This window comes from Perognathus longimembris, chromosome 1 (genome assembly GCF_023159225.1).
Source record: "Perognathus longimembris pacificus isolate PPM17 chromosome 1, ASM2315922v1, whole genome shotgun sequence".
Lineage (NCBI taxonomy): Eukaryota > Metazoa > Chordata > Mammalia > Rodentia > Heteromyidae > Perognathus > Perognathus longimembris.
In genome coordinates this window covers 4668568-4730095 of record NC_063161.1, presented here as the reverse complement: position 1 = coordinate 4730095, position 61528 = coordinate 4668568, and the positions used below count along the sequence as shown (strand labels likewise).

Genomic DNA, 61528 nt, shown 5'->3' with positions numbered 1-61528 from the left:
CCTGTAGCTTTTGGCTAACTGAAGACCCGAGTGTCTTGGATGTTTGCCTGGGCTGGCTTTGAACAACCATCCTCCGATCTCGGCCTCCCGAGTAGCTGGGATTCCAGGCGTGGGCCACGCACTCTCAGCCTGATTGCATTTTTTATGTAACTGGGTGGATTCCAGATAACTGCCCTGCTCAAGATGCTGTATGCTTCCCACCTGCTCGCCCGGGCCTCGGCGCGGTGTTGACCGCTCGGCCTGTGGCCACTAACCAGGGCTGAGAGGCTGGGCCAGCGGCGGGAGGGGCAGCAGCTGCCCTGCCAGGGAATTCTCGCAGGGAAACGGTGCCACCAAGGCGGGTAGGCCCGCTTGGCTGCAGGCTCTGGGGGAGCCTGTGCCCTGGGTGGAAGGCAGGGAGGGCCCCCTCAGTTCTGAAGTCCAGGTCTGCCTATGGTCAAAGCAGCTGGCAATGGCTGGCAGCTGGCTGAGCAGCATGGGCTGGATTTGGAGCTTTCAGGAAGGTTTTACTGGCTAGAAATAGAAGCACCTTGAAGCTAGGCGCGGTGGTGGCTCAGGGCCGTCACCCTGGCGACCTGGGAGGCACAGATCAAGGATCCCGGTTCAAGAGCCCAGCGAGCGTGCTGAGCCGCCCTTGGGGATGGCTGGATGGGGTGGCACCGGCCTGCCGCCCTCGCTGGGCGGGGAAGCAGGACGAGGATCGCAGCCCAGGCCAGTCTGGGCAGTGAGATGTTCCCTCAGAAATAACCAACTCCTACAGGGCGCCACCTGAGCACCCCCAAGAACCTCGGCCACGGGGGGTGCCGTGGGCACCGTGTCGGGGTGGATGGCCAAGGTGGTCACCCCAGCCCAGTGCCCACGGGGGTGCGGGGTGCCGTGTACAAAGCACTCAGTGTGGTTCTGCCCGCGCAGGTCAAGGGCAGCTTCCACTACGTCAGCAAGGAGCAGCTAGTGCGGTTCATGACGCGCCTGCAGGCCACCACGTTGATCATCAAGTAAGTCCAGGCGCCAGCGACCCCCAAGGGGGAGCCAGGTGGGGAGCCCTCACCCTCCTCCGTAGACAGGAGCACAAAGGGAGGCCGGGCGGCAGCGCCCACACACGTGACCACGTGCTTGCTTTGGCATGGCGCACTCGGGAACTGTGCTGGTCGAGTCTGGGTCTCCCCCATGCTCAGCACCATCTCTGCCTAACCCTTCAGCTCACATCAGGCTACCAGGGCACAGCGCGAGGCAAATCTACACTTCAAGACCACTCAGACCAAGCCAGTGCAGGTGGCTCACACCAGCAACCCTAGCTATTCAGGAAGCCGAAACCCGAGGATCACGGTTCAATGCCAGCCTGAGCAGGAAAGCCTGCCGTCTCTTCAATTCATCACCAAAAAGCCAGAAGCAGAACTGTGGCTCAAGTGGTAGAGCACTAGCCCTGGAGAAAAATGCTGAGGGACAGGGCTGGGAAGGTGGCTTAGCCGTACAGTGCTTGTCTCGCATGCATGAAGCCCTGGGTTCGATTCCTCAGCACCACACATGGAGAAAAAGCCAGAAGTGGCGCTGTGGCTCAAGTGGTTAGAGTGCTACCTTTGAGCAAAAGAAGCCAGGGACAGTGCTCAGGCCCTGAGTTCAAGGCCCAGGACTGGCCCACACATGACTGCACGGATGACATGCGCTCAGCGGCATGGGACTTGTGGCAAAGCCCGGCCTCCCTGTGACGGCCCACGGCTGGCTGGGGTGCAGCGGCACTGAACAGCTGAACCTCAGGCTGTCCAGGCTCAAAGGAACTTGCGGTGGGGGAAGCGGGAGGCAGCATGAGGAGGCCATTTTGGGGTGTGTGTGTCAGGAGGCCCCCCCCTTGCCCTTACACAGGGCCGTGCCGGGGGACAGTGACACAGAGGTCCTGCACGAGGAGGTGCAGCTCTCCACGGTGGACGTGATGAGGTCGTTGCTACAGGAGGTGAGGCCCGGGCCTTCCCCTCGCTGCTGCCCAGAAGGTGGAGCGGGCGGGCCTGCCCCACCCCCTGGGGTCACACACCGTGCAGAACCTTCCAGCTTTATTGACCTCACATGATGCCCGACGTGGCCCGCACCTTGCTCCCAGCACCAGTCTGGCACTAGTGGGGTGCTGGCCACGGGGGCTGGGGGTGGGGTGGGGGAAACAGTGCAGTCACCATGACCCCTGCTGGGGGCCCGGGAGGACCTGGCACTTTAAGGCCACGGTGGCTAATCTGGACCCGGCGCTGTGACACACACTTGGTGTGCTCCGTGAGGGGCGGGCCACTCCCAGGAAGCACCCCTGAAGCCCACCGTGCTCCCCAGGCCTCTCTTCAGCCCCAGAGAGGAGCCATTTAGTCAGCAGCCCTAGCCCTGTGCTCCCCCGCCACAGCTCAGGTCCCCAGGCCGCCAGGGGCCCCCCAGTGCCCAGAGTTTGGCCGGGGACTCGGGTTCTTGGGACAGCGGGCGGCAGCGGGCCATGGGGGGCCCTGGCTGGGGAGCCCTGGCCAGCCGGCCGGCTGACCTTCCACCTTCCGCAGCGGTTCCATTACGTGGAGGTGGAAGGCAACCACTACATCCACATGAACAAGGCGCCCCGCGTGGCGGAGATCATCGGCGCCTTCCTGCAGAGCCGGTGCGGGGCGCAGGCGCGGCTGTAGCGCGCAGGCGTGGACGGGCCGCCGCGCTGGACGGGCCTGGCGGCTCCTGAAGACTAAGGCGGGCGGCAGAATCCCCTGCGCTGTGCGGGGGTGGGGCAGTTCCGGGTCCCCACCGGGCGAGCTGGAGGGAGGAAGGACGCCAGGGCGAGGACGGATGGAGGACGGAAATAAAAGGCGTGTCCCCTCGCTGCCGTCCAGGTGGCTCTGCGGCAAGGGAGGCGGAAGGGGAGTCGGTCGGTCTGACTTCCGGGCAGGAGGGGGAGCTGCTCCTGAAGGCCACGTGGGTGGAGGCGAGCGGGGCCGTTGAACCCGACGGGCCTCTGGCATGGGGCATCAGTCCCAGGCCCCGATGGCCCCGGCCGGCTGGGCTCAGTAGGGCCGGAATTTGCGCTGGGCTCGCATCAGCTCAATCCTCTGCTTGTCCTCCTCGAACTTCTTGCGCAGCTGGGCTAGGTCTGGGGTGCGGGGACACGGGCGGGTCGGACAGCTGCCCGCTGTCCCCCCTAGAGGGCGCTCTCCCCACCCGCCCAGCCGTGGGGCCTGGCAGGGGCTGCAGGCCAGGTCAGGGCAAGCGAGGTGGGAGTTGCTGGCCTGCCGTCAAGAGGTCGAAACCCACCACCCACCCACCCAGCAGCCCCTCGCCTGGGAGGCACGGGGGACCCCAATGCCACGGAATCGAGGGTGGGCGGGAGGTGGAGCCAGGGGAGGCCAGGCTCAAGGACGGCACAGGAGCCGGGGAGGGGTCCCCCCAGACGCAGGCCCTCGCCAGGATCCTGTCCGGGGCCCACGGGAGAGCCCAGGGAGCCCTCTCCCCCAAGCCCACCGCCCGCCGCGGCGGTCCTTACGCTCCATCTTGGTCTGGCGGTGCTGCCAGGCGTAGAAGTTGAGCAGCTCCTTGCGCGCGCGCTTGCGCTTCTCCCTCTCCAGCACGCGCAGCCTGGCGGCCTCCGTCCGCGGCAGCACGGGCCGCCGGCCCCTGCGCGTCACCGTCACCCAGCCCTCCTCGTCAGGCACGCCCTCCTCCTCCTTGGCCTTGGTCTCCTCCTGCACAAGTCACCGGGGGCCCCCACGTTCGGTATGGGGTACAGAGCCGGGCTGGCAGGGCCTCCGCCCCTGCTGAGCACTGACACGCCGCCCAGCCAGGCGCCCAGCCCGCCCCATGGTAACGGGGGGCGGCGGCAGCCCCGGCCGCCACGGGCCATCCCACAGTGCTGCGCACAGCCAGGCAGACCGGGGTCCCCCCGTGAGCCCCCACCTCAGCTATCTTCCGGTCGTAGGCCTCCATGAACGCGTCCACCTCCTCCCTGAGGGCCTCGGGGTCGGGCACCGCATCTGCATAGTCACTGATCCACTCTGAGGGAGGAGGGCACGGGCACACCTGCCTCAGCCGGGCAAGTGGGGATCCCCTGACACCGGCCCGGGACCGGGCACTCGCAGCCCAGGCCGGGTGCCCAGACGGCTGGCGGCAGCAGGGGGGCCATCACCTCTGCCCCACCCCAGCCGCCGTGGGCTGTTCCCAGGGAGAAGCCTCGTTCGTGACATCCACGGATGCTCCCCGCCCCCCGAAAGGTCCCCTTGCCAAGCCAGGGGCCACAGAACAGGCACGGGCCAGCGTGGCGCACGGGGGCCCGGCAGGATTCGGCGGGTGGGGGACGGGGCGGCGCAGTGGGGGGACACGGGACGGTACTGACTGTGGATGCCACTCTTCACGGGGTGACTCCCCGTGGAGACCAGCAGAGGGCCCTTCAGGCTCAAGGCAGCAGGCACCCCACTTGGTCGCTGGAACACCACGTAGGCCACCTGGAAGCCCTGGGGGGGGAGATAGGGCAGGCGTGAGGGCCTCCCACCGCCGGCAGGGGGTCCCCACGCCTGCAATCCCTTGGCCTGCGGCTGGACCGGGAATAGGATGGCGAGGGCATCTGCAGGCCCCTGGTACCTCCCCGGAGGGCACCGAGGGCTGCACGCTGGCGACCGCAGCACTGAAGGGCTGAGAACCCGGGCACGCGGGAGGGACAGTGCCTGAGGAGGAAGCTGGGAGCAGGCAGGCAGACGACGGACGCGACCCACAGCCCCCGGGGGCCCAGAGCCAGGGGCGGTGCTCCCCAAGCCCCACGCCGACCCCTCCCCGGCTGCCCTCCCCCACCCCACGGCCTACCGGCACACGCCTGCACTGGAAAAACGCCGACTCTGGCTTCTTGGGGCTCTCGGCCAGCTCTGGCTTCTCCTGCAACTCCACAGACTTGACGGGGCCACAGGGGGACAGGAGCCGTGACAGGCACTCCTGCCGTGGACAGAGGAAGCGTCCATGGTGCACCCCCCCCCCCCCCGCCGGGAGTTAGCCCGGCCATGGCTGCCTGTGGCTGTCACAATACAAGCACATCCCCCCTGGCGCTGGGGTGGGGCGGCAGGCCTCGGGGGACCCCGGAGATGTGATTACAGGGGTACAGCTGGTGTGCGGACCCAGTGAGCTGTACAGCAAACCGATTTTCTTGTCTGTACCAGTATTGGGGCTTGAATTCCGAGCCTTGCATTCTTGCTTAGCTTTTTCACTCAAGGCTGGAGCTCCACAGCCCCGAGGATTTTGCTGGCTACGTGGGAATAAGTGACTCCGGCTTCTCTGCCTGACTTGCTTCACACCTCGACCCTCCTATCTCAGCCTCCTGAGTAGCTAGGATTATAACAGGAGGCACTGGATCGAGTCCATCACTCTTCTTAACTAAAAAGAAGGATCTTTTAACAATTAGCATTCTGCTAAAAAAAAACAAAACTTTTTCCTCTTTGTAAACTTACATCATACTTGAGTAGTTCCTATGAAAAGAGCACATGTGTCTAGATGGAATTGGAGATCATGTTTTAAGTAAGGGTTTCACTATGTGGCCCAAGCTGGCCTTGAACTCATGTCATCCTGCTTCTGCCTCTCACTTTATCCTTCTGTATCACATTAATCTTCAGGAAAGGGCTGGGAATGTGTCCTAGTGGTAGAGTGCTCGCCTAGCATGCAAGAAGCCCTGGGTTCGATTCCCCAGCACCACATATACAGAAAATGGCCAGAAGTGGCGCTGTGGCTCAAGTAGCAGAGTGCTGGCCTTGAGCAAAAAGAAGCCAGGGACAGTGCTCAGGCCCTGAGTTCAAGCCCCAGGACTGGCCAAAAAAAAAACCCCAAAAGACGTCAGGAAAGATCATGTAATTCAAATAACTCTGGCAAGTATATTAAAAAATCCTGGACCCCTGAGAGTTTCCTGCCGCTTTCCTGATGAGAGGCTCCTCTGGATACAGCCAGGGGGGCTCCGTCAGCCTTTCCATCTCACCACCCAGGGTCTGGCAAGCCCACAGAAGCCCCCCTTCCAGAACATGCGGTCCCCTGCCAGATGCCAGCAGCTTACCTCTGTGCAATATGGAGGCACATTGAGAACAAAAAGGGTACACTTCTCAGGCCACGCCGACTGGGTGCCCTCTCGAACTCGGTGCTCTTTCACATAGAGGTAATGAGAAGCCTTCTGCTTTTCTGAGAACTTGATGGGAATGGCTGGCAGGGAAATGATGGCAGGGCAGAATCAAGACCGGGCTTCCCAGACTAAGGCCAGTACAGAACCCACACAATGTCCTTGTAGCATGTCCCTTTCTGTCTGCCTGTCCGTCTGCCAGTCAGTCCATCCATCCATCCTTCACTGAACCGAGAGTGAACTTGCTTGAGCCTTTACACTAGGTCTGTACCAAGTGGGATTCTTTAATCGCTGGCATCTCACCAATGCCAATCTCCATAAATCCACAGACCTGGGTTTTCTCACAGTGGGGATTCCAAGGCAGCCTCTTCGGCTGGAAGCTTAGGTCGTGATGAACAGTGAAACAGTGACTCCCGCCACTGTCCCCTAGGTCAAGCAAAACACCAGGTGCATGGTCCTATGCTTCTCTGTAGGCGGGTCGCTCGACCTTGGCTTAGCTGAAAACCCCCTCACCCCAGGCAGAGCTTTCCACTCTGGGCCTGGCCAAGGACACTGCCCTTGGCCCCCAAGAAACCATAGCCCATTTTTTATTTTCTCCTTCCTTGTTAAGACCCATGTAAACCTAGCCCCCAAATCTAGTCCCTAGGACTGAAGGACTTGCCTCTCCCCTCTAGGCCCATTCTTTCTATGTATCCAAAGCTAGAATATGGAGCTGGGAATACGGCCTAGTGGTAGAGTGCTCGCCTCATTACATGAAGCCCTGGGCTCCATTCCTCAGCACCACATATATATAAAAGGCCGGAAGTGGCGCTATAGCTCAAGTGGTAGAGTGCTAGCCTTGAGCAAAAAGAAGCCAGGGACAGTGCTCAGGCCCTGAGTTCAAGCCCCAGGGCTGCAAAAACAACAACAAAAAAACCCCAAGATGGAATATGAAGGATTGACCCCTACCCTGTTTTCCCAGGGGCATACAGATACCAGGCAAACCACCAAAGATAGTAAGTGCAGACTGCCTGACTCCAGCAAGGCAAGCTACCTAAGCCTAGCTGAAAACATTCCATTGTGGGCCCAGTGGAAAAGCCTCCCCCCTCCCTTGACCTAATGGCTTTATTACCTTCTGCCTCCTTGCTCAGACCTCATAAAACCCAACCCCTGTCCTAGGTCTATACAGTCTCCAAGCCTGTGGGAAGGCTGTGTCCTTCGCTGCTCTGTATCAAACAGTCCTCACCTGTAGAAGATTGAGTCCAGCCTTTTTCCTTCCTTTCTCCATTTTCTTTCTTTTTTTTTTGCCAGTCCAAGGACTGAGCACTGTCCCTGGCTTCTTTTTTGCTCAAGGGTAGCACTCTGCCACTTGAGCCACAGCGCCACTTCCAGCTTTTTCTATATATGTGGTGCTGAGGAATCGAACCCAGGGCTTCATGTATATGAGGCAAGCACTTTACCACTGAGCCACATTCCCAGCTCCCCTTTCTCCATTTTCCTAACACACAAAACCTCCAAATCCTTGGGAAAGTCTGTGCCTCTGGCTGGCAATCAACAGTTCTACCCTGTTGACCATTGAGTCCAGCCCATTCCCTTTCCATTCTCCTCCATTTTCCTAACAAAACAGCAGGTAAACAGGCAAAAAGCCTGCACAGCCAAGAGACGCCGGGCAGTGGCTTCGGCCTGTAACGCTCACTACTTGGGAGACGGGAGCAGAGACCTAGGGAGCTCGGTTAGAAGTCAGCCCGGGCAAAAAGGGGTTTGTGGGACTCCATCTCAAGCAGGCGCTGGGTCTGTCATCCCCTGCCCAAGCCAGAGGACGGCAGTCCAGGCCACCGGGGCACACGTCGAGCCCCTACCTCGCAGTTAATAACCAACGCGAAACCGGGCTGGAGAGCCTCGAGCGGTGGAGCGGCGGCCGGCCTAGCCAGCGGGAGGCACCGAGTTCAAACCCCAGTACCAGGAGAAGAACTGCAAGGAGCACACGCGTGGGGACGAGGTGGCGGGGGCGCCGTCGTCGAGATGGGCTCGTCCGGGGCGTGTGTGGACGGCGGGGTCCAGGGCGCCGCGTGGGGCCGGGGTCCTCCCGGGCCCCGCGACCTGCCGAGGCCGGGGGCTTGCGCCGGCCACACGGCCGAGTCCAGCGGCCCGGCCACCTCAACTCCCAACCCCGCTCCCCTCGGAGTCCCGGAGCCACTCACCCGTGTACCCCGGCGGACTCGGGATAGCCGGCGAGTCCCGCGCCGCGCCTTTCTTGCCGCGCGCCACCATCTTGCCGCCGACCGGAAGCGCGGGGGCCACTGGGAGTTGTAGTCCCGGCGTCGGGAGCTTCCGCGTTTCCCCCCCCCCTCCTCCGGGCGCTAGGCCCCGCCCCGCGCCGACGGCGTTCCCAGGCGTCACGTGGGACGCCGCCCTCTGGGCGCTAGGCCCCGCCCCGCGCCGTTCCCAGGCGTCACGTGAGACTCCGCCCTCTGGGCGCTAGGCCCCGCCCCGCGCCGACGGCGTTCCCAGGCGTCACGTGAGACTCCGCCCTCTGGGCGCTAGGCCCCGCCCCGCGCCGACGGCGTTCCGCAGAGGAAGCTGGCCCTGCGGGGCGGTGGCACCGGCTCACCCTCCAGCCCGGCTGCCACCGGGCGCTCGCAAGACGAGCGAGGCACCGAGCAGCGAAATGTCAGGAGAAATGGAGGCGGCGGCGGCATGGATGTAGACCCCTGTGTCCTCGCCCTCCTTCCGAGGGGCCACGCCAAGGAAATGGGGGCGGCCGGGCTCGGAGGGAGGGCTGACGGGGGTGGGGGGTGGGGGACGGCGAGTTCCCAGGCCCCGAGCCGGCCCGGGGCCGCCCTCGCTGGAGAGAGGTGGAGGGGAGCCCGCGGGCCGCCCCTTAACCTGCTCCGGGAGGGGGGGGCTGCTGTGGGATTCATTTTGGCAACTGGGCTTTTGTTAGGCCAGGTTTCCCGGTCCCCACAGCCCACCAAGGAGCAGATAGCGGTGCAGACACAGGAGAGTCTTTATTGCAGGCTCCAGCCTGGACTCCCAACCGCCACAGAGGACCCAGCGGATCTGGATTGAGAGCCCCGACCCTCCCATAGGCAGGGTTTTTATTGTGATGACCACAGGGGCAGGGTATTTTCAACTTGGCGGGTACTGGATTGGATGGCATTGAGCAAGCAAGTCTTGTCCTATTTCTATTGGCTATCTACCCTTTCAGTTACCTATTTTGGCTTTGATATTGGGAAGTGGCTTCAAGATCAGGAATTGACAACAGGTGGTCACAGGGGGTAGAGCAAGTCACAAATGGGTTCAGCAAGCCGTTTACAGAAGCAGAATATGCGGTCAGGCTGACCTAGTACCAACTTTAACAATTGCGACCATGTTTCCCCATTACCACTAAGCAAGCTTGAGCGGGCTAAAACAATCCAGTACTCAATCATAAGTAAACCAACCTGACAGTTACCATGGCATTTCTACTACTATTATGGCTATTTCTATAGTCTATGACTATGATCATTTTTTACTGTCGGTTGCCATGGTTGCTACCCAGGTAGAGAGGAACAAGCGCTTCCTACATTTTAAAATGTCAAACTACAAGAAACTAGTCTCACGGGTGGGGGTGCAGCCCTCTAGCATGGAGTCATCACCAGGGTGTAGAAGCTGTTATAATTTTAACACTAAAACTTATATTTAGTTACTCCAGTTTTCAGGTCAGCCTTTACACTCTGAGAAGGCAAGGAAGGGCAACCAAACTAGACTCACCCCCAAAACTAAACTGTGAGCTCAAACCTTTTAGCTTCTTAAATGGATTATCCCAGGTTTTTTTTTTTGTTGTTGTTGTTAGAGCAAGTTTTTGTTACAGAAATGTAATCCCCAAATTCCTATGTTAAGGATATTTAGAAGTGGGCCTTTAGGACATTTTTAGGATTCATTGGGATTAGCAGGGTGGGGTCCCATGATGGAGTTTTTTTTGGGGGGGGATGGGGTTGTTTTTTTGCTCAAGGCTAGCACTCTACCACTTGAGCCACAGCACCATTTCTGGCCTTTTCTGTGTATGTGTATGCTGAGGAATCGAACCCAGGGCCTCATGCATGCTAGGCGAGCACTCCACCACTAAGCCACATTGCCAGCCCCCATGATGATGGTTTTTATAAGAAGAGACTTTCATGGGGGCTGGGGATATAGCCTAGTGGCAAGAGTGCCTGCCTCGGATACACGAGGCCCTAGGTTCGATTCCCCAGCACCACATATACAGAAAAAACGGCCAGAAGCGGCGCTGTGGCTCAAGTGGCAGAGTGCTAGCCTTGAGCGGGAAGAAGCCAGGGACAGTGCTCAGGCCCTGAGTCCAAGGCCCAGGACTGGCCAAAAAAAAAAAAAAAAGAAGAGACTTTCATGGGGTGGCTGGTGGCTCACACCTGTAACCCTAGCTACTCAGGAGGGTGAGTCACATGAGGAGAGCGGTTCAAAGCCAACCTGGGCAGAAAAGTCCCAGACTCTTGTCTCCAGCTAACCACTTAAAACCCAGAAGTGGTGCTGTGGCTCAAGTGGCAGAGCGCTAGCCTTGAGCACAAAACAGGCTCAGAGACAGTGCCCAGGCCCTGAGTTTAAGTCCCACAATCAATTAAACAAAAAAAAAGAGGGCTGGGAATGTGGCTTAGTGGTAGAGTGCCTGTCTAGCATGCACGAAGCCCTGGGTTCGATTCCTCAGCACCACATACACAGAAAAAGCCAGAAGTGGCGCTGTGGCTCAAGTGGTAAGAGTGCTAGAAGTTCAAGGACAGTGCCCAGGCCCGGAGTTCAAGCCCCAGGACTGGCAAAAACAAAAGACCTTCCTCCTACTCCCAGCATGCATGCTTGCTGTGGACAGTGGGTTGGCCCCACCCCATGACAACAGGAAGGCAGGCCCTCACCAGTCCCGACGCTGGCACCTGGACACTGGGCTTCCCAGTGAAATCCCTGGTGTCTATAAGCCACGGGGTCTGCGTTATTCAGTCCCAACCCCCCACCCCCTGCATGCTGGCCCGCAGGGCCTGGCTGCTGCTCTGGCTGTTTCGGCCACCAAACCTCTGCATCCCGCCATGCCCGCAGTGCCCTCACTGCTCATTTCAGTCCTGGCATCTGACAGAGCCTGGCTGAGCTCCCTCACCGGGCACTGGGGTGGGACGTCTTTGGCTGACTTCTCTACCTCCCATAATTCCACTGTGTAGCACCATCCACCTGCCTGCCTTCTGTCTCCTCCTCACTTTCTGGCCAAGATCACTCTATTAGTGTCTCATTCAGTAGAGCCACTATCTTCTTCCACACTTCAAGAAGCCATCCCGTGGCTTATCAGGGCTGGCTCCCAGAGTTCTCGCCAAAAACGTCACACTGATACAGAATGGTCTTCTGATGTTCCTCCCGGTGGGCAGAGGCTGTTCATGTCAGCCGTTCTGGCTCTACAGCCAGCAGAGGCAGCGAGGGGTGCAGCCCGGAAGCAGCAAACACGTGTTCAGAGTTGCAGCTCCCCTGCTAGAGCTGCCGGTCTGCCTGCAGGTGTTTAAACCCTAGGCTCACTCCAGGCTGGCCTTTGTAAATGAGGTGCAGGGAAACTGCGGGGAGCCAAATGGCTGTCACATTGTAACAAACTATAGAGCTTAACTGAAAAGAATGTCTGGCGCCTGTGAAGCCTCACCCATGCAGGCTGGTCAGCCCTGATATCCTGTTTGGCAGTACATTCTACCCTTCATTGGAAATCACCCACCCATGACCTTCTTGTAATGTACATTTTGCAGTTTAGAAACTTAGTAGCAGCCGGCCCTGCTCACGTCAGTTACCCCCTTGCTAATGGCTGTATAAGCTGCTGTGTAAAAATAAAGTTTGAGACCTTGATCAGAATCCTATCTTGGTCTCCTTCCTTGTGTCTGGTTTGTCTCTCATTCAGGTCAATTCCCCCTCGGGCTCCTGTTGACAAACCCCGCGGGCCGGGGCAGGAAACCAATCAATCAAAGACCCGCTGGGCCTTGGTACCCAACTGACACTAAAATTATGAGGAATCTACGAAGGATGGAGGCAGAACTTCCTAATCTCCACTCTTCCGGGATTTTTGGGTTTCTTTTGGCCAGTCCTGGGGCTTGGACTCAGGGCCTGAGCACTGTCCCTGCCACTTGAGCCACAGCGCCACTTCTGGCCATTTTCTGTATATGTGGTGCTGGGGAATCGAACACAGGGCCTCATGTATACGAGGCAAGCACTCTTGCCACTAGGCCATATCCCCAGCTTCTTCCGGGATTTTTGAAACAATTCACATTTCCCAGAGCCTGTTCTCCAAGCCAGCAGTGCCTTCCTCCATTGCAGGATGATCCCCAGGGGCCCTACTTTTTAACATTTTTTGGCCAGTCTCACTCTACCACTTGAGCCACAGCTCCACTTGTGGGCCTCTTCTGTGTATGTGTTACTGGGGACTGGAACCTAGGGCTTCACGCATGCTGGGCAAGCACTCTGCTAAGCCCCCTTTTTTAACCTTTTAAGGGAATCGACCCTTTCGGCACCCCAAGCGGCTGTTTGTGTCTACCTCTCCTGATGTGCACATCACCCCTTTCATAAAGAGGGAGTGGCTGGCTCTCCGGAGCCCAGCTCCTTGCTGACTTGCTTTGAGCAACAGAAGTGATACACTGGGGTTTTCAGGCCCAAGACTTAAGCTTACAGGTTCTGCTCTGCTGGATTCCACATAAAGCTCAGCCCGAGCACACAACAGGAAGAAAACAAACCATTTTTTAGGTCTTTATAGCAAACTGCATGGGCACCAAACAAAAAGTGGTAACTGGGAGTTCTCTTGCATTTTGTCCTTATCACTAGGCTTGGAAGATCATAAGCCAAGGAAAATGTATATTAAATACAAGGTAAAACAGAAGATGTATTAACACAACTCTGGACTGGTTCAACCCATGCACTGGTATTACGTATTGGAGCAAAGTTAAAATTAATGCACAGCTGGGCATTGGTGACTCACTCATACCTGTAATCCTAGCTACTCAAGAGGCAGAAGTAGGAGAACCATGGTAGAGAGTAAGCTAGGCAAAAAGTCAGCAAGTCCGTATTTCAAAGAACAAATGTGGTGGCACACCGGTAACCCCAGCTACAGAACAGCTGGGAGGCAGGAAGGCTGTATTAAGAGGTATAGGGATAAGTACTTTCAATTCCTGTTTAATTTTTGCCAGTCCTGGAGCTGGAACTCAGGCCCTGGGCCTCGTCCTTGAACATCTCTGTGCTCAAGGCTAGCCCCCTACCACTTGAGCCACAGCGCCACTTCTGGCTTTTTCTGTTTATGTAGTGCTGAGGAATTGAACCCAGGGCTTTGTGCATGCTAGCTAGGTTAAGCACTCTACCACTAATTCTGCCTCTAGATTGTTCATACTTTTTTGCCAGTCCTGGGGCTTGAACTCAGGGCCTGAGCTCTGTCCCTGATCTTCTCTGTGCTTATTCTACTACTAGAGCCACAGTGCCACTTCCAGCCTTTTCTGAGTTTACTGAACTTTTCTTGTCCAGGCTGGCTTCAAGCTGTGATCCTCAGATCTCAACCTCCTGAGTAGCTAGGATTATAGGCGTGAGCCACTGACACCAAGCGCTATCTACTCTTAATATAAAATAACCAATAATAACTAATTTCTCCGATGTCCTATTTCTATTGCCCTAAGGGGTAAATTATACTCGTGAGCAGTTTCTTCAAAGTCCTTAAGCTGTGTGGAAGAGCACTCGGGCCTGTGAGGCACTGGAGTCCGCCCGCGGCCAGCACTTCCCAGGTCCCACTACAGCCACCGAGCACCATCTCTGAAGGAATGACACCTCCACAGTAGGAATAACAAACATTTATTCAGAAGTGGAAAGCGATACAGTCGACTCTGAATCTTGATGCCCTCTCTCTCCTCAACACTGGACATGGCAGGGGAGTGGGGGTGGAGGCCGCAGCGCTGCCCACCACCCTCTCCTGTTCCCCACAAAGACATTTCATGGAGCAGGGGAGGCCAAGTCCCTACAAGGCCAGGAGGCTGCAGAGCGCATCCCGGCTTGGGAAGGAGCCACACGGGCAAGTCACCTGGCACCCCTACTCTCAACAAAGCCCAGCAGCGCCCCGATTGTTCCCAGAACCAACAAGTGAGAGCCTAGTGCCTTCTGGGGCGCTCCTGGCCCAGGAAGGGCGTGTGTGGGAAGGAGGAATGTCTTCCAGCTGCTAGAAAGGAACGTTTGACCCTGACGGGGAGAGAGAAGCGCAGCCCGCTTGGAAGGAGCAGACAGCAGAGCGCCTGCGCCCGAGCTGCGCCACGGACGCTGGCTCACACTCCATCTTGATCTTCCTTCCCTGCTGGGCCGGGCAACCTCGGGCAAGGCTGGGCTTCTGCATCCTCTTCCCTCAGCTAAGTAGCCTCAGGGAAGTCTCCCGAGGCTCACGGTGCTTCCCGGGCTGCACAGGTGATGTGGGAGTGACCCCCAGCCCGGCCCCCAGCTGCGCGGGCCTGGTGGTGCCCCGTGTGCGGAAGGCCACCAGGAGCAGGGCCTCCTGGGGTTTGGCGGGTGAGCCAGCCGCCTGGGAGAGCTGTGCTCACCGAGGGCCCATCTCCCCATCGCCAAGGCAGAAAAGCACATGCGTCTGGCATCCCTGGCTGGTGTTTGTGGCTGACCAAGGCCAGAAAGAGCCAGAAGCAAGACACCACCTTCCATCCCAGCAACTCAGCAGGCCCCGTGCTGCAGGAGGGGGACAAGAGCCTACCCAAGTCCCAGCCCGAGCACCCCGGCACCTGCATCTAAACTAGATGGTGATGACCACCACGGCAGGCAGGCCTGGAGGGCCCAGCACGACCCCCAGGAGGCTGGAGGGCTGGGCTGGGCATTGAGCGCAGCTCTAGGAACAGGAAAACATGGCTGTGGGGACTCACTCTGCGATGCCTGAGCGCGCAGCTCCCCACGCACGAGCTGCTGGTGGTGCACTTCTCTGAGAGCCGCAGCCCATCCTGCCCTTGCCCAACGCCCCCTGCAGACCAGCAGCCAGGCCTGGGAACGGATTCCTGCCCAGGCCGCTCCACGGACCAGGGGGGCGAGCGGACCACTGCCAAGCTGAGCCCACGCCCACCGCTTCGCCAAGGCCTCCCTCTCCGCCTGCATCAAGAACTTGGAAAGCAGGAGGGAAGGCAGCCCCTCGGCCCAAACGGCCCCATCCCGTTTGGAAGGACGCTTCCCACCGGGCCACGGGGACGCCCCCAGAGAACTCAGCGCACCGTTGCTGGAGAAGAAATCCGCTTGGGCGGAGGTAAGGAAGGGGGGGCTCCCGCCGACACACTCGGGCCTACCTTGGTGAAGAGGTGCAGGGGAGGAGAAATGAACTACAGAAACGTGAATGTACAGCAGAGCACAGGTAGGAGGACACGGAAAGGCAGGCCCCGTCCAGTGGGGGCGCCCTCCCCACGTTCAGGGCTGCAGTCCGAGGGCCCCTGGGTCGCGCGCTCCGCCTTGGGAGACAGAGCCACCCTCGCACGCCCTGCTTCTGCCCTGCTCAAAGTTTGATTTTGAATTCTGTGGGCTGCGTGGTCACCGAGGCCCCCGAGGACTTGAAGAGCGCTTTCAGGATGGTGTCGGGGTCCACCTCGGCAGCGGGGCTGGCGGCGGCGGCCGGGGCCACCCTCCGGGGCAGCTCGCTCTCCTTCTTCACTGCAGGGCTGTCGCTCAGCCGCCTGTGGGGACACAGACGCGTTTCGGTTGGCCAGTCTAGGGGAGCCACCCTGAGAGGGGGAGGACCCTGCCTTGCCCGGGGCGAAGCACGGGGCACAGCCAGACAGGGCACAGGCAGACGGGGCAGAAGCTGCAGGCCCCTCTCGGGCTGTGAGCACACACTAGGGCACTGCCACGTCCTTGAATTAAGACTGCCTAGCTCAGCGAGTCCCCAGACTTAACCAGGTCAAAAAAGAGAATGGTATAAAACCCCACTCCCTAACCCCCAAATCTCCAAGCAGGCCCGCACCCCCCAATCCCTCATTCCACTCTCCCCCTCCTCCGACTATCTGCCCTATTGAGAAAATGGGGTGTGGCAAGCACCCCGCTCAGCTGCTCTAAACTGCAAGGCCCAGGAGGAGGCCAACTCCTGGGGAACCCTTTGGTTCCAACCTAACACTCCAGGCTGCCCATTGGCCACCCTCACAGGAGAGGGACTAAGGACGGAGGAAAGGGGGGTGCCGGTCATTTGCCCGTCAGAGTAGAGAGACCACCATGCCCTCCCCCCCAGGATCCCGGCACCAGGACTCACAGCAGGATGGGCTGCTCAGAGGTGATGACGTGGCCGTTCATGTGAAGGTTGCACTTCATCGGTTGCCCTGAAAACCAAAAGAAGGAGGCTCTATGGGAACTCCACTCCTCCGCCTTCGCCACCCAGCATGAGAGCTGGCGCTGGCACCTGGGGGGACCCGCCTGCCCGCTCCCTGGGGAGCCTGTCCTCCCACCACTGGGAGGAGCCATCACTTCTGCTATGCAGTCGACGCAAGGTCTGGGCCACCATGGGAAACAAGTGCTTCAGTTGTTTTTCGGGAACTTGGAGGATCTCAAACCAGGTGAAACACAAGCCTTCTCCCGGGCCTGAAAGTGTCTGGTGGATGACGTCACAGAGGCTGTGACGTCCTATGGCAAGCCCTGCTGCTTTACCGCCCAGACCAGACCACCGAGCACGTCAGCTTTCCCCAGGTCTCAGGCGCGGGTGAGCTCCACCCTACCTCACCCTCACTCCTGAGCCAGCAACGCTGCTAAACCCAGCCCGGGAAGGCAGACTTCAGACTCGCCCTGCCATCCCCACCACTGTCTTGTGAACCAAGCTGAATTTTCCCTTGTGCAAAGCTTGTTACCTTAGTGAGTGGCATATTAGGAGATGGGCACACAGACTGGCTCAGTAACTAGTCCCCACCTAGCCAAAGTGATGATGCCAGGGCCACAGCCCTGAACCCCCGCAACGGTCAACTACACAAACCCCCTTTCTTTACAAAATAGCCAGCTTCTAGGGTTTCATTATGCCAGCACTACACAAATAAAGTCCCAGGGTGCAGGGTGTGAGGGAACCTCAGTAGCGAGCCCCCCGAAGCAAAGGCACATGCGCGAAGAGTTAACTGGGGAAATGAGAAGCGGACAGTTCAGTGAGAAACCACCCACAACTATTGGTGAAGCAGGTAAGAAAGGAAAATGTTTTCACTATGAAATTATGCCAAGTAAGGATTCAAAGGTATATATATATGTTCACATTTCTCCTTGCCCATGAAGGGCCAGTCTGGGTGGAAAAGCTTGCTACCCCCCACTTCTAAAAAGACGAAGCTAGAGACAAGCTCAGGTGGGAGACTGCCAGCCGAGCGAGAAAGCAGTGTGAATGCAAGGCCTGGAGTTCAAATGACAGTACTGCCAAAAAAGAAGAGGAGGAGGAGGGAGGAAGAAAGGAGGAAGGAGGGAAGAGGAGGAAGAAGAATCTTTTATTCTGCCTCTACTCTGTAAGTGAAAAAACAAAGCCTGATGACAACATATGTTTATATCATGGTTTTGAATATCTTAGGCTATTTCTTACAAAGTATCACAGTTCATTAGCAATGCTTCAGGCACCGGCGGTTCTGCTGGAGATAACAATGAGACCCACTTAATCCTTTCCAATTTAACAGGCATTCTGCAGAATCAAGGGGTAATTGTGACTTCCAATTCTTATTATGTAAAAATACATTTCATAAGACTATTATTGCTGCATCTCAACAGTGACTCTTCTGATGGAACTGGGCAACTAAAATGGAAAACCTGGCAAGAGCTCGTTATTCTGGATGCCATTAAGAACCTTTGTATTTGGCTGAGGGTGTGTGTAGTTCAGCATCAAGGTGCCCAGCACGCCCAAAGGTTTGGGGCTACTTCCATCCCGTGTCCCCTGCCCCCCGTTGTATCATGGGAGGAGTCATGTCAAAATAATCAATGTTATCAGAGGTCTGGAGAACATAACTGGAAAAAGAGAAGAACTGGAGTTAGGAGACGACTGCTTGGCGCAGTCCCATTCCAGGACTGAGGGCTCTCGAGGAGTCTGCTCCTGGAGAAGGCTCAATGAGTTCTGTTGAGGCGCCCACACGACGAAAACTTCCTTGCTAACACAGAAGACTGGCTCAAGTGATTCTTTAGGATTGGGGATACTGCTCGGCAAGCACGTTTCCTATTCCTCAGCCCGTCAATTTTTATTTTTTGAGACACAGCCTTGCTATGTAGCTGGGTTGGTCCGGCATTGGTAAACCTCCTTCAGCCTCCTGAGTGCTGAACTACAGGCAAGAACCACTATGCCTGACCTTTGATTCCAGTTCTGAAAGGTGTCTGCTGTGGTGCATGCCATCGTCCCAGCACATTCAGGACGATGGTCCGTGAGAGGCAGGGGCAAGCAGCTGGGGTCTGGCCACGGCGGGCCTCAACCACCAGCTCCCTGTCAGCAGACAGCCAAGCTGGAGGCAAGGCCCTCGCCAGCAAAAGACGACTCGCTTCAGACTCACAGGATGGATGGCTAGGGTACAGATGTTTGTAGACATAATGCAACTGCACACTAAGGTCACAACACAGTACACATTTTTCATACACCAACAAGCCAAGTCCTCCCTGTGTCTTTACTGCAGTGAGCTGAAGGGGGTGCCTGCATCGGCTGCCGACAGATGTGCTCTTCAACTTCAGAGGTGCAAGAAGAAAAAAGGTTGGAAATAAAAGAACAGACAAAGCAGTAAATAGCAACACTGAGAACCAGTGAGTGGGAAGGGAACAGAGTGTGGCAGCTAAGAGCCCCTCCCTACGGCCACCAGGATGAACCAAGTGAGCAGTTTACTCACCCTTGCAGAGCTTAACATTTAACAAAGCTCCAGGCCTCTGAAGAACCTGTACCCTGGAGGCAAGCAGGACAACATCTGGAGCAGCTGGCCATGGCTCTTGGCTTCCCTGGCAAAAGCCTTGGGAAAATCATCTATGTAGAAATAGTGTCTCGCTTTTTTCCCTTTCCTGCTGGCCCTAGGTCTTGAACTCAGGGCCTAGGTGCCACCCCTCAGCTTTTTTGTTGGTGGTGGTGATCATGGGGTTTGAACTTGGGGTCTGGGCACTGTCCCTGAGATTTTCTGCTTAAAGCTAGAGCTCTGCCGCTTTGAGCCACAGCTCCATTTCTGGTTTTCTGGTGGTTAACTGTAGATATTAGAGTCTCACAAACTTTCCTGCCCAGGCTGGCTCCGAACCATGACCCTCAGATCTCAGCCTCCTGAGTAGCAGGGATTGTAAGACCAGAGCCATCAGTGCCTAGCATCCCTTAACTTAGGCTCAAGGCCTAGTGTTCTACCACTTGAGCCCAGGTCCCCTTACAGCTTTTTGGTGATTAACGGGAGGTAAGATTCTCACAGACTTTTGTGCCCAGCCTGACTTTGAACTGTGATCCTTAGAGCTGGCTCTGGAGTGGTGGCGTGGCAGCATCTCATTTTTCACTGGACTTGCAGTTCTGTCCAGCAAGAGTTTACAGCTCCGTATTGTGAGACTACACACCCCGCCCGATGCTGGTGTGATGCTGGTGTGCAGGAGACCCCAGGCGGACTACTCAGGATGTCTTCCCACCCACCCATCTCATAGGAAAGCTTGCTCCAGACATCTGCTTGCCTCAACACACAGAAGCTGAACTAGGAGTATGGTGATAGCTTTCTTCCCAACTTACCATCCAGACACCGGTTGTTGTACTTTTTATATGCTGTAATGGCGTCATCCTTCTTGACAAAGACCACCTCTGCTACCCCAGGATGCACCAGTCTAGCTCGTTTAAGAGCTCCGCACACACAGAAAAGCTCCTGCAAAGAACAAGAGGGAGTTGGAGAGAATTCCCAACTTCTTCCTGTATGTGCATACTCCCCGGGTGCCACGGTAGCCACACCACAGGTGAATGTGCACTGTGCTCAAGGTCTCTTTCTGGTGTATGTGTGTATGCCAATGCACGGAAATCTAGGGCTTGAACTCAGAGCCTGGGAGCTGTAATTGAGCTTTTTTTGCTCTAGGCTAGGCTCTATCACCACTTGAGCCACAAGTCCACTTTTGGCTTTTTACTACTTGGAGATTAGGACTCTCACAGACTTTCCTGCCTAGGTTGGAAAGTTGAGATCTTCAGATTTCAGCCTCCTGAGTAGCTAGGATTACAGGAATGAGCTACCAGTGCCTGGAAAGGCTTATCTGGGATCAGATGAGACCAGCTGACTGTGAGAAGGACGGGGCCTACACGCCTTCCTGGATCTGTGAGCTCCCATGAAGTTACTGGAAAGTTCTCAGTGACCACCTCGACAAGGACAGCAGATTTAGAATTCCTCGGAGAGCTGTTGTGAGAATGAGTGTAGGCTTGCCAAAGAGAGAGTTGTTCAACGGTTACTTGGAAATGCGTTGACAAGAGTTCTGGCTTTCCCAGGATGTAGGACTCGGCGCTACACTAGGACAGCACCTAGCTCAGGAGAGGCAGCTAGCCAGTCACCAAGCCAAAGACGAGCCGGGCTTGGTCACCTTATCAGTGGTGTGATCACCTGTACATTTCTGAACTTCTCTCAAGATTGTTATTCCGAAAATAAGGCTTGGCCCTGGGGAGCAGCTCTCCCCTCCCCTTCCAGGGTTTCTGGAGAGCTCAACCAAGTGGACATGCTTTGTGCATGTGTCATCATCAACTCAACTCCATCCTCCTCCTCGTTCCACTGGCAAGGAGTCTGAGGCCAGAGAGGAAACAGCAGGTGGGGACCAGCGGGGGGACCAGCCCAGAGGCCATCAGCACTGAGCCACTTCTCCATCTATAGCTGCCTTAAACTCACTGTGAGGGCACAGAGAAGGCTTAGGAAAAGGCCCCTAGTGTTAAGTTTTTTGTTTGAATTAAAAAATAATTTTTGCTGGGTGCTGACGGCGCACATCTATAATCCCAGCTACTCAGGAGGCTGAGATCTGAAGACCATGGTTCAAAGCCAGTTGGGGCAGGAAATCTGGGAGACTTTTAACCACCTAAATGCCCGAAGTGGAGCTATGGAGCAAGGCTCAGCCTTGGACAAAAAAACTCTGCAGATGGCGCCCAGGTCCTGAGTTTAAGCTCCAGTACCAGCACCATCAACAAGCAAGCAAATAAAATTATATAGGTAGGGCTAGGAACTAAACCCAGGGCTGTGCTTTGCTAGATAAATGTTATTCCACTTGAGCCATGCTTAACACTGGTGATGTTTTGATGGCTAATCTTGATGATGTGGAGCGGTGTAGCGCAAGCTGTGTCTGTCTCACAGGTACTACGAGGCTCGGCCGCACTGCAGGCCCAGTCATGGGCCCAAGTGATCACAGACTGAAACCTCTCAACCAGGAGCCAAAATAAGACTTTCCTCCCTTCAGTTGTTTATGCCAGGCATTGCGTCACAGTGATGAAAGGCTAACAACACGTACATTCCAAAGGAGGCAGAAGTCTCAAGACTCACAGAAAAATCTCCAACTGTAGTGTAGGATCTACTCAGGAGTCACTAGGACACAGCTATCCCGTGCCCCAGAGGAGGGCCAGGCAAGTGGCTGAGTGCAGAGGTTGGGCAGGAAAGAATGGAGAGAGCTGGCCTGATTGCTGTCCTCGTCTAGGCCTGTTTAAAAAGCGCAGTGCTGGCAGCCTTCACAGACCATCTCCGCCAGGCCCGCATGGGCCAACCAAGCCGGCCTGGGATTTCTGGAGGACTCTGCTGCCCGAATGGATACAGTAGCCAAACAAAATAGCTTCTGCTAAATTCTTGGTGAATCTTGGAACACACCAGGCAGACAATGCTTAAGGGACTGAGTCCTGGGCCTCCCTGGTCATCCATCACGTCGGTGTGCAAGTCTGCACTTGGTTTCCCCCAGACTGTACCCCATACACTTGTTCCTGTTGGCTATTAGCTGAACCGTGATGCCTTCCTGTTAAGTTCCAGCAAAGCAATGGGCTGTGGTCTTCGAGCCCTGTGCCACAGAAGCAGTTTGAGAAGGAAAACTCCGGTAAGCCCCAGTACTTACAACAATGTCCTCTTCGGTGACTCGGGGGTGCAGATTATTCACAGTCATCTTGGTACCTTCCAAGGGGCTGAGAACAGCCTACCACACAGACAAGAGTGTTACCAGGAGTCCAAGGGCAGGGTACAGCCACCCCACACTCCATAGGCAATCAGGACAGCCCAGAGGAAACCCACACAGAGTCAACACAACGGAGCCCTGGGGGTCCCAGTGCCCACTGCACCTCAGGACCATGTGTTTAAAGGAGGAGACTCTCACTTCCCAAATACGCCTGGAATGCTCCTCCTGCTTCTGGACTCCACCAGCTCACATGGTACATTCTCCTTAAAGTACTCCCAGATTCCCCACGTGGCTCGAGCTGTTCTTTCCTCCTGGCTCCCAGAAGCTCTCCTCAGGGAAGCCCTCTGCCCACTACACATGGCGATTTCTCTGCAGGGCTGGCTCCACCTACCTGCATCACCCATGGGGGGGACACAGCATTCTGCTCACCCAATACATGCTGACTCGTCTAGGAGGTGCTCCTATCAGCTCACCTCAGCAGATGGCAGCTCTTTGGGGGCCTCCTCCTTATTCACCAGTGTACGGGACATGCTGGTCAAGGCCTTGGTTCGAATGGAGGGGAGAGCAGGGGCAGTGTAGGCATCATTCTGAACCACTTTGGTGAGCGGGAGGGCCTTGGACATGGACAGCTTGGAGGTGCTCAGTCCAGCCTGCAGAGGAAGACAGGAAGTTGAGGGCGGCTGAGCACGAGGCTCAGGCACAGAGATGCCGTTCTGTGCAGTGCTGGGAGCTCTGGTCAGGAAGCTTCCACACAGCCCTTGGGAACTCGACAAGGCCACACCGTTCCAACATGTGCACCTCGTCGGCGGGGCACTGGTGGCTCACGCCTGTAATACTAGCTATTCAGGAGGCAAGAAAGTCTGAGACTCATCTCCCAAGTAACTACCAGAAAACCGGAAGTGGCACTGGGGCTCAAAGCAGTAGGTAGAGTGCTAACCTTGAGCAAAAGAGCTCAGGGACAACCCCCAGCCTGGAGTCAAGCTCCACAACGGACAAAACAAACACATGAACAGAAACACGCAGGGAGGTCAGGTTTAGTCCTGAGGATGCTTCTCCGACAGTGGCGGGAACACCAGTTTCCTGTAGCCGAGCAGAGGCACATGTGCAATCCCAGCCACCTCAGCTCCCCGACTGTCAGAGTGCACACGCACCACCCCCCCAAACTGGGGAGGTGGCCCTTGGAAACATAAATTCCCAGTGCTGATGTGACTGAAGAAAAACAGGCTTCACACTGAAGCAGGAGGTACTCTTGCTGCTTTAGGATGGTTGATAAATAATCACTGATCCAGAGAGGAAGAAGGAATGAAGCAGCCAGGGAGGCCGGGCCGGGGCGGGGCAGGTCGCCAGGTCCCAGCCACCCTGCATCTCCCGAGCCAGTACAATGGCCTGGAAGCTCAACAACCAGACCCACTAGTCAGAGGCAGTTATTTCACTTCTCTGCCTGCTTCCTTATCCATAAACCAAGTGTTTTTTTTCAATGAGTTAGCCATGTAACTGACTCACAGGTCTACTTACGAGAGCCATCTGGTTCTCTTGTAAAGAAACAAAGTGGTCCGCTTCATATAGCACTTGGAAGAGTTAAATTAGGAAGCCAGAGGTTGGCCCCATACTCAGGTGGTGACCAGAGCAGAGTGTTTGGGCTCGGGAGGGGGCGGAGGGGGCTGCTCACCAGAAGGAGCTGGCGGGCAGCCCACAGCCTCGCTGCTGTCACGTGCCGTGCCCACTCCTCCGGCAGCACACCGGACAACACCCTAGCCCGCAAGTCCTCCCTGGACACAGCCCCATGTGTTGAGTGGGGCCCATGGGTTTTGCTAGCATAGCAACCCTGAGAATCCAGTAGTCCTCCCTGTGGAGGGACCAGAGCAGAAAGTTCAGTCACAAAAGAAAAAACAAACAAACTAGGGACTGGAGGTATGGTTCAAACGCTAGAACATCAACAGAGTAAGCAGTTTTGGGGTGGTGGTGGTGGGGACCTGACAACCAAGGAAAAAGTACCTGGAATTCCTCCTGAAGGATTACTCATTGCTATGAACTTCAAAACTTTATATTCATAACAACAGTATTAAGCCCGAGGACCTTTAAAAACACTTGCTCAGGGCTGGGGATATGGCCTAGTGGCAAGAGAGCTCACCTCGTATACAGGAGGCACTGGGTTTGATTCCCCAGCACCACATATACAGAAAACGGCCAGAAGTGGCACTGTGGCTCAAGTGGTAGAGTGCTAGCCTTGAGCAAAAAGAAGCCAGGGACAGTGCTCAGGCCCTGAGTCCAACGCCCAGGACTGGCCAAAAAACAAACAAACAAAAAAAAACAACACTTGCTCAGCAGGACAATCTCTCCATAAAAGGACTAAGATCATTCTCTCAGGACTGGGTGGCCTCAGTAGTGGTCCCCTGTTGGGCTGATTCCTCCATCTTGTGCTGGCACATGCACGCTGGCTCGCCTTTTGACCACCAAGGCTCAGGGACAGAGCCCTCATGCCACAAGCAGCCCCTTGATCTAGGACTTCCCAGTCTCCAGAAGCATGAGCTGAGGATCTTCCACTGCTTAAAATGTCCTCAGTCTGCGTTGCTCTGCTGCAATACAAAATGTGCCAGGATACTCACACATTTCCCCCCAAGTGCCTGAAGCACAGCACTGGGAACTTTGGCTCTGAACTTCACTCCCTGTGGGATCTCGGCAAATCCCTGGACATCCAAGTCTCAGTATTTACAAAATCAATGGGCTGGCTATTGCCTTGGTGTTTCCTCGATCAGCAAGGGTGGTAAAGAAGAGCCGACTTAGACACAAATGTGAATGGAGAAGAGCCGGAGAGGTTAAGACAGCTAGTGCCCCCTGTGAGGAATGCAAAGACCTCTTTGGCTATTTCCTCGTTCCCATTTAGTCTAAATAGGCAACAGTTGGCTAGTTCCAGCTCTAAAGATCTCAGGTCCTGAATCACGAACAGGGCTTATTCTGCACAACCCTTCCATCCACTTCACGAGACCATACACGCAGTAAGGGTAAGAGAAAGGAAAACACTATACCGTGTGGGGAAGAAAACTGCCCGAAGCTGAAAACTTCATCTGTTTAGCAGGAATGGGTGCTAAAACATCATCCTCTTCATCTAGGTCGTATAAATTCTGCAAATAAAGAAAGAGAAGCTGGGCTGGCATTGATTAAGTAGCAGTGCTCATCTAGTACTGTGAGATCCTGGTTTGTTTTTCCAGTGACACACACACAAGCTAGCTAGCATGGAGGCCCTTGGCCCACAACTTTGAGACCAAGCCCAATAGGAAAATGGCTGCTGGTGTGAGCGGGGTTCTGGGGTGGAGGTGCCTCAAGGGGCCAGCATTGGAGAATGGGGCTTTAGTCCCCACAGTGACTCTCCTCTTCCTGCTCCTCCCCTGAACTGGGGCCTCACTCTAGTTCTGGCTGGTATAAAGCTCTTAATCTTCCTCCCTCAGCCTGCTGAATACTGAGGCAGGGCCAGAAACACCTTTTGTGAGTAGGCGATAGCTAGGAAGAGTCTCTAAAATGTCCATCCCATCTGTGTGGCTCAATGACAGCGGTACAAACCTACATGGTACAGCCCTCCACACACCTATACTGTGCGGTGTACATTGCTGTACAAAGTACATGACTGCATTCTTTGGTTTGGAAAGCCCAGGCCAATCAAGTATGTAGCCTACAGAAATTAAGTCCAAACCTTAGATTTAGCCTTAACAATGTTCACAGCAGAAGGATTTCTAACAGTAAAAATAATAGGCAAAATGTTTAATAGATTCTAAAGCCAGCAGATTATTTACGTGTCAAAAGTGTTTATAGTAGTTCTCACTTCTGCAGCACACACTACAACTGGAATGGTGCAGAGATTAGTAAAGCCTCTGCACAAGGATGACATACAAATCTGTGAAGCATTCCATATTTTTATAAAATAGACTTCACATAAAATCAGTAAGGAGGAGCTAGGTGCTGGTGGCTCACACGCTGAGATCTGAGGAACTCAACAGCAAAGATACTACAGAAAACATTCAAAACACATGGAGACTGAATAACACACTGCTGAACAGCAGGTGGGTCACTGAAGAAATAAAGCAAGAAATCAGAAAGCTAAAGATTACGTCAGGAAGTGGAGCTGTGGCAGAGTGGTAGAGCATTAACCTCGAGCTTTTGTAAAAGCTCAGGTACAGGGGCTGGGAATATGGCCTAATGGTAGAATGTTTGCCCTCAAATACATAAAGCCCTGGGTCCGATTCCTCAGAACCACATAGATATAGTAAAGGCCAGAAGTGGCGCTGGGGCTCAAGTGGTAGAGTGATTGCCTTGAGCAAAAAGAAGCCAGGGACAGAGCTCAGGGTCCTGAGTCCCAAGCCCCAGGACAAGGAAAAAAAAATCTGAAGACAACATCAGGAAATAGAAAGACCTCCCACGTTGATGGATATCGTGAAAATGACTATACTGCAAAGGTGATCTACAAATTCAAGGAAATAGCTACCAAAATCCCAATTTCAGGGGCTGGGGATATGGCCTAGTGGCAAGAGTGCCTGCCTCGGATACATGAGGCCCTAGGTTCGATTCCCCAGCACCACATATACAGAAAAACGGCCAGAAGCGGCACTGTGGCTCAAGTGGCAGAGTGCTAGCCTTGAGCGGGAAGAAGCCAGAGACAGTGCTCAGGCCGAGTCCAAGGCCCAGGACTGGCCAAAAAAAAAATCCCAATTTCAGGGGCTGGGAATATGGCCTAGTGGTAGAGTGCTCGCCTCGTATACATGAAGCTCTGGGTTCGATTCCTCAGCACCACATATACAGATTAAAAAAAAAAAAAAGCCAGAAGTGGCACCGTGGCTCAAGTGGTAGAGTGCTAGCCTTGAGCAAAAAGGAGCCAGGGACAGTGCTCAGGCCCTGAGTCTATGGCCCAGGACTGGCAACAAAAACAAAACAAACAAAAATCCCAATTTCATTCTTCACAGAGACAAAGAAAACAACCCCAAAATTCATATGCAACAACAAAAGACCTCAAATAGCCAAAGCAATTTTAGGCCAAAAAGCTGGTGGTATCACAATTCCAGACCTCAAACTCTGCTACAGGGATATAAAAACAAAAACTGGACCAAAGACCAACGGAACAGACTAGAAGACCCAGAAATAAACCCATATATTTCACAGTTATCTGATATTACACAAGGGATCCAAAAATACACATTGGAAAAAAGAGAGCCTCTTCAATAATTGATGTTGGGAAAACTGGGCACCCATATGTTGAAAACTAAAATTGAACCCTTGTCATCATGCACCAGCATCAACTCAAAGTGGATCAAAGACCAACACCAGACTTGAAATTATGAAACTACTGCAAGATAGAGTACAAGAAACATTAGAACCTATAAGCATAAACACACGCAGGAACTTTCTTTTTTTTTGGGGGGGGGGGGTGGTGGTGGTCCTGAGGCTTGAATTCAAGGCTGGGCACTGTCCCTGAGCTCTTTTGCTCAAGACTAGTCACAGCTCCTCTTCTGGCCTTTTGGTGGTTAATTGTAGGTAAGTCTCATGGACTTTCCTGCTAGGGCTCACTTTAAACTGTGGTCCTCGGGCTGGGGATATGGCCTAGTGGCAAGAGTGCTTGTCTCGTATACATGAGGCCCTGGGTTCAATTCCCCAGCACCACATATATAGGAAATGGCCAGAAGTGGCGCTCTAGCCTTGAGCAAAAAGAAGCCAGGGACGGTGCTCAGGCCCTGAGTCCAAGGCCCAGGACTGGCCAAAAAATAAAAATAAACTGTGATCCTCAGCAGGAACTTTTTGAAAGTCTTAAGGACACAGCAAATAGGAGACTTGACAAATGGGATACATCAAAATAAAGTTTATGCACTGCAAAGGACAGTTACTAAACTAGAAGGACAGCCAACAGACTAGGAGATCTTTACCAACAATGTATCCAAAATATACAAAAGGAGCTCAAGAAAATACACCACAACAAAAAAAATCCCCAACAAACCAGTCAATAAATGGGCAAAGGAACTAAAGAGATGAAGAAGGGAAGGAAGGAGGGAGGGCGGGAAGCAAGCAAATAAACACGTGAGGCGTGCTCAACATCCCTAGCCATAAAGGAAGAGCAACTCATGGGCTGGGATATGGCCTAGTGGTAGAGAGCTCGCCTCATATTCATGAAGCCCTGGGTTCGATTCCCCAGCACCACATATACAGAAAATGGCCAGAAGTAGCGCTGTGGCTCAAGTGGTAGAGTGCTAGCCTTGAGCAAAAAGAAGCCAGGGACAGTGCTCAGGCCCTGAGTGCAAGCCCCAGGACTGGCAAAAAAAAAAAAAAGAAGTGCAACTCAAAATAACATGTGCGTGCATTTGTTCGTTCATTCATTCATTCACTCTACCTGTTTGGCCTGGTGGTTATTGACAACGTTGATCCTCATTCCAGCAGGATGTGCATGAAGTGGTACCATGGGCTTCTGCTGTGGAACCTAGAAATACTCAGTGGTCACACGCATGCACTCTGAGTTGGAGATCACTGTGCTTGAAATATAATGGCATGCACTCTGAGTTTTTGGCAAAAGGAGCTAGAGTGCCTTGCCTCCAAGCACCAAAGCAACATCACTGATGATACTATGTGGTAAGAGCATGCAAAGCCTGATGAACTTGGCTAAGGTTTGCTGCTCCTCTGTCCCTGTCCCTTCCCTACTGGGTGGCAGCTGTGGCAGGGCCCTGCACAATCAAGTGCCCCAGGTCCCCACAACCCACTGGCTATGTCATGCCAGATGAGTATGTCCTACATTCTTCTTTTACAAAACTGGTGTCATAACCCCGAGACTGGAGTGAAAGCAGTGCTGAACAGGTTGTATCCTTTCTTTTCTCTTCCCTCTACTATCTCACTCTGGGAAGTCATTTCGGTTTTTACCTTTCCTTCCTCACACGGTTTAACTGGCTATAATGTACATAAAAAGCCTTCATGAGCAGCAAGCTGCTGGACAGACACTTGGGAGAAGTGCATTTTTGCCCAAACACTGCTCTCTGCTCCACAGACTCCCAAATCTACCTGGATGGTTTTGGTGAGCTTCAGAGCAGGGGTGACTGTCCCCACGGGAGGGCTTGTGAAGGCCGCAGGGGACCTTCTCTTCAGGCTGATGGTCTCCCGGGCATCGGCCACCTGGCGGGGCTTCGGTGGCACTGTGCTCTGCTGCTTGCGAGAGTTAAGCATCTCTCTGGCATCCTGTACTTTCCCTTTGATCCGAAACCGAGCATCTTTCTGCAAAAGCTTTTCCCGGGCATCTTTGACACCCAGCTTGAGGCGGGCATCTGAGAGGCCAATCTTCTGTCGGGCATCAAATCTCTGCTGGAAAGTGGCTGTACGTGTTGACTGGCTAAGCAGACTCTGCTGGATCCCAATGCGGGAGCGCACGCCTCCAACCCCCGGTCTGGTGCTGAGCCTGTGAATGAATATCACATTGCATTGGTAGGAAGGAGATCCATGGAACACCTGGAACACAGCTGGTTCTGGGAAGCCAAAAAGCTGCTCTCTCTCACTCACCCAGACCACCCCAGGCTCGGTGCTCTAAGGCCTGCAAAGGCATGGGCAATAATGGACCCACCCCGGGCTGGGAATGTGGCCTAGTGGCAAGAGTGCTTGCCTTGTATACATGAAGCCCTAGGTTTGGTTCCTGAGTACCACATATATAGAAAAGGCCAGAAGTGGCGCTGTGACTCAAGTGGCAGAGTGCTAGCCTTGAGCAAAAAGAAGCCAGGGACAGTGCTCAGGCCCTGAGTCCAAGGCCCAGGACTGGCAAAATAAATAAATAAAGTTAAAAAAAAAAAAAAAGAAAGAGCCAGAAGTGGCGCTGTGGCTCAAGTGGCAGAGTGCTGGTCTTGAACAAAATAAGCCAGGGACAGTGCTCAGGCCCTGAGTCCAAGGCCCAAGTCTGGCAAAACCAAAAAATAGTGGACCTACCCAAAACCTATAAATGCACAAAGGGACCTGTGGTAGGCAAGAAGGCTCTGGACTCATGCATATTTTCCCACTAGCTTTTAAAGAGGTTCCCATTCTCTTACATGTAAGGTCCACCAAAGGGAAAAAACCCCAAACCTCTCCTAAAATATCTGGTTACAGTGGCTGAGACGCCAGCTGGGACAAAAAAAAAAAAAGTTTAAAAGACTTCACATCAGCGGAAACAGCCGGATGTGATGCCTGTGACCTCAGCTACAGCAAGAAGCATAAATAGGAGGAGCGAGGTCCTGGCTAGCCAGGCAAAAGGTCAAGCCCCATCTAAAAACAAAAAACAAAAAACAGCAGTAATCCTAATTACTCAGGAGGCTGAGATCTGAGGATTAGTTAGGGCAGGAAAGTCCACCGTACTCTTAGCTCCAATTTATCACTAAAAACAGAACCACAAAACCCTGCCCCAGCATAGTAGCTCATGCCTGTCATCCTAGCTCCTCAGGAGGCTGAGATCTGAGAATCACATTTCCAAGGCAGCCCAGGCAGGAAAGTCTGTGAGACTCCTATTTCCAATTAACCAACAGAAAACTAGAAGTAGGCCTGTGGCTCAAAGAGGTACAGCACTAACCTTGAGCACAAAAGCTCAGGGATAGCACCCAAATCCTGCATTCAAGCCTCACAACCAACCAAAAAAAAAATTAAAAAACAAAACAGGGGCGGGGAATATGGCCTAGTGGCAAGAGTGCTTGCTTGCCTCGTATATATGAAGCCCTGGGTTCGATTCCCCAGCACCACATATATAGAAAACAGCCAGAAGTGGCACTGTGGCTCAAGTGGCAGAGTGCTAGCCTTGAGCAAAAAGAAGCCAGGGACAGTGCTCAGGTCCTGAGTTCACGGCCCAGGACTGGCAAAAATAAACAACAACAATAATATAACTCACAAGCCGTTATTTGTGGCTTCTGTCTGTAATCCTAACTACTCAGAAGGCTGAGATCTGAGGACTGTAGTTCGAAGCCAGCTGGAGCAGAAAAGTCCCCATAAGACTCGTATCTCCAATTAACCACTCAAAAACCATTAGTGTCACTGTGGTTCAAGTGGTAGAGCTCCAGCCTTGAGCAAAAAGAGGCCCACAACAGACAAAACAAAAACACTCAGTGATGTATTCAGGTAGCTCATGCCTGTAATTTTTAGCTACTCAGGAGGCTGAGATCTGAAGATCACAGTTCAAAGCCAGCTTGGGAGGACAGAGACTCTTACCACTATATTAAACACCCAAAAAAGCCAGAAGTGGAGCTGTGGCTCATATGGTACAGTACTAGCCTCAAGTGAAAAAGCTCAGGGACTGTTCAGGCCCCAGGACCAGCACACACACACAAAAATATTCAAGCATAACAAGAGCAGAAGGACTGGAGGAGTAGCTCACGCAATCAAATGCCTGCCTAGCTAGTGCAAAGTCCTCAGTTCAAACTTTAGGACAACCAGGCTATAGGTTCAGAACAGGGCTGTCACTGAAGTCCAAGTCATAACAATGAGAAAAAGGATTTTTGTTAACAAACATCACCCAGACAAAAATGCTCACTAATGAGGTCTTCCCCAAAGCCCCACAGGCTTGGGGCCAGGCAATCAAATTTCCAAAAGGAACATGGTAAGGTATGGGCCTCTGGGTGCAGCAAATCGAGGGGGTGCAAATAGATTCCCAAGTAATCACCACATTCCGACGCTACGAGCAAAGTACAGAATCTGTGGGCATAGCACAAGCAACCGAACACGGGCAGCGGGAAAGCTTAGACGTGGCCTGCAGTGTCTGGAAAGAACAGCATCTCCAAGGGCATTCCAGAATGGTACAATGTAGAAATGCTCACCTCAGCCCACGCCTTCTGACTTCCTTGTATGTGCAACTCAAGTGGGTAGCTGAGGTGTCCAGGCTTCTCCATTTCCCAAACTCAAAAGCACTCATTCCACCCCTCCCACACCAGCAAAGCCTCTCTGCCACCCAGATCCCCAGACACTGGCTCTCTCCTGGGAGGTTCAGAGCTCACCACACAAAGCTTCTATTAAGGTACTTGTCACGCTGCATCACAATGATCTCTTTATCGGCCTGCAGCTCCCATAGAATCTTGAGCTAGCGGGGACCTACCCTGCACCTCCTCACCTCTTTCAACCCAGCATCAAGGCATCAGGGCTCAAAGTGCTATTTGGAGCTAAGTGGTTGCTGAGTGCCAGGGACCCTGTGGGGCTCCTAGCGGGAGACTCCTGATTCAGGAGGAAGAGAATCACAGAGCTAGAGGCATGGCTAGGACTGAATCCTAGGGCCCAGGACCTTAAGGCTAGGGGTGACTCCAGAGCCCACATGCTTTCCATTCCGGGGAAAGTAAACTATGGCTGACCTGGAGGACTCCTAGATAGAGAAACAGTGGGAAGACACACCCCGGAACCTACCAGTCCATCAGAACCCCTGGAAGAAAGGAGCTGCTCTCCAAATCTGACAGAACATCACAAATGAAACAAAGAAAAAACTGTAGAACTTCACTGATAATGCCATCTACCACATAATCAAATTAGACACACCCAAGCCAAACCTGTTTACCAAGGCTTTTCTAAATTCTGACATCCAAATTCTCCCTCCTCTTACCACTAAAGAGTTCCCGATATTTACAACTAAAGGAGGTGACATTCAGGACCCCACAGCAACAACTTTGCTTCTAAAAGTCCAGTTTTCCAATTTCACCAACCAAAGGTAAATGTCAAGGGAAAAAAAAGAGAGAGGTACTGGGGCACAGCAAGACATCCGCCCTGGCAAGCCTAAGTCCCTGGGAAAACCCTTACACAGCACAAGAAAGAAAGCTAACCACCTACAAGCAAGAACCTCAGATAATCATGATTTCCTTTCCTTTCCTTTTTTTTTTTTGGGGGGGGGGGGGGGGTTGGCCGTGGGGCTTGAATTCGGGGCCTGGGTGCTATCCCTGAGCAATTTTGCTCAAGGCTAGCTCTGACACTTTTTCTGTTTATTTTGTTTTGCTATTTGCTCAAGGCCAGCACTCTACCTCTTGAGCCAGAGCACCACTCTGACTTTTTCTGGGTATGTGGTGCTGAGGAATCAAACCCAGGGCTTCGTGCATACAAGGCAAGTACTCTACTAAGCCACATTCCCAGCCACGGTTCTACCACTTTCCGTTTTTGAGTTAGTTAAGTGGAGATAAAAGTCTCAAACTTTTCTGCATGGGCTGGCTTCAAACCATGTTCCTCAGATCTCAGCCTCCTGGGTGGCTAGGATTACAGGTATGAGCCACCAGCACCAGCTAGTAATGACATTCTTAAATTTCATATCCATGAACAGAGACTCTCTGTATGAAGAAACCCTTAAAAAGGAAGGTGGGGGTGGGGGGCGGCTCTGGTTAATACTTCTGCAGCCTTACAACCTTACAGTATTTATATACCTCAACAGTTTTTCTTCTCTGATAATTAGCAATGGCCATTCGAAGTATGAGAAGAATTTTCAGACTCCATGGGAGTCTAGTCTATCTATCGTTGATAGACAATGCTTGCTACAGCTATGAAAGCAGCACCAAGGGTTATGAAAAGCTTTATAAAGAAGATAAAGAAGGTAAAGCCACTGTAATCCTTGCTACTCAGGTTTTATTTTTTGGCCAGTCCTGGGCCTTGGACTCAGGGCCTGAGCACTGTCCCTGGCTTCTTCCTGCTCAAGGCTAGCACTCTGCCACCTGAGCCACAGCGCCCCTTCTGGCCGTTTTCCATATATGTGGTGCTGGGGAATCGAACTGAGAGCTTCATGTGTAGGAGGCAAGCACTCTTGCCACCAGGCCATATTCCCAGCCCACTCAGGTTTTATTTATTTAAATAAATAAAAAGGTAAAGCTGGTGTTGGTGGCTCATGCCACTCCAGAGTCTGAGATCTGAGGATCCAAGTTCAAAGGCTGCCTTAGCAGGAAAGTCCATGTGACCCTTATCTCCAATTAACAAGCAAAAAGAAGTGGAGGTGTAATTCAAGTGGTAGTCTGCTAGCCTTGAGTAGATAAACTCACACGGACAGCCCTCAGGCCCTGAGTTCAAGACCCTAGATGGACATGGAGGGGAAGGAGAGGGAGGAGGAAGAGGATAAACATTAGGGGGTAGGTAGCTTGCTTCTGTAATTCCAGCTACTCAGGAAGCTGAATTTGAGGACAGACGTTCAAAGCCAGCCCCAGCACAGAAGTCCTTGACACTCTACCTCCAAGTAATCAGCAAAACACAGGACTGGAGGGTTGCTTATGTGGTAGACCACAGCCATGAGCAAAGAAGCCAAGCAAGAAGGCTCTGAGTTGAAGTCCTAGTATGAATAGGTACCTGGGCACACACAAAAACTAAACATTAGAACCTAAAGAATAAAAATTATCCTGTATGTATTAGTATCCTGTATCTAGTTCTGATATACTGTTACATCATTCCTTCCCCCAAAAAGCTAAGGAAGGGGGAGTACTGTCCTCAGCGGAGATCTGGGACACCAGCCACGCCCAGGAAGAGCACCTTCGCTAGTGATAAGCATGGATGCAGTGGGCTCACTTGGGGACAGGCCACAGTGCTTGTCTGGCGGGAAAGACCATCAGGATGGCGGCTGGCATTTTCATCTACAGTCACGGCTGCATTCTGGGAAGTAGGTGTAAGCTCAGCGTCACCAGTGAGATTAATCCTACCTGGTTTAATTCCTGTACGCCACCTGTCAGCCCTTTCACAGCACAACCAGAGGGGCAACTGGGGGGGGGGGGAGATAGCTGCCAGTTCCCGATGCTGGAGCTGCTCCTGGGGGAGTGAGGAGCTACTTCTCAATTTGATGCGTTCACTCCTGGTGACACCAGTTCTTTCCATTTCTTTCATGATCAGCTTTAGGGGCTTTAGTGTTCAGGCTTTTTATACCCACAGCTCCTCTTTCCTGCATGAAAAGACAGCTATTCATCCCAGCAGGCAGCGGTACTGGTTAGAAGGCAGGCATTAGTCATCAGGAATTTTTCAAATAAACACTCCTGCTAGGGGTAGGTCTCTAAAACAGAGTCAATTATGTTAGCCTCCTGCAGAAGAACTGCGGAGGGCTCCCTCACAAAGCCGGACCCCTCTGGGGGGGCCTCCATTCCTGCCCCCATTCCTGCCGGCAGCCTCACCTCCCACAGTGGGGCTACTGACATTCCCCAGCACATTTCTGCACTTTTGTCCCCAGTCAGTTAGGAAGGGGAGGGAGGTTCTGAGGAGTGCGCTCACTGGCCTACCTCAGTCGGCGAGGTCCACGGCCCCCCATGTACTCCCCAGCTGTCACCCAGAGGAAAGGTGCTGCTGGCCAGGGAGAGCACAAGCCCCCCACCGGACCAGAGCACACCCCTTCATTCCAGATGGAACCCGAGGCTCCTATGAGAATGCTTCACCAACTCCTACTTCTGTGGATGGAGACTGGCTACCACACCTGAGTCTAGACAGGTATTACGTCCAAAGATTCTTGGCTTTGAGGGGAATATAGAAAGTGGATCCTAATCCACGAGGGAAAAAGATATAGAAAGAGCTTAATTCAAACTATTGCTAAGATTAATTATGAATCACTGCTTTAGAGAAAACAATAAAAACAACACTAAAGACACTAAGAGTGAAATGACAAGCCACCAGCAGAGAATATAAACTCTTACATATTAAGAAGTGGGCTGGGGATATGGCCTAGTGGCAAGAGTGCTTGCCTCCTATACCTGAAGCCCCGGGTTCGATTCCCCAGCACCACATATATAGAAAACGGCCAGAGGTGGCGCTGTGGCTCCAGTGGCAGAGTGCTAGCCTTGAGCAAAAAGAAGTCAGGGACAGTGCTCAGGCCCTGAGTCCACGCCCCAGGACTGGCAAAAAACAACAACAAACAGGTAAGTGAGGCTGAGATGTGGCTTAGCGGTAGAGTGCCTTCCTAGCACGCATGCAGCCCTGGTTTCAACTCAATACCACAGAAACAAGCAACGCTACAAGTTGTGCTGTGGCTCAAGTGGTCAAGTGTTAGCCTTGAGATAGCAGCGCCCAGGCCCTGAGTTCAGGAAGGGAGAGAGAAAGAGAGGGAGATCTTCAACAGTGTGTGTAACATCGTCGGGCTCTTTTCGAAGCACCATTAATTTCCTAGGCCTGATGGCACTTTGGCAACTTGTGGAAAAGAAGAGAGAAGTGGGGAAACTGTACCCTGACAGAATGGCTGCCGAACCCCCACTTCCTTACCTAGCCAGTCCCCAGAAGGTTCCTATTTCTACTACAGTAGCACTTGGCTACAGATGAACTTTGTCTGCCTTTTTTTTGGGGGGGTGGGGGGCTAGGTCAGTTTCGACCTTGTGATTCCCCGGCTGAGTGTTGGGGGGTTACAGGTGAGCCCCCAGCTCCAACAGGGCGGCACGATCGTCAAAACGCGTTAAAACAGCGTGTGGAGGAACTAGGTCCTGCGGGCCGGTGCCGGTGAGCCCGCACCGGGACGGCGGGGGGGAGGGGAGGCGGGGGGGAGGGGAGGCGGGGGGGCCGAGGCCTGGCTGGGGCACACCCGGGCGGGGGGGGGGCGAGGAGAGCGGGTCATCTCGTCCCCTCTCTCCGCTACGTCGGTGTTCCCAGGCAATGGGGAAGGCGACGAGCGCTCCTCCACTCTGGCGTCGGCCCAGCTCTTCCGCCCCCACGGGGAAGGAAGGACCCCCCCACCCCCACCCCCCACCCCGAGATCTGAGGACGGCGGTCCAGAGCCGGCCCGGCCTGGGCGGTGGACGCTCAGGGGCGGCTCCCGGGCACCGGGGTGGGAGTCCGCCCGAGCGGCCGCAGCTCCGACGCCGGCCCGCCGCTCCCCGCCCCCCCACCCGCCCGCCCGTGACGCGGGCTGAGGAACCGACCGACGGCCGGCCGGACGCCGGGGCCCGCCGCCGCGGCCAATGAGGAGCGAGGCTGGGCAGGGGGCGGCGCAAACGGCCCGCGCGTGCCGCCGCGGCGGCTCCCTCCTCCTCCCGAGCCCCCGTGGGGCCCGGGCCCCGCTTCCTCGGGAGGGAGAAGAGGCCTCTTACCGTCCCTTCGTCGCCGCTCCGCGCTTCCGGATGAGCTCGTCCAGGGAGATGTCCGCCATCTTGCGCCACCCAACGAGCCGAAAGCAGCTCCAACGCCCTCAGCCCCGCAGCCCGCCCCTTCGGCCGCCACCGAGCGAGGAGCAGCTTCCGGCGCCCGGCCAACCGACTCTCGCGATAGCTGAAAACCGGGCCAGCACCGGAAGAGGTGGGATACTCCCCATGAGCCTTCGCGATGCGAGCTTATCTGCATACAGGAAAGGTCGGTGGACTACAGATCCTCTTGCTCCCGAACAAATGAAATGCAAAGCGCATGAAACGCTAACAGCAAATACAACGAAGCAGTCAGGATGACGGGACTTGCTCCGTGATCAACTTGACACTCACCATAAGCGTAATGAAAACGAGACTCATCACCCGGAGGGACACGGGGACGTCTCTTTATGCCTTAAACTTATGAGTAAGGAAAATAACGATTCGGGGTGACGCCCGGATCCTCACTGCTAATGTGAGACGAATTTTTGAGCGGGTAAAGGTTGCCCCCGAGGTGACCCGCCTACTTTGCGGGATGCCTGGGTGCTGCGATCTGCCCGTCCCCCACTTTGCTGAAGGAAAAAGGAAGATCTAGGAGCCTGCGGCTCAGTTCGCTCGGCTGACGGGCCAGGCGCTCCCGGCTTAGGCTTCGTAGGCCCGGGACGCCACGCCCCCTCCTGCGGGGCAGCCCAGTGATTCCATCCTGGTCGGGCCACCTCTGGAAATGGCACCGGCTGGCGCGGCTGCGGACACCTGCTTGTCCTCGTCCGGCCTGGCCCGCGGACCTCCGGGGGACCTCGGCTCGGTACCTGCATGCATGCTTATATTGTTAGCGTTTTAGGGGGGCATCCTGGGCCTTGGACTCAGGGCCTGAGCACTGTCCCTGGCTTCTTTTTGCTCAAGGCTAGCACTCTGCCACTTGAGCCGCAGCGCCACTTCTGGCTGTCTTCTATCTATGTGGTGCTGGGGAATCGAACCCAGGGCTTCCTGCATGCTAGGCGAGCACTCTACCACTAGGACACATTCCCACCCACCACCACCACCCCCTACCCCTTTTTTAAACCGGTTGTGGGGCTAGAACTCCAATCCCGGGTGCTGTCCCAGAGCCTCTCTGTGCTCCGGAGGAGCACTCACCACGAGCACAGCGCCACTTCTGTGTTTAGTTGCCGCAGGGGCTGTGCCCAGGCTGGCTCTGAAGGGCCATCCTCAGAAATCAGCAGGCCTCCCGGCGCGAGCGCAGCGCGCGGCTCTGAGAGGCTCACTTCGACCCCGTCCCCTGGCCCAGGGAGGCCCTGGCGCACGTGGGTGAGGCTCAGACGCTCAGGGGGTCTCCACACATGGGGCCACCTTGACCCTGCGCCCTGTGTGAGTCCCAGCCCCACCCACCGCTGCGAGGGGGACGGCAGTGGGGGCAGGTGGGGTGGGCCCTCAGAGCCCTTCCTGGGCACCGCCCTATCCCCTACCCTCCACCCATGGCCTGCTTTCTCTCCGCTCTTTCTGGAAGTTTTCCACAAGCTCATTCCTACCACAGGGCCCTTGCACTTGCTGTACCCAGCACCAAGAACACTTCCTGCCTTGAACTCAGGTACCACCTCAAGGGCTCTGCCCAGCCCAGGTTTACAAGCGGCCCCCCGCAGAGCAGCCGTCTTCAAGTCGCCATCTGTGGCGGGGTGCACGCCGGTGGCACCCGCCTGTCCTAGTGACTCAGGAGGCTGAGGATGGTGGCTGGGAGCTCATCTCCAGTCAACCACCAGAAAACCAGCAGTGCAGCTGGGGCTCAAAGTGGCGAAGGGACGGCGCCCGGGCCCTGAGTTCAAGCCCCGTGAAGAACCCCCCCCACCCCCTCCAAAAAGACTGTCAACTGTCTTGACTCTCCCAGTAGCACCTGAGAGCCAGAGGGGAGGGATGGCAGGGCCCCAGGACCAGGGAGCAGGGCCTCAGGGTGGGGGGTGGGGGGGACAGGGCTCCAGGTCCAGGGGGCAGGCCTCAGGGTGGGGGGTGGGGTGACAGGGCCCCAGGTCCAGGGGGCAGGCCTCAGGGTGAGGGGTGGGGGGACAGGGCTCCAGGTCCAGGGGGCAGGCCTCAGGGTGGGGGGGTGGAGGGACGGCAGGGCCCCAGGACCAGGGAGCAGGGCCTCAGGGTGGGGGGACAGGGCCCCAGGTCCAGGGGGCAGGCCTCAGGGTGGGGGGTGGGGTGACAGGGCCCCAGGTCCAGGGGGCAGGCCTCAGGGTGAGGGGTGGGGGGACAGGGCTCCAGGTCCAGGGGGCAGGCCTCAGGGTGGGGGGGGGTGGAGGGACGGCAGGGCCCCAGGACCAGGGAGCAGGGCCTCAGGGTGGGGGGTGGGGGGACAGGGCTCCAGGTCCAGGGGGCAGGCCTCAGGGTGGGGGGTGGGGTGACAGGGCCCCAGGTCCAGGGGGCAGGCCTCAAGGTGAGGGGTGGGGGGACAGGGCTCCAGGTCCAGGGGGCAGGCCTCAGGGTGGGGGGGGTGGAGGGACGGCAGGGCCCCAGGACCAGGGAGCAGGGCCTCAGGGTGGGGGGACAGGGCCCCAGGTCCGGGGGGCAGGCCTCAGGGTGGGGGGACAGGGCCCCAGCATCTGGACAGTGAGTGGGAAAGGGAGTCGCTTCAGGTTGTCACTCCAGGGACCCAGACAGGCCTGGGGGCACCTCTGCCCCACACCTCCGGGGCAGACACCCCTGACATACGGGGCAAACGCGGCCCTCCCACCCCCCACCCCCCAAGGCCCAGCACAGGCACAGCAGAGTAGACGTTAGCAAAGTTTTACTTTAACTCCTCCTGCTTGTCACCGAGGGGGAAGCGGCTGGGGGGGAGCTGCTGGGGTGGCCCGCTCGGCCCCCAGGGTGGGCACGCGGCTGGGGGGCTTCCGGGGTCGCCCACTCGGCCCCCGGGGTGGGCACGGCGCGGCGGCTCGGGCTCTGCCGCCAGGGCAGCCAGCCTGGGCCGCGCCAGGGCCCGAGGGCCCACGACGCGGGGCGGGGCCCGCAGCCTTCCAGTGGCCTAAGGGTTTGGGGTGCCGGGGTCCACAAGGGCCCAGGCCCTTGGCCAGCGCCTCCGCCCTGCAGCCGCCCATCCGGGGGGCCGAGGGCGGCGGGCGGGGTCCCCCTCTCCATTCCTTTCTCTCACGGGGCCGTGGCGGGAGGGTGGGCGGGTGGACAGGAGCCGTTCTGCAGACGGCCGGTGGTGGCCCCTGGCGCGCAGCCCTGCTCCCGGGGGGCCGGGGGGCCCGGGGCGGGGGGGGGGCGGCGGCCCTCAGAAGGCAAAGCAGCGCTCCTTGGCGTGGCCCACGCGCTCCAGGTTGGGCAGGCAGGCGAACTGGATCATGGGCGGGGGTCCGCACAGCAGAATCAGGGGCTCCTCGGCGGGGGGCGGGAGGTGGTTCCGGATCATCTCCTCGTTCACGAAGCCCTGGCTGTAGTCCCAGCCTGTGGGCAGACCAGGCACAGAGAGGGGGGTCACGGCCCGCACGGACCCCAGCACCCCAGATGCCTAGGCCGCCTGTCCCTTCCCTTCCCTCCCTCCTTCCCCAAGGCCCCCCAACAGCGGTGCTCCGGGGCTGCTCCTCCCAGAGCGGGCTGAGCAGCCCTGCGGCCTGCCGCTGACCACGGGGCCCCCCCTCCTTGCAGAACCCCCGGGGGCCGCAGCGGGAGGAGGTGGGTTGGTCAGCTTCAGCACGAGGACGGTGCCAGGGCCTCATGGGAGCCAGGCGGGCCTTCAGCCCGGCCTCGGGGCGGAGGTCGTTGACCCCACTTCACAGGTGTGGAAACTGAGGCCCGGACAGCAGAGCCCAGCGCCAGGCCGGTCAGGGGGCACGGCCTGCCCTCCCCAACCCAGGGCCTCCTCGTCAGACTCCTCCCCGCCGCACCAAACCAGGGCCTGCCACAAAGCCGTGGCTCAGTCAGTAAACGACGGGGAGAGCCGGCCTGGGAGCCCCGGCCTGGGCCGCTGGTGCCCTCTCGGGGTGCCCAAAGCTGGCTGGGAACTGGCACCCGACTCCTGGTCCTACCACGGGCACCCAGCCCCGGGCTCTGCTGGGTGGGTGGGTGGCCGCCCGGTACGTGCTCAAGCGGGGCTGGGGGGGTGCAGAGAGCCTGGGGGGCCTGGAGAAACCCCCAGGGTCAGCTCTGGTTTGTCCCTGTCCTCTAGAGCCCGGGAGAACTTCCCCAAGTCCTCGAGGCTGGCTGGCCCTCCCCGCATGCAGGGCCTTTTTGTCTCCCGTGTAGTCCCCTTTCACCCTCAAGCGCCAGCCGCCTGACCCGCAAGTGGCAAAGCCGGAGTGAGGGCTACGTGACAGCCTCGGGGTGTGCGTAGTCGTGAGACGCCCCTCCTCCCCTCGCACACTTAAAGAACCACACGGGACACGCGTGTGTGTGTGGGGGGGGGGAATCTGGGAATTCCGTCCTTTTACTCAGGGGAGGGGTTTATAGGACAGTAATGGTGGCAGGAAGAGGCGGGACTAACTGGATACTAGTGATAGGCTGATGAGCTGTCCATCACAGTGATGTCACAGAACTTCCCCCAGAGATGGAGATCACAGCCCACAGGACCACCCCCTGGGCTTGGCCCAGGCCCTACAGTGCCCGAGGCAGAAGGTGGGCTGGTGGGGGGGGGGGGGCGGGAAAGAGTGGCTAACAGCCACACAGCCCCAGGGCGGGAGAAGGGGCAGCCTCTCAGGACCGCCCCTTAAAGATACAGCCAGAGCTCAACAGTAGCCCACTGTGACACTTCAGCAATTTGACCTGGAAGTTACAGTAATTCCAAAGTCCAACAGAGAGTATGAACAATCACAATCTTCATCTCTGAAGACGACAACTCCTCCAAAACACCAGAATCCAGATCTGACTGAAGTCACAGTTCAACCTTTTGATGTGGAAATTACCCTAACTCCAGAATCCAGCATAGAGTTAACAATCTTCATCTCTGAAGAAGACAACTCCTCCAAAACACCCTAAGGTAACCCTTTAACACCCAGATAAGATTCAGTCTCAGCATCCAGACCTGATTGAAGTCACAGTTCCACCTTTTGATGTGGAAATTACCCTAACTCCAGAATCCAATATGGAGGTTGGACTTTCTCCAAGCATACAGGAGACCTTAAGTGACCTTTCAACACCACCCAATGATTTCAGATCCCAAGCCCCATTATCCATCTCCAACTCCCACCTGGACTCCAGTGACACACAAGGTCACCTTTGAAGCAGTGGGCCTGCTGCTTTCCTCAACTTCACAACCCACCTCTGTGGCTGAATATTCTCCATCCCCTAAAAAGACGCCTCCTCATGTGACATTTCCCCTTCAAGTTCAGCATGGAAACCAAACTCCACAACCTACTACAAAGAGTAAAATGTGTTCTACTATGCAGATCCCAACTGAGTCTCTGAAGGAGAGCCCAAGTCAGGCTCCTCAGGAGACCTCTGCACAACCCCTGCCAGAGATTCCAACACAGCCCCTGAAAGAGACCCCAACTCAGACTCGGCCTGAGACTCCACCATATCCTCTGCTGGAGACCCCAACTCGGTATCTGCATGAGACTTCAACTCAGCCTCTGCAGGAGACCCCAAATCAGTATTGGCTGGAGACTCCAACTCGGCATCTGCAGAAGACACCAACTCGGCATCTGCACGAGATCCCAACCCAGACTATTCACAAGACTCCTACTCAACATCTGCAGGGGACTCCAACTCAGCATCTGCAGCAGATCCCAAAACTCAACATCTATAGGAGACTCCAACTCAACATCTGCAAAAGACCCTACCTCAGCATCTGCAGGAGACCCCAACTCAGCATCTGCATAAGACCCCAACTCAACATCTGCAGGAGACCCCAACTCAGCATCTGCAGGAGACCCCAACTCAGCCTCTACAAGAGACCCCAACTCAGCATCTGCAGAAGATTCCAACTCATCCTGTTTTTTTGTTTTTTGGTTTTTTTTTTTTGCCAGTCCTGGGCCTTGGACTCAGGGCCTGAGCACTGTCCCTGGCTTCTTCCCGCTCAAGGCTAGCACTCCGCCACTTGAGCCACAGCGCCGCTTCTGGCCGTTTTCTGTATATGTGGTGCTGGGGAATCGAACCCAGGGCCTCATGTATCCGAGGCAGGCACTCTTGCCACTAGGCTATATCCCCAGCCCCCCAACTCATCCTGTTTTGATATCAACGATCTTTGTAGCAGCTCAGCCCTTTGTAGTAGCAACAATCTCAACTTTTGTATTGAAATGGATATCATGCTGTATTCATTTTTACCCTTGAAGTTGTGAATTGATTTCTAACCCTATATAAACCCTGGCCCTCCTGAAATGAAGTGTGCATTGGTCCACTCGCCTCTGCATCCCCCGTGTCCTGATTATGGTTACAGTTACCCAGGTCCAACACATACCTATTTTTCTAACATATGGTAATATATTTTTTATTACTTTTTTTTTTTGGCCACTCCTGGGCCTTCAACTCAGGGCCTGAGCACTGTCCCTGGCTTCTTTTTGCAAGGCTAGCACTCTGCCACTTGAGCCACAGCGCCACTTCTGGCCGTTTTCTATATATGTGGTGCTGGGGAATCGAACCCAGGGCTTCATGTATACAATGCAAGCACTCTTGCCACTAGGCCATATTCCCAGCCATTTTTTTAAAATTTTTTATTTTTGCCAGTCCTGGGCCATGAACTCAGGGCCTGAGCACTGTCCCTGGCTGCTTTTTGCTCAAGGCTAGCACTCTGCCACTTGAGCCACTGGGCCACTTCTGGCTTTTTCTGTTTATGTGTTACTGAGGAATCAAACCCAGGGCTTCATTCATGCAAGACAAGCACTCTACTGCTAAGCCATATTCCCAACCTGGAATTCATATTTTAGGATGATTGAGGTAGATAATCTTTTTCACTCTAAAAGAATGTGCAGTTGTCATAATACCATTCTTATTAAATGGTTCCTTCACTGATCTAAAATACCATATAGAACTCTTCTAATTATCCAACTGTCTTTCCTGCACCAGTACCTATTTGCTATTAATAACTTATTCCTAGTAGTTTCATAATGCTTCTTTTAGCAATTTATTAAATTATGTAGAGGTAAGGTAATCAATCTTCTGCTCTTAGATCTTCTTTTCTATATATTTTATAGTCCTCTTTTCATACTCTTCCAAAAGATCCTGTTGGAGTTTTCTTTTTAAGGTCATTAATTTGAAAAAAAAATATTTATATTGAAATTGTAGATTGAGATTTCTGCTAAATGTTTTTTGTGGTAATGGAGTTTGAATTTAGAGCCTCATATTTGCTAGGCATCCACCTACTACTTAATCCATGCCCCAGTTTTTCCCTTAGGTTATTCAGCTAGACCGTCTTGGGGCCACAGTCCTTTTATTTCTCCTCACAAAATAGGTTTTTGTTTTTCTTCGTTTGTTTTTGTCAGCCATGTGGCTTGAACTCAGCACCTGGGTGCCATCTCGGAGCTTTCTCCATCAAGGGGAGCACTCTACCACTTTGAGCCGCAGGTCTACTGGTAGTTAATTGCGGAGAAGTGGCTTGGAACCACAATATCATAATGGCACCGAGCGGAGCCCAACACCTGCACCCCACCCCACACCTGAGGGGCTGAGGGGTCGCGGGGCCTGAGGGGCCAGCTGGCCTGGGGACTCAAGCCAGCTGTGCCAGCAATCAGGCCCTCTTGGCCTCATACGCCCGGCGAACTGGGGCCTGTGCAGGGCTGTCCCTGTTCACCTGGGCTGCGGGGACACTGAACGGGAGGCCTGGGCCAGGCAGGACGCTCGGCTGCCGGCTCTGACTCGGCCGTGAGGGCCTGTCCTTGGCTTAACCCCGCTCCCGCGTGAGTCTCGGAGCTGCCTTACACCCTTCTGGAACGAGCCCCCGACGGGCAGATCATTTTATCTATTGCTGGTCGTGGGGCTTGAACTCAGGGCCTGGGCGCTGTCCCTGAGCTCTTGTGCTCAAGGCCAGCGCTCCGGCTTTTACGAGGTTCACCTGGGGGTGGGCGCCTCACAGACCTTCCTGCCTGGGCTGGCTTGGAACTGTGAGCCTCAGGTCTCAGCCTCCTGAGGAGCCAGGCTGACGTGTGGGCTGCCGGCGCCCTGACTCAGGTCACCTTTCTATAACGGGGCCCACAGACGTGGGGGGGCTGCGAGGGAGGGAGGGAGCAAGCGAGCGAGCGGGCAGGTGTGTTCCGGGCAGTGTACTTTCTCCCTGCGTGTACCCGGTGTGGCTCTGGGGACCGGGCAGCCTCATCTGCCACACGCAGGGGCCGCCCTCCCTGCGCGGTCCCCATCCTTCTGCCGCAGCGGGGGACACACCGGGTGGGGGGGCAGCAAGGGGCCCCCCCTGGCCCGTGTGGGGAGTGCTGGCCTGGGACTGCCCTTCTGCCGGCCGCCACCAGGGGTCGCCCCAACCTCCCCCACTGGGGCCTTCAGCCTACCGGAGCTGGGAACCACAGTGGGGGGGGAGAGGCACCCCGCCTTCTGTCCCCCATTTCCTAGCCGCAGTACAAGGAAGATTTCCTTTTCTTTGCCACCAGGCCCAGGGACCCATGTCCAGTTTGGCCCCAGGCCTGGGGATACCAAGGCCCTGGATTGAGCTGCGCTCAGCTCGGCGTGGAGGGGCCAGCTGAGGGCTAAGCCACCCCCAAAACCAGGAGGCCCCGCCGGCAGATGCGGGGTGCGCTCATGGTGCAGTCTGGTAACCTGGGGGACGCCAGCAGGAGCAGAAGGCAGAGCAAGGGCAGGGCAGCGGCGCGCTTAAGGCGTGCTGGCTCCCGTTAGCCATCGGGAGGATCACAGCCGGACGTGAGCGGGACAATAGGAAAGGGGCGCGAGACCCCATCTCAGTCACACACGGCCCGGAGCCCCCGTCACGCCAGCGGTGTGAGGAAGAGGACCACACCCCAGGCACGGGTGGGAGACCCCGTCTCAAAAAAACTAAGGCGGGGCTGGGGATATGGCCTAGTGGCAAGAGTGCTTGCCTTGTATACATGAAGCCCTGGGTTCAATTCCCCAGCACCACATATACAGAAAACGGCCAGAAGTGGCGCTGTGGCTCAAGTGGCAGAGTGCTAGCCTTGAGCAAAAAGAAGCCAGGGACAGTGCTCAGGCCCTGAGTCCAAGGCCCAGGACTGGCCAAAAAATAAAATAAAATAAAATAAACTAAGGCAAAAAGGGGCTGGAGGCATGGTTCAAGTGGTATAGTACCTGCCCAGCGAACACGAGGCCCTGAGTTCAAGTCCCAGTACTGCCAAAACAAGCTCTTATTTCCACAGTCCCCGCCATTTCCTGTAACTCCCCAACCCAGAGCCACCCACGGGGATACCAGCACAGCCGCTTTTCTTACAGCAAAGAGGAATGAAGGTACCCCCCCACCCCCGTGCCAATATTAGGACTTGAACTCAGGGTCTGTGGAGTGTCCCTTTTTTTTTTGCAGGGAGTGAGCACTGTCCCTGGCTTCTTCTTTCTGCTCAAGGCTAGCACTCTACCACTTGAGCCACAGCACCACTTCTGACTTTTTCGAACCCAGAGCTTCATGTATTGCTAAGCAAGCACTCTACCACTAGGCCACGTTCCCAGCCTGGGGGGGAGGGGAAGTGTCCATCCCTTTGTCACTCGAGGCTAATGTTCTCTCTCTTGAGCCCTGGCTCCACTGCTGGCTTTTTGCTCATTAAGTGGGGACGGAGTCCGGCAGCGTTTCCCGCCGACCCAGGCCCAGCCTGTGAACCGTGAGCCTCAGCCGCAGCCTCCTGGGTGGCCAGGTCTGCGGAGTGAGCTCCGCGTGCCTCGTGCGCGCACTGTTGGAGGCGGTCTGGTGTGGTGTGGTGTGGTGTGGTGTAGTGTGGTGTGGTGTAGTGTGGTGTGGGCTTGGGGCCTCCTGCCTCCTGGGCGAGGCCACTCACTGGACTGGCAGAGCGAGGGGGCTCTGGTGTCCACCACGCCCTGTCCCGGGGCCGGGGAGAGGGGAGGCCAGAGCAGTGCCCTGCAGGCTCCATCCTTGCCCCACCAGCCTGGCGCTCCCCGCACTCACCTTCGGGGGCTTTGTCCACCGTGTACCAGAGCTTGAAGCGAGCCGAGTGCTCGTTCCTCAGTTCCTCCAGTTCCGGCCGCAGGAGGATGTCCTTCTCGGTCTGCAGGGGACAGGCCACGCCGTCAGCAGCCAGGCACAAGCCCCGTGGGGGTCCCCAGACCGCGGGGGGGGGGGGCGCTGGCCAGCCCTGCAACCCCCGCCTGGAGAGCACACCAGAGCCCGGCGTCCCCCAGGCTCCCGAGACCCGGGGCCTGTGAGCCCCCACTCCAGCCGGCTTCTGCCCTCTCCCCCAGCCGCTCCTTCCTCCTGGTGGGGGCCCAGCACCGCACGGATGGGCAGCAGATGGACCCTCGGCCCGGGCCCCATTGGGCAATGGGGGGAGAGGGGGCAGGTGTCCCCAGTGAGGCTTTGCTATCGAGCTCCCACGTTCAGTTGCACACTCCTGAAGCTGAGAAAGCCCTTGTGCCGGCCTGGGGCGCGGCCCCGGGGGCGGGGGGGGGGCTGGCCCCGTGTCAGGCCACCCAGCAGGCTGGCCGCGGGCTCTGGGCTTGGATTCTGGGCACCCCCCCCGTCCTGGTCCGGCCCCTCCACGGGAGGGACTGTCCACTGACCTGGTTGGCAAAGAGCAGGTAGCACACGGTGTGGTCGTCCGGGTCCTTCATGATGGCCCGGATCACCTGCAGCATGGGCGTGATGCCTGCAAGGGGCCCGGCACTGAGTGAGCGTCCGCAGCCCCCCCCCCCCCCCCCCGCGACACGCGGCCCGCAGCCCGCCCGGCCCCCGGGGCTCCGCGGCCTACCTGTGCCCCCCGCGATCATGCCCACGGACTTCACCGTCCTGATGACGGGGTTGGACTTCTTGTCTGGGCGGATGGCAAACTTCCCTGAAGGATGAGGCAGGGTGAGGCAGCGCCCAGACACACGGGGCGGGGGCCTGGGGTCCGGGAAGGTGGGGCCCCGGGACCCCACTCAAAAGCCACAAGGAGCCCCTGTGGAGAGGGGCAGGGGGGGCGGGGGCTCCTCTCAGGCCTTCTGCCTGTTTTCAGGTGCTGAGCCGCCGGTGATGGCTCTGTGGGGTGCGCGTGGGGCTCCCCAGGGTGGCCGGTCCCAGCCCTGGTGCAGGGGAGCCCCGGAGGCGGAAGGGGAGACGGAGGCTTGAGAGGGCACAGCTCGCAAAGCCCGTCAGCCACCAGAGCGGGCTCAGGGGACACCCGAGGTGCCGGCTTTCCATCGTGGGGCCCAGCGGGTGCCGGCGACTCCCGCCCAGGGTCACCTTTGCCCTGGTAGACCAGCAGCCCGTTGGGGCCCCGGAACTCGATGGTGTCCCCGAGCTGCATGTTCTCTAGGTACTGTGACATCTTCCCTCCGGCCGGGAACTTGGGGTGCGTGTCCTTGAAGTAAACCTGCAAGGCAGACACAAGTTCCAGCCGCATCCCCAGCCTGGGGTGTGCGCTTGTGTGGCGGTGGTAACCGCCCCCCAACTTCCAGCCCCCAGGGGGTGCCGCTGAGGGAGAGGAGGGGGGCTCTGACCCCACCCGCCTGCCGAAGTGGGAGAAGAGGGGGAGGGGCTGGCCTGGAGCAGAGAGGCCTGGCCTCTGGGGTAGGGAGATTCCCGGCCACAGCACCGGGGGGGAGGGGGGGGTGACACCAGGTTTCCCACCCTCTACCTGGCCCCCAGTGCCCTCTCTGGTGGCTTCACCACCGCCTCTTGGCTTCTGGACAAGGTCCCAGGGCACACCTGGGCTGCGGGGCGCTCCCTCCTCCTCCTGCCCGCCCCTCCGGCGGCCCTCTGGGCCTTCACGCAGGAGGGCCGGTTCCTCCCGCCCCCTCCGCCCCCCGCCCCCCGCAGCCCTGCCCTGGGGACCTCACCTTGACCACCAGGTCCACGAAGCCCTTGTCATCGTCACTGGAGACGGGCGTGTAGGGCCGAATGACCAGGTTCCCGTCGATTCGAGTAGAGAGATAGATGTGCTGGCCTGCGGGGCCCAGCGAGGTCACAGTGGGGCTGCTCCCTCACGACCTCCCGCCTGAGGTGGGGCGCTTACCACCCGGGCCCCCCGCGGGGGGCCGGCGGCCTTGCCCTCCTAGCTGGCACCCGCCGCTCGCTCGAGGCCCCCACCCTCCCCTGCGCTCCCTGACGCACTGCCTCCCTGGCCCCGTGGGAGGTGGGCTGGGGGGGGAGCGGGGGGACAGGACTCACCGATGGGGAGGCCCAGGATGTGCTGTGGGGAGGGCAGTGCAAAGCGGAAGCGCCGGGTGTCGTGGCTGATGACCTGCAGGAGGCCCGGAGCTGCTGAGGGGGCCCGGGAGTGGGGGCCCGGGGGTGGGGGCCCGCCCGCCCCGCCCCACCCCGGCCTGCACAGGTGGTCTCAGCACACAGGTGCGGTGACCCCGTCCACAGTCCCAGAACAGGGTGGCCAGAGCACCCACACACCCAGTCCCAGAGGGAGGAGAGTCCAGACGGCCTGGGGGGGAGGGGGAGGGCGTCCAGATGGGCCCTCAGCTGCGCTCGGGGCCTGCGTGGTGACAGAGCCGAGACACGGCCACGTGTGACTAAAGCTCTGGAAGCCTCTGCCCTTGGAATTCCTTGGCGAGCGGGCTGCGTAGGGCCGGGCAGAGAGATGGCAGCCTGCTCCATCTGGCCCGAGGCCAGCGCCCCCAGCCCGGCCTCCACCCTGCACGGGACGGCACGGGGACACGGCCGCCAGGTGGACCACGGACCCGTGCAGACGGGCTTCCGTCTACACGTGTCACAGCTCTGATCAGAGCCAGGACCGGCGCCAGCCCTGACTGCTGGCACCAGGCTGGCCAGGAGACAGGCAGGTGGCACACAGAAGCCAAACCCACGGAGGCAGAGAGCGGCGCCGGCTGGAGAGGACCAGCCGCCCCAGCCTCAGTGACTGGAAGGTCGAGGCCATGACCCGGGGCGGCCTCCAGCCCAGCCCAGGCCTCTGGCTGCCTCCCCGGAACCTTTGCACTCGGGGGAGGTGAAGCGTGGAGTCCCCAGGAGCAGAGTCGAGGACTATTGATGGGCGCTGAGGCTCAAGGACACAGTCGCCACCAGACACTTCTGGAGGAACAGAAAGGAGGGACAGTGCTGCAAACCGCGGGGACCTGGCAGGGCGGCCCGGGGAGCCCAGCAGAAACCACGAAGCAGGTCCAGCGGCTGGCCGGCCACGCCGACAGCAGGCCACGGTGGGGGTCGCGGGCGACTGCAGGCCTCTGTCATGCTCAAAAGCGGACACCGTGTGACTCGACTGTCACCCAAACAAGGTGAAAAAGTACCCGTATTACACAGCGGCAGAAAAGATGACCTGCTGTCAGGACAGGGTGTGTGTGTGTGTGCATGCGCGCACGCCCATGTGCACACCTGCCACCTGTGCGGTGCAGAAGTAGATGTGACTTGGCAGGGCCTCCTCAGGCGCTGGCGTGCAGCAGTGGTGCAGCGGGGGAGGGTGGGGCCATTCACTCCACACAAGTGCATCTTCTTTTGCCAAGCCTGGGGCTTGAACTCAGGGCCTGGGCACTGTCCCTGGCTTCATTTTGCTCAAGGCTAGCACTCACCACTTGAGCCACAGCGCCACTTCCAACTTTTTCTATATACATGGTGCTAAGGAATCGAACCCAGGGCTGCATGCCTGCTAGGCAAGCACTCCGCCACTAGGCCACATTCCCAGCCCTCACAAGTGAATTTTTATAGTGAGCACCACAATCATGTTAGTTCTGAAATTAAACACCAGTAACAAGGGCTGGGAATGTGGCCTAGAGGTAGAGTACTTACCTCGCATACACAAAGCCTGGGTGCGATTCCTCAGCACCACATATGTAGAAAATGGCCAGAAGTGGCACTGTGGCTCAAGTGGTAGAGTGCTAGCCTTGAGCAAAAAGAAGCCAGGGACAGTGTTCGGGCCCTGAGTTCAAGCCCCAGGACTGGCAAAAAAACAAAACATTGAAAACAATTAAAAAGCAGGGCAGGGGCTGGGGATATAGCCTAGTGGCAAGAGTGCCTGCCTCGGATACACGAGGCCCTAGGTTCGATTCCCCAGCACCACATATACAGAAAACGGCCAGAAGTGGCGCTGTGGCTCAAGTGGCAGAGTGCTAGCCTTGAGCAGGAAGAAGCCAGGGACAATGCTCAGGCCCTGAGTCCAAGGCCCAGGACTGGCCAAAAAAAAAAAAAAAAAGCAGGGCAGGGGAAGGAGAAAAGATGAGGGGAGAGATGGAGGTACACTGTTTGAATGGATGGATGGATACAACAAAATGAAACCCCTTTACACAGTTAATTGAGGCCAATAAAAATGTAGATAAAAAAAAAACAAAACGGCTGCCAGGCACTGCGGCTCCTAGAGATCTGTAATCCTGAGATCTGAGGATTGAGGTTTGAAGTCAACCTGGGCAGAAAAGTCTGTGAGAATCTTATCTCCAGTGAACCACTGCCCATCTACTCAGGAGGCTGAGATCTGAGGATCACAGTTCAAAGTCAGACAAGGATGGTAAGCCCATGAGACTCATTTCTAACTACCAACAAGCCAGAAATGGAGCTGTGGCTCAACGCACTGGAGCACTAGCCCTGAGAAAAAAGCTCAGGCCAGCCCTCGGGTCCCAGGACCAGGGAGCACGTGTGTACACACACGTGTGCACGCATGCACACACACACACACACACACACACAACTGAAAGTGGAGCTGTGGGTCAGGTGGCAACAGAGCCCTAGCCTTAAAGGAGAACATGAGACTCAGTTCAAGCCCCAGGTCCTGCGCAGAAAAACAAGCAAGCCAGGCCTAAATGCGCTCTGCCGCAGGATGAGGTGTGAGGGAGGGCAGGGGTGCTCTCCCCGGGAGGGGGACTCGCTCTATCTGGAGCTCCTCCCCATGTCTAGGAGCCCCTGGGACTCCCACGGGCCCTGCCAGGGAGGCCTGGGCACCACACGATGGGGTCGGACGCTGGGCACGGTGCAGCTCGGTGGAGGGCTGGCCGGCTGAGCGCGCGGGTGGCTTTCTCTGCTGTGACTCAGTTTTTCCCGACACACCCCGTGTAGCAGCCCGGGTGGCCAGAAATAGAGCCTCGGGGGAGGCAGGCTGGGAGGGGAGTAAGGAGGGCAGCAGCCGGGCCTGGGCAGTAGCAGTGGGGGGGGGGGGGGGGAGGAGGTGGTCTGAGACGCCATCACAGCGCGGGGCTAGAAGAGCGCCCCCTGGGGGCACGGAGGCCACAGAGGCCCGCACAGGCCCCGGCCCCACAGGCGCTGGGATCCTGCACTGGGAAGGGACGGGGTACTCAGACTTATTCAGCCGCCTTCCCCACTGACGGGGGTGAGGACCCCATAGTCCCGAGGGGCCCTTCTCATCTGGGCTTCCAGTGGGAGGGCCAGCGTGTGGGAGACCAGAGCTGGAGTCCTGTCATTGCCGCGCGGGGTGGGGGGTGGCCCTGGGGCGCTGGGCCCCCGGGCACGGGCGGTGCCAGCCCCTCACCTCCTTGTCGACGAGCCGCAGTGGGTACTTGATGTCGGGGCTCTCCAGGGTGATGGCCGGCGAGGAGCGCTGGAAGAGCTTCATGAGCAAGCTGTAGAGGAACCAGACGGGCGAGAGCACCACGGTCCCCAACTGAAACGACAGGTGGGCGGGCCTGCCAGGTGAGCGCGAGCCAGGGCGTGGAGGGAGGCGTCCACACACGCGCATGCACGCGCACACACGCACGCGCACACACACACACACGGCCTTCCTCTGAAGACGCCAGCTCCCCAGTGCGCCCCGCTCCGCTCCGCTCCCCTCCCCTCTATCTGGAGAAGCCACCGAGAGGAGCGGAGGCCACGACCCCACACCTGTCACGGCACCCGCCACGGGCCCTCTGCGGTGGACACCGGGAGAAGTTCTTGGGAAAGCTCCATTTCTCTCAGATCAAGGGCTTTTGACAAAGCTCCGCATCTGAGCTGCTGGGGCGCCCGGAGTGAACCGACCTTGAGCCCTGCGAAGCGGCTCCCTCCTTCTCTTCCTCCCTGTGGTCAGTTTCCCGGGTTCTAGCTTTATTCGGGTAAACAAACAGGCAACACCTCCAACCCGGGACCCTCTGAGCAGCACATTGCGCCCACAGACACGGTGGCGGGGCTTTCTCGGAGGGGCTAAGTGCCCGCCAGGGGCAGCGGGCACCCGGGAGTGGGCGCTGCCTGCTGTCCTTGACCTCGGCTGTCAGGCGTGGCACCCGGGAGGGGGAGTTCACCTCTGCTATCTCAAGCTGACCAATTTGTAGTGATTTATGGCTGCCCCAGGCCATTAGCCTCAGGGCAAAGGGCAGCAAGACTGAAGGTCACCTGCGGTCCAGAGATGCTGAGCCTGGCCAAAGCAGTTGTAAAGGTGTGGGTGACACCTGCCGTGTGAACAAGTCCTGACCCCACTGTTCATTCAAGTGTGCTGCTGGGTGTCTCTCCCTTGGGAGGTAGGCGCTGAGGCATTCGGGGCAATGGGAAGCGCACCCACACAGCCAAGTGCACATGTAAGGGGAGCACTGACGCACGCAGCAACGAGGCGACGGATTCTCCAGGCACCCCAACCCCCACGGTTCAGGGCTGCGGAGCGGAGAAGGGGCCCAGGTCAGGGAGGAGTCAGCAACCTGAGAGGTGCGGGGCGGACAGAGCTGCTCCCCAGGGGAGCTCCGAGCCCTCCAGACCCGGCCCTGCCCCCAAACCGGCCCAGCCAGTGGGCAGCAGTCACTGGGCCTTTGTTGGGTTCATAACAAAAGATCTTCTAGCAGGCTAGGCTGGGTGTGACCCAGGCCCCACCTCACAGGGCCACTGGTATGTGGCCCAAGGGCCTGGAGAGGCTGCGGACTGGCCACGCCCCCGCCAACGCCCCATCGGAACCAGCACTGGGTTGTGCTAGGTACCCCGGGCTCATCGCGGGGCTGCAGGGTCAGAGCTGGGACTCGGGGCCCAGCCCCTCAGGCTGGGGAGGGAGGAGGCAAGGCCTGGGGCTGGCACCCGTCCACCAGGTCAGTCCACTGCAGCCCCAGTCTGCAGAGCAGTGGGCCTCACTGAGTTACAGAAGGGAAACTGAGGCGGAGGGAAGTCACCCTGAAGCCTCAGAGTGGGAACAGGGCCTGACCCCAGTCCCATCCAGTCCTGTTCTTCCTGCACCAGCTGCAGACACACCCCAGTCAATAACATGACACCCTACCTCCTGCAGCGAGGCCTGAGCCCTGCCTCTACCTCCTATCCCCCCAAACCAACACACACACACACACACACACACACACACACACACACACACGCCCTCACAGCCCTAGCTCTGCAGCTCTAGCCCAGAGTTCTCAAGCTCCTTCCTGCAGGCCAAGCCTGCCTGGCATTAGGCCTCTGCACAGATACACACACACACACACACACACACACGTGCGCATACACACACACCCCACTCCCAGCCAGCACACTCCTACTCCACTGTCAAAGCCCAGCTCCAGCCAACTGGCGCTAACCAGGCGCTTGGACTGGCTGCGGCCTGGCCCCTCTGTGACCCCCTTGGGAGTTTCTCCCTGGGGAAGGCAGCTTGGGGACCGGCGTGAGGGGAGGCACATCTGCAGGAAATCACTCCTGGGAGCCTGGAAGTGGACTTAAGCGAGCCTGAGAGCCGGTGGGAGCGGCTCCCTCTCCCAGCAGGGCTGGGCACCGTGGGGCGGCTCCAAGCACCGCCCCCCCCACCTGCAGGGCTTCACAGCCCGACCCAAGTGGGGAAGCAGGTACAGCCTACAGCCCCACTGGACAAATAAGGCTCCGGGAGGCCTAGGGCTTCAGCCCGCACTTTTCTGTCAAGTCACTTGCCCCACAGCGACGAATGCCAGCCTGTGCTAAGTGCCAGACAGAAAGACCCGCAGGTGTCAGAGGCTCACAGCCCGCCCGGGGCCGGCGCCCCTCACTCCCAGGCCACACTGCCCGCCCAGTGCCCGGTTCAGCAAGGGAAGCACCCAGCAGGTGTCTGGGGAATGAATAAGTAGAGATAGCAGCCCCTACCCCATGTCCCTCTGGCGCTTACTTTGTCTGGAAGTTTCCAGAACCAGAGCTCCAGGGTGAGGGCGGATCTCGGCCCATCCTGTTTGTCTGACACACCCTAGACCCTGGGTTGGTCTCCGAGGTGGCCCGGGCCCGGGCTCTGGGGCTGTGGAGACACAGGCACGAGGCCTCACCTAACCCTCAGGCTGCAATCCAGAGGTGCTACTATTGTTCCATCTCAGATGGGGAAACTGAGGCTCTGATGACGGGTGTGAGACTAGCCACTGCAAGGGAGGGGGATGGGCCTTTTCTGTATAAGAATTCCTATCTGGCAAGGTAGCTGTGGCCAGACTGCTGCGGTGTCACCCAGTCCACAAACCCCAGTGGGCACTTCATGTGCTTGACAAGGCCCCCCCACCAAACAGCAAAGCAGCCACGGGAGGGGGGAGTGACAGCGGGAGGGGGGACAGCAGGAAGGTGGAGGGCCAAGGAAGAAGGACAGCTGAAGCCAGAGCAGACAAATGAAGGCGGGGGTGGGGGGGTGGAACAGGCTCTGGCCTGGGCCCTGGCCCCGGCCCCACCCCCACCCGCCGGTTCTAGGCAGGTAAACAGGAGGCAGGTGCTGGGGCCCAGGCCAGGCTCAGCTCCTCCTCAGCTGGGTGATCACCCCAGCCACGGGGGAAGGAACCAGATGCTCCCAGCCCAGAGCTGTCCCTGCAGGCCCTGCTCTACCCTGCTTTCCTTGTTCGGCAAATATGGGGCTGAAGGAAACCGGGTGCCAGGATCTCCAGACATTCCAGGGAGTCCCCCGCTGACTCACGGACCAGGGCCACGGAGCCTGCTCCCCACCCACAGGGCATCCTGCCCGGCCTTGGCTTTCCCCTGTGAGACCCTGGTATCTGCTTTGCCCAGGCCTCCCAAGGTGCCAGCTCCCTGTCCTAGGACCTGGAAAGCCCAAGCAATGACTTGCTTACCTTCCCACTGCCTGTGGTCCCGCCAAGATCTGAGAGCCACCTCCCTGCCGTCCGGGTCCCAAGTGGGGGAAGTGGGAGGGGATGAAGGAAGTCCTGCAGTGAGCCGGCCTCCACGCTGGGCTAGGAACTAGGGGGAAGGGAACCCAGGACCAGAAGCAGGTGGATGGCTGAGCAGCCCCTCCTCAGGGCCCCGGGGAGACACAGCTACTTCCCTGAGGCCCGGGGAGTCAGGGCCACCAACTAGGCATGAAGCTGCCAGGGGCCAGGGAATGCCTGGACACTCCACCTGTGTGTGGGTGTGTCAGGGCCTGGCACTCTTGGCTGTGCTGGGAGATAGGGGAGCCACAGTGCAGGATGACAGGCCAAGCCCCCAGTGTTCTCCCCACACGGCTGGCAGAGTCAAGCACCAAGGCCCAGGGGCCTCCCCGCAGGCCTGCTGTGGGGCCCAGATAAGATACCTGGTGCAGAAGCCTAGGGGCACCCACAGAGCACACACAGCCTCCCACACAGAGCCTCCGGACCCGCGGGGAGCAGGGAGCCTCCAGACCCACGGAGGCCACGGGGCCTCTGGACCCACGGGGAACATGGAGCCTCCAGATCCAGCTGGGCTTGAGCGAGCTGTGGACTTGGGGCCCAGCGGGGCCACAGGCCGCGGCAATCCCGGGCCCACACTGGGCAGAGGAAGCCGGGGTTGGTGGTCTCCTGACCCTGGACATGGGACTAGTCAACATGAGCAGTGCAGACAAGTGCGGGGCTGCAGTGACACTCCAGCCAACCCCAGCCAGAAGGTGAGTCACCCCAAAACACATGGCTGGGAGGGGCCTCAGACTGACAGCATTTAAATTAGGAAACCGTTGACAGGGCTGTCTCTGGGGAAGGTAGTGAAGATGTTACTCTGGGGTCAGGTAATGCCACAGGTGTGCCCAGGGCAAAGTTGCCCCTGGGACTGCATGACCCCCAGGGGGAGGGGGCGCTCCTTTGGGCTGGCCACAATCTCATGAAACCTCAGGTCTAGCTGTGCAAGGAGGAGTCCCATAGGGAGGGAGGAGTGGCAGTGCAAGACTAATCCTTCCCAGGCTGCCTTCCCAGCCCTGAAGCAGAATACCCAGGAGCCGGGGTGTTGTCACCCCTACCCACTGCTTTTGAGAAATCGGGGTGGGGTGGGGGGCCCTGCGCTCACTTGGAGAGTCAGGTCCGAGCCTCCTCAGTGCTGCTGGCTAGGGACCAAGACTGAAGAGGCCTTGGGAATCCCAGCCTCCTGGGGCTTTGGTTAAGTTACAGGATAGCCAGAGTCCCTCCTTGCAGGGGCAGTGACAGCAAGCTTACAGGATGTCCAGCTACCAGCATTCTCCAGTGACAAGATGTGGCCAATCCCAGGGTTCAGGGACATCACCCCACATCACACACCTTTCCATTTCCATGTCCTCACCATTTACACATTCATTGTGTGTGTGTGCTAGTATAGGGGCTTGAACTCAAGATTGATGCTCTACCACTTGAGCCACACCTCCACTTCCAGCTTTTTGATGGTTCATTGGAGATGGGAGTCTCTGGGAACTTTCTTGCCCAGGCTGGCTTTGAACCACGATCCTCGGATCTCTGCCTCCTAACTAAGCTAGGATTACGGGCGTGAGTCAGCCAAGGCCGGCTACCCACTCACGGTCTCCGATGCTCACATTCACACCGGCAGGCACGCTTCCACACACGTCTCCACACCATGCACACGGCACATGCCAGCTCACGCACGTTTGCGTGCACGCGGGTTTGTGCTCGCACTGGCACGTGCTTGGCCACGCGCACTTCCTCACTCTCCCATTGCGCTTGAACGCCCGGGGCACACCTGTGGCTCCCACACAGCCGAACTCGCCACTCGCCCCTAGCTCTGGCCCGGCCGGCCCCCGCCTTGGGCCCCCGGGCTCCGGTGACTCAACACCCGCGGGGCGCCGCCCCGCGGCCGGGCAGGGCTGGGGCAGGGCTGGGGCGGGGCGCGCGCGGCGGGCCCGGGAGGAGACGCCCCGCCGACGCCGGCACCGGGCGCGGCGGGCGAGGAGGGGAGGGGTCCCGGGCCGGGGCGCACGCAGCCCCGCGCGGCCGCGGGAACGCGCAGGACCCGCCCCCTCGCGGCCACCCGGCCGCAGGCGCCGCGCGAGCCGGAGCCCGGCGTCCCCGGGCCCCTGCGCAGCCCGCCGCCGCGCCGCTCCCACCTACCGTGCTCAGCTGGGCCCCCATGGTGGCGGTGGCGGTGGTGGCGGTGGTGGTGACGGAGGCGACGGTGGTGGCGCAGCACGAGTTCGCTCCTCCACCAGAGTCCGTCAGCCGCCGCCCCACCGCCGGCCTGGCCACGCCCCGGACACGCCCCTCGCGTCGCCTCGGGGGCGGGACTCGGCCGCGAGGAGCCAGTCGCGTGCGGGGGCGGGGGCGGGCCCACGCGGCGCCCCGCCCACTTCCGCTCGCCAAAGCCGGGGGGCGGGGCGAGAGCGGCGGAGCCGCTTGTGCCGCGGCGGGGCGCGCCGGACGGCCCGGCCCACCAAGCTGGTGTCCGGCTGCGGCGTGGCCTCGGGCGGGGCGCGGGCCTGCTGTGGGCAGCGCGTGTGCTCCCTGCAGAGGAGCAAGATGGCGCCCCTCTAGATAAGCCCAGAAATAAAGCGCAGCCGGCCCGGCCTTTGAACCGCAGGGCCTGGCTGACCTCTGACCGCGCCGCCGCCCCCGGGCTTGTGGCCCGCAGGGCTGGGCCTCGGTGGGTGCCGCCGCCGCCCCGCCCGGCCCGGCCCGTCGCCAGGCCTTTGAACCGGCCGTCCCCGCGGGAGCACTGCTACTGATGTTGTCCCGGGGCCAGCTGCCGGGCATCGTGTGTTTACCACTCAGCTGTCGGGTCACGGTGGCCCTCGGGGGGCTCCCCTGTGGGCTCCCTGAGCGCGGCCCCCGGTCCACCTTGAAGTCCTCGACGTTCCAGAGCCCAGAGGTAGTAGTTGCTCAGTGAATACTTCATGCGTGTCTGCGACATTCATCCTCCTTCTGTGTGGGTCCTGGAAAGGTCTTGGCCCTCGCCGGGGCCGGCAGAGAGGTGAAGCTGGAAGCCCGGCCCGCAGGGACAGACACCGGCCTCAGCCGTGGGCACAGCAAGGGGAAATCAGAGGGAGGCAGGATGCCGCCTGGGCAGGTTGCTGCCAGCACTGACCCGGGTTATCAGGTGGCACGGGAAGCCTGCACAGGCTAGGCCAGGAAAGCGAGGAAGGCCTTTGTTAGAGTATATTATACCTTGCCAGGAAACCACGCAGACACCCAAGTACAAAGAACCAAGGAAAGGTTTATTGCCAGCCAAGGGACCAGCAAGACGCCTTCCCACAAGGGAGAACTGAGAAGGGCGGGCTGTTGTCTGAGGTGACCTATATAACCTAGGGAGGGTGTGGACCATGACAGGACAGGATTTATGGCTGCTGCCCAAATGGTAGATAAGGGGTCTTGCAGCTGCCTGGAGCTGGAGGTCCCTCTGAGGGGATCTTGCTGCCTTATATAGTTATAGCTGCCCCAGAGGCGTGTCGCCTCCAGGTGAAGGGAGTGGAGTCTGATTACCTACTGCCCTCACCAAATGGGCCTAGTGTTGCTAGCATGCTAAGCTATGGGAGGGGAGGCCGTTGGACCAACAGCCTTAGTCTACGGGGAGACTCAATACCACAGGATACCGGGAGGCATCTGGCATTAGATCACTTCAAGATTGTGTCACTTTTCATGGGTACACTTTTGTTCTTTTGGGATGTGTGTGTGTGTGTGTGTGTGTGTGTGCACGCATGCTTCAGGCACAACGATACTGGGGCTACACTTTACTACATATTTATACTACTTAACTACAATTTTAGGTCAAATTTAAACGAATTTAAAACACCTTCTGTTCTCTACTTCTGCTATTTTATTGGTCTCGTGGGGGGGGGGGCTTGAACTCGGAGCTTAGCCATCTCACTCAAAACGGGTGTCCTACCACCTCTGGTTATTTGCCAGAAGTGGAAATTGGAGGTAGGTGTGTCTCAAATTTGTCTGCCTGGGTTGGCTTCAAACAGGGATCTCCGGAGCTCAACCTGTGAGTACAGATGCGAACTACTTCTGTCATTCCGACAATGGTTGTGTTTTTTTATGCTTTTTGTTTTGTTTTTGCCAGTCTTGGGGCTTGAACTCAGGGCCTGAGCACTGTCCCTGGCTTTTTTTTTTTGCTCATGGCTAGCACTCTACCTCTTGAGCCACAGTACCACTTCTGGCTTTTTCTATATACGTGGTGCTGAGGAATCGAACCCAGGGCTTCATGTATGCAAGGTGAGCACTTTACTGCTAGGCCATATTCCCAGCCTTATGCTTGCTTTTCTTCTTTTTTTTTTTTCCTTATTTTTCCCCCTGGTCCTGGGGCTTGAACTTGGGGCCTGGTGATTTTCCCTGACCATTTTTGCTTAGGGCCTGGGTGTTTTCCCTGGTCAGTATTAGTTGTTACTGCTGCTGTTGTTGGTCATGGGCTCCAACTCAGGCCTAGGCTCTGTCCCTGAGCTTGTTTGCTCAGGGCTAGCGCTCTACCACTTTAAGTCACAGCACCTCTTCCAGTTTTCTGGTGGGTAATTGGAGCTAAGAGCCTCACAGACTTTCCTGCCTGGGCTGGCTTTGAACCATGATCCTCAGATCTCAGCCTGTTGAGTAGTTAGGATTACAGGTGTGAGCCACTGGCACCTGGCTTCCTTTTTTGTTCAAGACTAGAGCTCTACCACTTGAGCCACAACTCCACTTCTAGCTTTTTATTTATTTATGTCTGTGGTTTATTGGAAATAGGAAGGCTTTCAAACTGTGATCCTCGGGTCTCAGCCTTTCCAGTAGCTAGGATTACAGGCAGAAGCCACTAGTGCCTGGCCTGCACATGTAATCTTGCAAAGCTTGGCTTTAGCTGTAGGAGCAGTAGCCTCTCTGAGCTAGGCCTCCTAGGCCACTCACTAACCACACTGGGGGGAGAGGGGGCCTTGGGGGGCTTGCTGAGTTCCTCCGTGTCCTCTAAACCTTCAGATCTCCATTTTCATTTCTCCATTCATCCTTAGTATTTTAATCATAATCACCTGGCTGGCTGTGAATGTAGGACATGTGGGGATGACTCACTTAACTTTCTCCTTTTTTATTGTCAGTCGTGGGGCTTGAATCTGGGCCTAGGCGGCTGTCCCTGAGCTCCTAGGCTCAAGGCTAGTGCTCTGCCACTTTGAGTCACAGCTCTGCTTCCTTCACTTTCTGCTTTGGGCCATTTTTAGAAGCTATGACAAGTTCCTACAAATGATAAGGCTCAGTGCCTCATAGTAATAAAGAAAAAAAAAACCATTTAGATTAGTTAGTGCAGCAGAGCGAGCAGAGGTCAGCATGCCTCTCATCAATCTTCAGATTTTTTTCTCAGACACAAGTTCAGAAATTG

General features: G+C 57.2%; 3 protein-coding genes and 2 non-coding genes across 7 annotated transcripts; 2 read left to right on the top strand and 3 right to left on the bottom strand.

The window, feature by feature from the left end:
• Positions 1–2044: 2044 nt before the first annotated feature.
• Positions 2045–8355, bottom strand: Rrp7a (ribosomal RNA processing 7 homolog A). The gene is made up of 7 exons (XM_048354373.1): positions 8269–8355; positions 6029–6171; positions 4801–4926; positions 4337–4454; positions 3901–3998; positions 3491–3689; positions 2045–3100 (listed from the first exon to the last, which is right to left on the bottom strand). The coding sequence occupies exons 1-7, from the start codon at positions 8336–8338 to the stop codon at positions 3015–3017; spliced, it is 840 nt and encodes a 279-aa protein (XP_048210330.1). The 5' UTR covers positions 8339–8355; the 3' UTR covers positions 2045–3014.
• A 5531-nt stretch (positions 8356–13886) lies between these two features.
• Positions 13887–37280, bottom strand: Poldip3 (DNA polymerase delta interacting protein 3). 3 transcript variants are annotated; one of them, XM_048354351.1, is made up of 10 exons: positions 37108–37280; positions 29165–29555; positions 28506–28592; positions 25165–25260; positions 22612–22788; positions 22082–22159; positions 19758–19887; positions 16329–16395; positions 15551–15759; positions 13887–15515 (listed from the first exon to the last, which is right to left on the bottom strand). In XM_048354351.1, the coding sequence occupies exons 1-9, from the start codon at positions 37164–37166 to the stop codon at positions 15582–15584; spliced, it is 1263 nt and encodes a 420-aa protein (XP_048210308.1). In that variant the 5' UTR covers positions 37167–37280; the 3' UTR covers positions 13887–15515; positions 15551–15581. The 3 variants fall into 3 exon arrangements, with proteins under 3 accessions (XP_048210308.1, XP_048210298.1, XP_048210288.1); XM_048354341.1 differs by lacking the exon at positions 37108–37280 and adding an exon at positions 31924–32270 and having other exon boundaries at positions 13887–15518; positions 15554–15759; XM_048354331.1 differs by lacking the exon at positions 37108–37280 and adding an exon at positions 31924–32271 and having other exon boundaries at positions 13887–15759.
• LOC125341305 lies at positions 25948–26049 on the top strand. Its single transcript, XR_007208954.1, has one exon. It is a non-coding gene; the product is annotated as a U6 spliceosomal RNA (small nuclear RNA).
• Positions 37281–37547: 267 nt separating the features above from the next.
• On the top strand, positions 37548–37697 carry LOC125341911. The gene has a single exon (XR_007209105.1). It is a non-coding gene; the product is annotated as a U12 minor spliceosomal RNA (small nuclear RNA).
• Positions 37698–39935: 2238 nt separating this feature from the next.
• On the bottom strand, positions 39936–58436 carry LOC125357436 (NADH-cytochrome b5 reductase 3). The gene is made up of 10 exons (XM_048354359.1): positions 58309–58436; positions 52623–52754; positions 49355–49427; positions 49024–49130; positions 48428–48557; positions 47955–48038; positions 47767–47852; positions 47156–47255; positions 40368–40578; positions 39936–40084 (listed from the first exon to the last, which is right to left on the bottom strand). Exons 1-9 carry the CDS (start codon positions 58327–58329, stop codon positions 40406–40408), a joined length of 906 nt encoding a protein of 301 aa, XP_048210316.1. The 5' UTR covers positions 58330–58436; the 3' UTR covers positions 39936–40084; positions 40368–40405.
• Between the last annotated feature and the right edge of the window lie 3092 nt (positions 58437–61528).

Excerpts from the sequence above, each read along its gene's own strand:
- Rrp7a (XM_048354373.1), bottom strand. The coding sequence starts at position 8,338 with ATGGTGGCGCGCGGCAAGAAAGGCGCGGCGCGGGACTCGCCGGCTATC. Across the intron at positions 6,172-8,268 it reads GAGTCCGCCGGGGTACACGG|CCATTCCCATCAAGTTCTCA; the intron begins GTGAGTGGCTCC and ends TTTCCCTGCCAG. Across the intron at positions 3,999-4,336 it reads CGTGAAGAGTGGCATCCACA|AGTGGATCAGTGACTATGCA; the intron begins GTCAGTACCGTC and ends CTCCTCCCTCAG.
- Poldip3 (XM_048354331.1), bottom strand. The coding sequence starts at position 32,018 with ATGAGTGCTTTTGAGTTTGGGAAATGGAGAAGCCTGGACACCTCAGCT. Across the intron at positions 29,556-31,923 it reads GTCAGAAGGCGTGGGCTGAG|GCTCAGCACCAGACCGGGGG; the intron begins GTGAGCATTTCT and ends ATTCATTCACAG. Across the intron at positions 22,789-25,164 it reads GCAGTTTTCTTCCCCACACG|GCTGGACTGAGCACCTCCAA; the intron begins GTATAGTGTTTT and ends CTTCCTCTGCAG.
- LOC125357436 (XM_048354359.1), bottom strand. The coding sequence starts at position 58,329 with ATGGGGGCCCAGCTGAGCACG. Across the intron at positions 49,428-52,622 it reads TGCGGCTCGTCGACAAGGAG|GTCATCAGCCACGACACCCG; the intron begins GTGAGGGGCTGG and ends GGCCTCCTGCAG. Across the intron at positions 48,039-48,427 it reads GCTGGTCTACCAGGGCAAAG|GGAAGTTTGCCATCCGCCCA; the intron begins GTGACCCTGGGC and ends CTCATCCTTCAG.